Raw genomic sequence first — 60948 nt, 5'->3', positions numbered from 1 at the left:
CAGAACTGGAACTCAAACCCGCCAGGATCCCAGAGGCAGGAGCTGATGCAGAGGCTGTGGAGCAGTGCTGCTTACTGATTTGCTTCCCATGGTTTGCTCAACCCACTGTCTTATAGAACCCAGGACCACCAGTCCAGAAATGGCACCATCCACCATGGGCTGGGCCCTCCCCCAGTGATCACTAAATGGGAAAATGCCTTCCAGCTAGATCTCAAGGAGGCATTTCCTCAGCTGAGGCGCCTTCCTCTGATGACTCTATACCATGTGTCAAGTTGACACAGAAAGCCACCCAGGACACTAGGTGAGACAGTCATACAGTTATTGCACACCTTTACTCCCAGCACTCGGGAGGCAGAGGCAGGTGGATCTCTCTGAGTTCGAGGCCAGCCTGGTCTACAAGAGCTAGTTCCAGGACCGGCCCCAAAGCTACAGAGAAACCCTGTCTTGAAAACCACCAAATAATAATAATGATAAAAAATAAAAATTCAAAGGACAGGGACAGTGGTGGCACACGCCTTTAATCCCAGCATTTAGGCGGCAGAAGCAAGTGGATCTCTGAGTTTGAAGCCAGCCTGTCTACAACAAGACTTCCAGGACTGTCAGAGTTGTTACACAGAGAAACCCTATCTCTAAAAACCAAACCAACCAACAAAATAAACAAAAACCTCAAAGGCTATAAGCGCATGCTTGGCACACATCTGTAATCCCTGTATTTGGAAGACTCAGGCAGGAAGATCAGAAGTTAATGACCAATTTGAGCTTCATACAAAATCCTGTCTCAACATAAGGACAAAAATTTCTATAGGAAAAGAACATATGAATAACTTAGTTGAGTTTTTTTCTTTCTGTTCTTGTCCTTCAATCATTGAGTTCTGTTAGTTGGAGGCATTCCCTGTCATACGTTCTCACAGAGATATTTCATGCATATGCAGGCACATACATATTCCACCTTTTACACAAACATAAGCATACTATATGGTATTCTGAAACTTGCGAGTTCCCTAGCTATATTTTCAAGACTGTAATAATCCTGAGGACTGTACCCCCTCTTCATCATTATACAGATTTCATTAAATGTATTTAGACACTTGTTTTTCCCCAGTATTCTGCCACAGAGAGCATTGAACAGTGACGCATATAGATGAGTATTTATTGTATTGACAATCATATTTGCAGATGTATTGACTTGCTGCTTTGAAGAAAATGTGCATTTAAATTTCAATAGGTACATCAAGTTGCTCTTAGTAGAGGTTGTACCAATTTTTCCTCCTACCAGCAATATTTGAGAGTGCTCATTTCACCAGAATGTCAACAAAACAAATGTATTATCATTTTTAATTCCTTTCCAATATAGTAAGTAAAAAAAGTGCTAATTAGGATACTTTAAAAAATTCTATTCTTTGAATAGTTTTAGATTTACATAAAAGCTTCATACTCTACTGTTTCATATATTTCCACTCAGTTTTACTTAGTGTTAACACCTTGCACAGCACAGTGTCTTTGTCACTAATGAACCTTATTAAATAGAAAGTATAGTTTCTTCACATTTGCCTAGTGTCCTCTTCCTGTTTCAGAATCCTACAGCACATTTCGAAATCATCTTTCCCTTGTTTCCTCATATGCATGACAGAGTCTCAGAATTCTCATTGGTTTATGGCCTTTGTAGTTTGGAGAAGTACAGGTGGCCACTGCACTTTGTTTTATATTTTACTTTTGTTTATTTTTGTTGATTTTTTTTTCTCAGAGAGTCTCTATGTAGACCTGGTTGGCCTTAAATTATGTAATGTAGCTTGAAATTTCCTTCTTATAAATTAACATCATCCTTTCCATATGTTTAGTGATATTTGCATTTCTTTTTTGGCCACTAAGAACACATGCTTTTATTGTTTTTGTTATTGATGTTGCTAGTTTTGAAAGTGGTCTTATGTAGTTCAGGCTGGCCTTGAACTTCTTACCTAGCCAAACAAGTATTCAAAGCATTCTACGAATTGAGCTACATCTCTAAACCCAAGAACCAATGCTTTTAAGCACTTTTCTATATGTAGCTTTTAAAAAAATTATGTTCTGTGTATGCATGTTTTGTCTGCATGTATCTGTGTTACTACGTGTGTATCTGGTACCCCAGAAACAGGCATCAGATCCTTGGAACTGAGGTTGCCGACTGTGAGCTGCTGTGGGAATTGAACTTGGGCTCTTTGAAAGAGAAACAAGTGCCCTCTCTCTCCAGCTCCTACTATATCTAATTCTTTATTCATTATATTTATCAATAAGATATTCAGACATCTAGGTACCTACTGACTCTGACTTTGAACTAAGGGAATTCAGAAGGATCTGTTACAGATACGAGAAAAGCATTAGTGCAAGTGATGTGGTCAGATCATAGGCTTGACTGGGAACAGCAGGTAGGTCAGATAAATCCTTGAAAGACAAGCCTTGTTAAAAAGAACAAATTCGGTTGTGCTCAAGGAAGTCAGGACCACGAGGGGTGCGCCCACCCACTGTGACGGTGGAGCCGATCTAATGGGAGATCACCAAGGCCAGCTGGACTGGGACTGATGGAGCCTGTGATCAAACCGGACTCTCTGAGCGTGGCTGACAATGAGTGCTGACTGAGAAGCCAAGGACAATGGCACTGGGTTTTGATTGTATTCCATGTACTGGCTTTGTGGGAACATAGTCTGTTTGGATCCTCACCTTCCTAGACCTGGATGGAGGGGGACGGTCCTTGGACTTCCCACAGGGCAGGGAACCCTGACTGCTCTTTGGACTGGAGAAGGAGGGAGAGGGGAATGGGGGAGGGGGGAAATGGGAAGAAGGGAGGAGGTGAAAATTTGTAATAATAATAATAAAAAGAGAAAGAAAAAATAAAATAAGTTCTGTATCGCTAAAAAAAAAAAGAACAAATTCGAAGATGACTGGAGAAATTCTAGGATTTATTGATACTCGAAGAGTCAAGAAGCCAAAGGTGAATCCCAGGCTTATGAAGTGTATATTTTGGGTGTTATCTTTAACCTGTACTAGAAATTTTTTTTTTATTTTATTGAAAAAAAGGAAAAAAAGTTTCTGCCTCCTCCCAGCCTCCCATTTCCCTCCCCCTCCTCCCACCCTTCTCCTCCTCCTCCCACTCCTCTCCCCCTCCCTTTCCAGTCCAAAGAGCAGTCAGGGTTCCCTGCCCTGTGGAAAGTCCAAGGTCCTCCCCCCTTCGTCCATATCTAGGAAGGTGAACATCCAAACTGGCTAGGCTCCCACAAAGCCAGAACATTAAGTAGGATCAAAACCCCGTGCCACTGTCCTTGGCTTCTCATCAGCCCTCATTGTTCGCCATGTTCAGAGAGTCCGGTTTTATCCCATGCTTTTTCAGTCACAGTCCAGCTGGCCTTGGTGAGCTCCCAATAGATCAGCCCCACTGTCTCAGTGGGTGGGTGCACCCCTCGTGGTCCTGACTTCCTTGCTCATGTTCTCCCTCCTTCTGCTTCTCATTGGGACCTTGGAAGCTCAGTCCAGTGCTCCAGTGTGGGTCTCTGTCTCTATCTCCATCCATCACCAGATGAAGGTTCTATGGTGATATGCAAGATATTCGTCAGTATTGCTATAGGATAGGGTCATTTCAGGTTTCCTATCCTCAGCTGCCCAGAGAACGAACTGGGGACATTGCCTTGGGCTTCTGGGAGCCACTCTAGGTTCAAGTCTCTTGCCAACTCTAAGGTGGCTCCCTTAACTAAAAATTGTGCTTCTGTGCTCCCCTCTCCAACCTTCCTTTATCCCAATCATCCTTTTTCCCCAAGTTCCCCCTATCCTCCCCTTCCCCCTTTTCTCTCCCCATCTCCCCTTACCCCCATCCCACCCCACCCCCAAGATCCCAAATTTCTCCCTGGCAATTTTGTCTACTTCCCATAGCCAAGAGGATAACTATATGTTTTTCCTTGGGTTCATCTTCTTACTTAGCTTCTTTAGGTTCACCAATTGTAGACTCCGTGACCCTTATTTATGGCTAGAAACCAATTGTGAGTGAGTACATCCCATGTTCATCTTTTTGGGTCTGGGTTACCTCACTCAGTATAGTGTTTTCTATTTCCATCCATTTGCATGCAAAATTCGAGAAGTCATTGTTTTTTACCGCTGAGTAGTACTCTAATGTGCATATATTACACACTTTCTTCATCCATTCTTCCATTGAAGGACATCTAGGTTGTTTCCAGGTTCTGGCTACTACAAATAATACTGCTATGAACATAGTTGAACACATGCTCTTGTCATATGATAGGGCATCTCTTGGGTATATTCCCAAGAGTGGTATTGCTGGGTCCAGGGGTAGGTTGATCCCGAATTTCCTGAGAAACCGAAACACTGCTTTCCAAAGTGGTTGCACAAGATTGCTTTCTCACCAGCAATGGAAGAGGGTACCCCTTCCTCCACAGCCTCTCCAGCAAAGGCTATCATTGGAGTTTTTGATTTTAGCCATTCTGACAGGTGTAAAGTGGTGTCTTAAAGTTGTCTTGATTTGCATTTCCCTGATTGCTAAGGAAGTTGAGCATGTCCTTAAGTGTCTTTTGGCCATTTGAACTTCTTCTGTTGAGAATTCTCTGTTCAGTTAATTTACACAATACAGGTGCATCCAATACCTGCTTTCTCTTTCCATCACCACATAGTTCTGTTCTACTACAATTCCCAGAGTCCCTCGCTCCACCTCCATCACCTTGAGTCTGCCGCATAGAGTTCTGGGAGTTGAGGTCTGGGGCCTGTTTGCCCAAGTTAGTGATAGGGGCCTGCGGAAACATGAAGAGGTAAGGGCATGTCCGAGTTGCAGGCGGCAACTTTTATCTTTTACTTTTTGAAAACGGCCTTTTCCTTTCGTTTGGGATGTGTCAGGTTCTCGAGGGGCGGGTTCTTTCTAGCGAGAAGACAAAGGAGAAGGGTGGAGGGAAGGCGGGCCTCACCAGTCTGTTGGTGCTCTGGAAGGGCCTAGGCCAGGCGGATTTGTAGGAATGCTTCCCTCTGGGCAGAGGCCTCTGGAGCTGCCCTGGCTAGCACTTTCCTAGCTCTGTAGACGTGGGAGTCAGCTCCTTCCTAGCCCGTCCTTCCTAGGTCTCACCCTCCGGAGGGTCTCAGGGTGGGCGCTTACATTGTCTGGATTTTAAAGACATAGTGGGCCGGCCACGCAGGGCCTTTGTTTTCGGATCTAAAGTTAGAGAGTGGTAGTTTGTTTCTCCAAATTCAGCTCAAAACCGGCGTGTTTTGGGAGAAGGAAGGTATTGCTGCAGGGCAGTTTCCCCTACCGGTTCTGCAGGAAATGGCCCTTTGAACCTGAAAGGGTCTTCCTTGAGACCCAGAGCTTCACAGTTCCTGACAGGACAGGAATCCTTCAGAGTCCACTGTAGTTTTAGAAGATTCATTCTGCAGGAGAGTCTTCACTCTGGGACGGTATGGCACAACTAACCCCTTTAGGAATACTTTCTGCTTTCTTAGTTTCCTGAATTTTTCTTTTAAGTTATTGATTTCCCTCCCTAAGTTAAAATCACATTTTAACTATTTTTTGATGACATACCTCCTACTTGAAAAATAATGGATCTAACGTAGATCTTAAAGAATAATCAAAAAGGGCTGTACCCTGTACAGGTGTAAGCTGTAGGACATCATCCCCATACATACCTTAAAACAGTCTCCCTGCTTCTCCCCTGATTGTTTCCCCCTTCTAGCTAGGATTTTGCACCAATTACTCCCTTGCCTTGTTTTGGATTTTCGAGACAGGGTTTCTCCGTAGCTTTTGGTTCCTGTCCTGGAACTAGATCTTGTATACCAGGCTGGCCTCGAACTCACAGAGATTCACACCTGCCTCTGCCTCCTGAGTACTGGAATTAAAGGTGTGCTCCACCACTGCCAAACACTCCCTTGCCTGTTTTTGTTTTGTTTCTTGATATATTTACCACATATGAGTTTAATCCCTGAACAAAATATTCCTAGTTTCATCTGGTTTTATTTAGCCTTATATAAATGGGAACATACTGCCTTTCTTTTTCTGTAGCAAGCTTTTTTTAAAACAGTATTTTTCTATAGATTTATATGTGTTGATATGCTTATTCATTTTTAAAAATTAAATTTAGCAATAACTTTGGGATTCAACGTAATAAAGATAGAAAGGCTTAAAGAGTTTTTTTTTTTTAAGCGTTAGTGCCAAAGTAAGTTATTCTAGAGTTTTTAAATATAGGTCCAGGTCATTATAGGAATCATAATTACATGGATTTTCCTATGTTTTATTATAAACCCTGGTAGACAATGTCCATTTCATAAGAAACGTAATATTTATGTTTTGTAAGAAATGTAGTATTTGTTTTTCTCATGGATTTGACACATTTTGTGTTTGTTTTTGTCTAGTCTGTGATTACATGTTAAATGTTTGTGTTATTTCTTGATACTCGAGGAAGAATTTTCAGTTGCTTGAGACTGGCTCACAGCCATGATCCACTTTTCTCCAAAGGAGTGTCTGGGCTAGAAAGTTATTAAGACACTCTTTGTATTTTTCTGCTCTTCCTTCAGAAGTTCTTCTCCAATGCCTTCAGGTCTTGTGGACACAGGTGGCTTAAGAGTTCTCTATGAGCCGGTGGTGGTGGTGGTGGCGCACACCTTTAATCCCAGCACTCAGGGAAGCAGAGGCAGGCGGATCTCTGAGTTCGAGTTAGTTCCAGGACAGCCAAAGATACACAGAGAAACCTTGTCTGGGGGAAAAAAAAACCCTGTCTGTATGTTCAACCTCAGACTGTCCTGCCTGTAGCCAGCCGTTTTTGTTGTTCCCTCAGACTCCGTGTCTTGGAAGTGTACTTCATGCCGCATTTCAGAGTCGTAAGATTTGGACAACTCAGTATAGGTATTTATGACACTGATTTTCCCTGTCCTAGGTGTTTATTTCGTCTGGAGCTCTTTTCCTTTATTGCTACCCACATTCTGTCAAACTGTAGCAACAGTTTGAAATTTGTACCGTACCAAGAGTTTGAAATTTGAGTGTTATTATTTATTATTTATTGATTTGTTCTACTTTCTTTTACCATCATCCCCCAGAAGATTTCTCTCTTGTTATCCCTCCTTTATATTTCTGCTATTACTGCTCTAGTCTGGAACTTCATTGCCTTTTACCTCAACAGTTTCCTAACTAGTTATTCTAGTTTACCTTCCAGTTTATATGGCCTAAAACACTGCTTACTCTTTGACACCTATTGCCATGATAAATTGCTTTCTAATACCCGTGTGCTCAGGTCTGGCCCAGAATCCCTAGTTCAGTAGTTCAAAGCCTCAATTCCATTATGCCACAGTATGTGTTTTTGTCTTTTCATATTTGACTTCCCATTTCACCTTTTCTTTGTCACACCCTGTCTTTCTAGCACCAATTTAAGAATACCTTTCTGAAATCTTCTCTGCCATTTTAGCTCCCATTTATCCCTTTCTTCTGCAAACCTTTACTCATTTGGGCATGTTTCTCTATCATTGTTTATTCGGCTTCCTTTCCTTTATAGGCACGTGTACACAGCACAAGAGTATGTATATCTTCTCCCTAAATATATTAGAATTCCCTCGATCAAAACTATGCTTGGAATAGCTTGTCTTAGTTAAGTTTTCTATGCTGTGACACAATGCCTTGAGCAAAAGCAACTTGGGGAAGAAAGGGTTCATTCCAGCTGACAGATCTCAGACCACCTATCCAGGGCTGACACCACACACCGTGTGGCCCTCACGTGTCAATTATCATTCAAGAACATACACCATAGGCTTTGCCTATAGGCCAGTTTGGTGGGGGCATTCTCTCAAGTGAGGCTCCCTCTTCCAAAATGACTCTGGCTTGTGTTATTTGACATAAAACGAGCCAGTACAAGTAGCTAGTACAATACATGTTGTGTACATAGGCATTTAGTAAATGTTTGTGTAATGAATATTCAGGGTGGTGGAACAGTGAAAAAATATCTTTAAACAAAGGGATCACTGATAGGTAATATAGATGAAGAGAATATATTTCGGATTACGTCTCTTCTACTTTCCGTGTGTGTGTATGTGTGTGTGTGTGCACATGCGTGCGTGCATGTGTGTGTGTGTGTGTGTGTTTCACATCTGCTCCAGGATAAATAGCTGTGTGAAGAATGAAGAGCATGTCCTGGAGGAGTTGGAAACAGAAGGTGAGAGGCAGCTGAAGAGCCTCCTTCAACATCAACTTGATACCTCTGTCTCCATTCAAGAGTGAGTATCGATTTGTAAACAGGGCAGTTATAATAGACCATCACCTGTAGGTTATACATCAGTCTTAAAGCCTGGTGGGAGCCCTCCACTCTCACACAGCCTCTTTCTTAGGAAGACCTCTTTATACAGGTCAGATTTTACTTTTTTCCCTTTTTGTAGGAAGCTTCCTGTATCTTCCTCAGCCAGGACCAAGTACTTTTACTGTGTCCTAGTATAACATCCTGTATTTCCCCTAACATGGTATATATAATTCTATATGGTCATTTCCTATTTAGTTGCCTCCCTTATGCTGTTCTTTATATAGGTGGCTGTTCTTTTGATATTTTTTTTAATAGAGGATTTATTTTGTTTGTGTGGGGGGGATGTTGGGGGAGTTAACGTGAACCATGTGTGCCATTGCCTGCAGAGGCCAGAGGGTTTTCATTCCTCTAGAACTAGAGTTGGAGATGGTTGTGAGCTGCCATGTGGGTGCTGGGAACTGGCCCAGATCCTCTACAAGAGCAATAAGAGCTCTTAATTTTTTTCCTATCTCTCTAGCCCCATTATTTTTGTTTTCTTTTTACTGTTATCTCTCAGTACAGAACACAGCATGCAGTGCATAGGGGGAACTCAGTAAACGTTAATTTAGTCATTTATTAGTCTTAGATATTTGGGGACTATTCATGGAACTCCATTCTGTTACCATGGTGCTTCACCTTGGCAAAAGAATGTAAGAGAGACTTGCCTATGAGCTTCACTGGGCCTATAATAATAGGCGGCCTCATCATAATATGTAATGTGGTTACTGTGAATTGTAACCACAAGATGGTCTTATTCTCTTCTTCTGTGTTTTGCAGATGTGTCTCTAAGAAAGAGAGCTTTGCCCCGGGTACCATGTACAAGCCCTTTGGGAAGGAAGTAGCCGGGACAATGACTTTATCCCAGTTCCAGACACTACATGAAAAAGACCAGGAAACCGCTTCTCTCAGGGAACTAGGGCTCAATGAAACAGAAATACTGATCTGGAAAAGCCATGTTTCAGGTGAAAAGGTAAAAAAGCTGTTTTCTTAAAAGGATGTATTTATTTTCATTTATGTATGTGTGTGCCTGTGTTGATAAAATTCCTTCCCTACAGGAGCTTTAAAGCTAGGACAAGGGCTACTTCCAGGAGTGTGGGCACTCTTGCAATGAGCTGTGCCTGGGAAGTCTTACCCAGCACCAGTGAGGGCTTTCTTATAGCTTTACAAGCCTCTCTCTAGAGAACAATCTCATGCCCAACTCTGTGCCTCTATGCTGGGGTATGGAAACCACCGACCAGTCCTGTTGGGGTGATCATTTGCAAGTGGGCACAGCTGAACTCCCCAGCATGTGCTCACTTTTTTGTGTTTGAGAACATTTATGTTCTTAGTTTTTATGAAACCATGTGTTAGTCTGAATCTTTTGTTTTTAAGGTAGAAACAACGGCTAAAGAGAAGTTGTTGGCTAACCTTTAACTAAAACTTACATAAACACTTCCAATTTCTGGGCCTTTCTCATCTTCTTAAGTGAGGGCTCAGTTTTACTTTTGTTCTTTATGATACAAAGCATCTAATTTTCCTGGTTTCAGAGGACAAAGCTGAGGGCCACCCCTGAAGCAATACAGAAACGGCTTCAAGATATTGAAGAAAGGATCTCAGAGCGCCAGCGCATCCTTTGCCTGCCACAGAGGTTTTCAAAGAGCAAACAACTGACCAGGCGAGAAATGGAAATTGAAAAGTCTTTATTTCAGGGAACTGATCGTCACTCCTTCCTTAAGGCTCTTTATTACCAAGGTATGGGATCCTAACTGCTTCTGAAGTGTTCTTTAGCTGAAAGAAAGATTTAACGTCAGGGCATTAGATATGGGGAATTAGTGAAAGACAAGATGTTACTACTCCTGAGAAATATAGAGTCCCATGAGCGACACAAGTATATATATAGTTACTTGCATGACACCATTGAAAGTGTTATAAAGAGTTGAATCAAACGCCAAGGTGGCATAGAACACGAAGCATCCGAATCTAATTGGGGGAGTCAGCAGTTGACATTTGTACTATCTTAACAGAGCAACAGGCATTCTTTTGACTGTAAAGGGAAAAGGACATTACAGCTACTGGATGGATAGGAGTCATACTGTGAAAGGACCTGGTATATGTGGGGAACCGTGAGAAGTTCAGTTTGCCAGCAAAATAGGGTATGGCAGGGAATAATGTCAGACACATGAAGGGGAAATAAAGTGCGATTGTGATGGGTCTTTAGACTAGATTGTAAAGTAATGCAAAATATATACATAAACAGTATGTATCTTAGCCAGAAAGAATTCGTGTAGCAGTTAAGTTTACTCGGCATGGTAGAAGGTTCACAGAAAGGGTTTAAGAAATGGTTCCTAGTCTTGTACTAATTGGCATGGAGATGCACACATGTACCCTTTAGCAGTAATGTTAGATATATTGGCTCAGTGCCACAGAAGTTCAGAGTTGTATTGGTATGACTGAAGAAGGCCTCAGAAGAGGTAAGATTGAAATACTCTTAACCCTATCTAGTGGACAGGAGAGGGAGTAGCATTTCAGTTGCAGTGATTGGTGTGAACATTGTTGATTGGGGGCATTTTTTAAGAGATCAGCTTGAAAAGGTAGCTCAGAATTCTTGACTCTTATTTGCTTGATAATACAGAGACATGTGGAGTTTGTTTGTTCAGTTAGTGCATTTGAATATAGTAAGATAATAAAAGCTCTTTTTGGAAATGATAAATGTAGTGGCCGAGAAAGAATTAGAAAGAGGAAAGAAAGAATGGCATTAAAGTCACTGAGTTATCAGCATCTGGACTGGGACGATGACAGTGGAACTGGAGAGGTGGATTTGTATGTGAGTGATATGACATGAAGAATTGATACTGAGAATGAAGTAGAGAGGAATATGGAGAGATAATGCAGATATTTCAGAGGTGTGTGACTTAACAGTACAAAAAATTAAGTCTGAAGACAGGTAATGTGTTTCATTTAAACAGACTGAATTTGTGAAGATGGTGGGATTAGTATATGCAGATATTGATGCAGAAATGAAGCAATGAAGCCTAGGAGAGAAATCCGAACTGTGTCTGTATGTTAAGGTCATGTGAGTGATTGAATGGTGTTAAAGATAAGCTATACAGTTGCCAGGACAGTGGTAAGGGAGAAAGGAACAGATGAACAGCTTTCTGTGGAGAGATACCATGGCTTACTGAGTGTGAACATAGGCTCTGGAAGCAGACTGTCTGGGAAAAACCTGGCTCCCCCACTTACTGTGAAATGCTGATCACATTACCTTTCTACACTTTAGCTCTTTCTCTGTGATGTGGAGTTGTTAGGAAGTTTAAGTGAGGTAATACATGGAAATCAGAGCAGTACCTACTATTGGGGTGGGGGATGGGTGTATGTCTCTGTTCTGTTTCCTATCTTTGAAACTCCTTGCTTTAAACCTTCACAGCATACCACAAAAAGACAAGTGCAGACAAGTACATGACCTCAATGAAGAGGAAGATAAAATTAGGCACAAAAGGCAAGTCGAGAGTTTTCTTACAGTGTTAGATTTAGGAATGTAAACTAGGGTTCCAGATTCTAACTTGAGCACTTATTTAATTACATATTCACTATATATGTTTCCAGGAAATGAACTAGAGAGAGCATATTGTCCTGATATGAAATATTAAAGTGCAGTTAGAAGTTGTCAAGATTTTACATTTAGTTTTGTTTTTACTTCTCTAGCTTTACTGTACCAGACCTACATTGTCCTAGCTGAATTTTAGATCCCATTGCACAAATAATTCTGAATATCATTAATCAGTAAAACTGTTGATGATGGTGATGATTATATCATAACTAGCATTTTGAAATGAAATTACAGTAAAATTGCATGGGGCCTTTTTTGGTGTACAATTCTGTGGATTGTAAATCATGTAGATTTCATGTATCCACCACCACAATCAAGAGAGGGAGCAGCTCCATTACTCAGGCAAACTCTCATACTCTTCCCCCTTTAGACTCACTCCATCGCTCCCCCCAAGTTCCTGGCAATCACGTATCTTCATTACTTTTGCTTCGTCTTTTAGAGATTGTCATATTAATGGAATCATGCAGTGTGTAATCTTGTGAGACTGGCTTCTTTCACTCAGCATAATGCTTTTGAGACTCATCTAAATTGTTGTTCATATCAATAACTCATTCATTTTTGTGGAGTCCCATTTCATTGTATGGATATTCCATATCCATTCACATATTGAAGTGGATTTGGGTTTTTCCAGGTTATGGTCTTTATGAATGATATTGATATTAACATTCTTGTGCAGGTTTTTGTGTGAACATAAGTTTTTATTTCTCTAAGGTAAATATCTAGAAGTGGGATTACTGGGTCATATGGTAAGTGCACATTTAACTTTATATGAAACTGCCAAACCATTTTCCATTCCCACCAATGGTGTATGAAAGTTGACTTGCTCTACATCTTTGTCAGCATTTGGTATTGTCAGTATTTATTGTGATTGTTCTGAGAGGTGTGAAGTGATGCCTCCCTGTTGTTTTAATGTGCCTTTTCTTAATGGCTAATGATGCTGAGCATCTCTCTGTGTGCTTTTTTGCCATCATTATATCCTATTTGCTAAAGTTTCTGTTCACATCTTTGCCATTTTGTCATTGGATTGCTTTTCCTTCCTAATGACTTTTGAGATTTCTTTATATGTGCTAACACAATCCTCCATCAGATGTATGCTTTACAAATACTTTTCACAGTCTGGAGCTTGTTGTTTCATTCTCTTAGCAGTATGTTTTTAATTGTGCTAAAATTTATATAACAAAGTTTATTATTTTAACCATTTTTAAGTATTTACTTCTGTGGTGTTAAAATTCATATTCTGTAACTATAACCTCTACCCATCTCTAGAGCTTTTTAAGTTATACACATTAAAAGCTACTTCCTCTACCTCCTACCTTCTGCTTTCTAGCAACCTCCATTCTTGTTTTTGTGGATTTGAGTACCCTGTGTACCACTTGTAAATAAAATCATGCAATATTTATCTTTTACACGATTGGATTATTTTACTTAGCATAAATGTTTTGTTGCTGTTTCATATAGTAGCATGTGTCAGAATTGCATTCCTTTTTTAAGGCTGCATAATATTCCATTGTATATACATACTGCTTTGTTTAATCAATTCATTTGTCAGTGGATACTTCAATTGTTTCCATAGTGTAGTTACTGTGAATAATGCTGGTGTGAACATTGGTGTACAAATGTTTGATATCTGCTTTTAGTTCTTGGAGTACATACACAGAAGTGGAATTGCTGGATCTTACAATAATTTTATGTTTAATTTTTTGATGAACCTCTCTACTGTTCTCTATATAGATTGTCATTTTGCATTCCTACCAACAATGCATAAAAGTTCCAATTTTTCTAAATTCTCACGAACACATGTTATTTTTTGGGTTTTCTCTTTTTGGATAATTGCTACTTTAAAGGGCATGATGTATGTCGTTATAGTTTTTATTTGCATTTCCCTAATAAGTGCTACTGTGTAGTTTTTCATTATACCGTTTGGCTTTGTGTCTTCTATAAAGACATCCATTCAGGTATCTAGGTATTAATCACTTCTCAGATACATGACTTGTAAATATTTTCTCTTGTTCTGTGTTTGCTTTTTATTCTTCTTGTTATCCTTTAATGCATGGTGTTTTCTCATTTTTCTTCTTTTGTCTATGCCTCTTTTAGTATATCTAAGAAGTCATTGCCAAATCCAGTATTACAAAGCGTTTCCTCTATGTTTCCTTCTGAGCTATTATCAATTTTTCACTCTTTAGGTCTTTGATCCATTTTGAGTTAATTTTTACCTATGGCTTAAGATAAGGATCCTGTCACTTGTTGCTATTCAGTTCCCCAGGACTGTTCTTTTTGAAGATTGTTCTTTCTGCACTGAATGATCTTATTGCTTTCTTCAGAGATCATTTACCATATGGATTAGAATTTATTTCTGGGTTCTTGGTGGTATATGTGTCTGACTTTATGCCAGTAGCACGCTGTTGTTTTGTTTTGACACTTGATTTCTCTTTTGTAGCCCTGGCTGTCTAGAACTCATTCTGTAGCCAAGCTGGCCTCAAGTTCACAGAGATCTGCCTGTCTCTACTTCTAGAGTGCTGGGATTAAAGGTGTGCACCACCACACCTGGAATGTAGCATGGTCTTTTAATTTTTGTAGTAAGTTTTGAAATCAGGAAGTAATAATATGTAATACTTAAGGTATTTTTTCACATTTTCTTCATTATTTTGGTGGTCCCTTGAGATTCCATGTGTATTTTAGAGTAGAATGTTTTATTTCTACAAAATCACATCATTGACCCTTTGGTAGTGAATGAATTGAGTCTGTAGAGAGCTCTGGCTAGTGAGGTTTTTCTTAACAGTATTAAGTCTTCTAAATGGTCATGAGTGCTTACCTGCTCTTTGTTTCTTTTTTATATTTTTGGTTTCAACTGCATCTTCTAGCTTTCATTATATAGGTCTCACTCCTCAGAGAAAATGCTTTGAACTCTTGTTGAGTTTCTTAGTTGTGTGTGCAGATGGATCTGTATAAGAATTAAGAACTCTGCCTAGTATCTGTTGATGTAAAAGACCTTCTCTGGTATTTTCTTCTTGTGGTTTTATAGTTACACATTTTATACTTAGACCTGTAATCCATTTTGACTTGATATTTTTATCATGAGCTCTAGATTGAGATTGACTTTTCTTCCTATAAATGTTTGAGCACAAGTTATTCAAAGGAGTCTCCCCTTTCCCACTTATTTACTGTCACATTCTTTTCAGAAATTATTTGCTCATATTTATGTGTTAACACTTAATAGTATAATAGCGGTGAAAGACTGAAATTTTGTCACCAAGAGAAAAAAAGTAAAGATATCCACTCACTACTTCTATTTTAAATGGAAAAAAGTAGAAAAATAATATCACTAAGACACAGGAAATTTATAAATATGCAAAAATATATCATTCTGCCAGATAATGACTGGATCAAAACTAAATCCCATTCCCTCTCAAATTCATGACTGTGTATGTATGTGTTTGTTTATATAGAAAAGCCGCTCAGTCCATTTAGTGTTACACAACATTTATATACAAACATGCATTAATTGATGTGTGTATGTTTGTATGCATGTTTAGATACAAAACCTGTCCAGTCTGTTTAGTGTTGCAAATGTTAGCGTGTCAGCCTGTGATTGTATCGTGCAGGTCTTATTTAGGCAACCATATTATTGAGACTTTATGGGTATAGCTTCTTATGGCTTTTTGATTGAGGTTTTTGGTTTGCTTATTTTAATGTATTAGGTTATTTTGATAAGATAGGATATATATCTATTATTTTATTCATTTATGGAATTAATTTTGTCTAGTATGTCATTTTAATTAACTTTTGATTCACCCTCCATTGGTGTGTGTGTGTGTGTGTGTGCATGTGTGCACGCACGCACGCTTTATTCCCTTCCTAATTATCTTTTTTTTTATTTTTTTACATACTTTGCATCCCAAAAGCAGTTTCCTCTACCTCCACTCCTCCCAGCCCCTCTCACTTTCACATCCCCTCCCCGAAAAGAAAACCAGCAGGCCTCCCAGGGATAGCAACTGAACACATTATAACAAGTTACAATATGGTTCAGTGGTTAAGAGCACTGACTGCTGTGCCGGAAGTCCTGAGTTCAATTCCCAGCAACCACATGATGGCTCACACCCATCTATGAGATCTGGTGCCCAGAACACTATATACATAATAAATAGATTTAAAAAAAAAAAAAGACTAGGCATAACCTCTCATATCAAGGCCGGATGAGGTGACCCAGTAGGACCCAGTAGGAGGAAAAGGGCCCCCAAGAGTAGGCAGAGGAGTCAGAGATAACCTCACTCCCACTGTTAGTTGTCCCACAAGAACACTAAGCTAAACAAACACAGCATATATGCAGTGGACTTAGTTCGGACCCATACAGGGTCTGTGTTTCTCACCTCAGTGTCTGTGAGCCCCTATGAGCCTTGCTTAGTTGATTCTGTGGGTCTTGTTCTCGTGCTGTCCTTAAGCCCCCTGGTTCCTATTCTTAGTGGGGTTCCCCTGGCTTCGCCTAGTGCTTGGCTGTGGGTCTCTGCATCTGTTCCCATCAGTTGTTAACAGTGCTTCTCTGATGACAATAGGGGAATATCATTAGGAATTAAGGATTACAGCTAACATCTTTGATTAGTTTACATTAATGAAAACTTAATTTTTAAAATGGTTTTATTTGTATTCTTTACATCCCTACTACAATTTCCTCTCCTTCCTCTCCCCCAGTCTCTCCTCCTCCCCTACCTCTCTTCTGCCATCCACGCTGCTGTTTAGAAAAGGGCGGGTCTCCCATGGATAGCAACCAAATACAGCATATCAAGTTGCTAATTAGCTTCTTTGGTCTCTGAATGATAGGTACCTCCCCTTGTATTAAGGCTGGACAAGGTAACCCAGTATGAGGAATAGGGTCCTAAAAGCTGGTAAAAGAGTCAGAGAGAGCTCCTGCTCCCACGGTTAGGGGTCCCACAGGAAGACCAAGCTACACAACTGTAACATATATATGTAGAGGGCCTAAGTCAGTCCCATGTAGGCTACCTGATTGTCAGTTTAGTCTCAGGAACCTTTAGGAACCCAGTTTAGTTGATTCTGTGGATTTTCTTGTGGTATCCTTGACCCTTCTGGCTCCTACAATCTTTCCCTGCTCTCTTCAGCAGGATTCCCCTACTTCCATCTATTGTTTCACTGTGGGTCTCTATATCTGTTTCCATCAGTTGCTGGATGAAGCTTCTTTGATGACAGTTGGGCTAGGCACCAATCTATGAGTATAGCAGAATATTGTTAGGCATTGTTACGGTGACATTTTTTTTCTCCAGTCGTGTTTGGTTCTTTCCTAGGTCTCCGGGCCATCCAGCCTCTGGGTCCTGATGCTCCAGGCAGTGTCAGGGGTGGGCTCTCTCTTGTGGCATGGGTCTCAGGCTGGACCAGTCATTGGTTGGCCACCCCCACAATTTCTGTGCCACCTATATTCCAGCACATCTTGTAGGCAGGACAAATTGTACGTGAAGGTTATGTAGCTGGGTTGGTGTCTCAGTCCCTTCACTCGAAGTCTTTGTCTGGTCACAGGAGATGGCCAGTTCAGATTATGTATTCCCTATTGCTAGGAGTCTTAGCTGCGGTCACCCTAGTTGATTCCTGGAAGTTTCCGTTACAGTAGATTTCTACCTCACTTCGAAATGCCCCCCTTTCCAGTCATCTCTTCCAATATTCAATTCCTCATTCTCGTCACTTAATCACTCCTGTTCCCATCCCTACCCACATCCAGGTCACCCTCGAAATCTATTCTATTTCCCCTTCCCAGGGATATCCAAGCGTCCCCCCTTGGGCCCCTCTTGCTACTTAGCTTCTTTGGTCTCTGGATGATAGCATGCTTATCCTTTACTTTATGGCTAATATATACTTAGAAGTGAGTTCATATCGTGTTTGACTTTCTGGGTCTGTGTTACATCACTCAGGATGATTTTTTTTTCTAATTCTATTCATTTGCCTGCAAATTTCCTGGTGTCACTGTTTTTTAACAGCTGAGTAATATTTCATAATGTAAATGTACCACATTTTCTTTATTCATTCTTCAGTTGAGGAACATCTAGGTTGTTTCCAGGTTCTGGCTATTATGAATAAAGCTGCTATGATGATAGTTGATATAACTATGATCATATGACTATGATCATAGTCCTTGTGGTATGATTGAGCATCCTTTGGATATATGCCAAAGCTGGGTCTTAAGGTACATTGAGTCCCAACTTTCTGAAGAATCACCTAATTTCCATAGTGGCTATATAAGTTTGTACTCGCACCAGCAATGGAGGAGTGTTCCCCCTTGCTCCATATCCTCACCGGCATGAGCTGTCATTTGTGTTTTTAATCTTAGCCATTTTACCAGGTATAAGATAGAATCTCAGAGTCATTTTGGTTTACATTTCCCTGATATTTCCCTGATGGCTAAGGATGTTAAAGATTTGTTTCTTAGCCATTTTAGTTTTCCTCTGTTGAGAATTCTCTGTACCCCATTTTAATTGGATTATTTGGTTTTTTGATGTCTAGTTTCTTAAGTTCTTTATATATTTTGGAAATTAGTCCTCTGTCAGATACTGGCTTGGTGAATATGTTTCCTATTCTGCAGGCTGCTATTTTGTCCTGTTGATGGTATCTTTTGCCTTACAGAAGATTTTCAGTTTCATGAGGTTCCATTTGCTAATTGTAATGTTGATCTTAGTGTCTGTGCTATTGGTGTCCTGGTCAGGAAGTTGTCTCCTGTGGCAATGTGTTCAAGGCTATTTCCCAGTTTCTCTTCTATCAGGTTCAGTGTATCTGGATTTATGTTGAGGTCTTTGAGCCACTTGGACTTGTGTTTTGTGCAGGGTGATAGATATGGATCTATTTGCATTCTTCTCCATGCCAGCATCCAGTTAGACCAGCACCATTTGTTGAAGATGTGTTTTCTTCCACTGTATAATTTTGGCTTCTTTGTCAAAAATCAGGTGTTCATAGGTATGTGACTTTATGTCTGGGTCTTCGATTCGGTTCCATTCATCCACGTGTCTGTTTTATACCAATACCAAGCTGTTTTTTTTTTTATTATGATAGCTCTGTAGTAGAGCTTGACATCAGGCATGGTGAGGCCTCCAGAAGGCCCATTATTGTACAGGATTGTTTTAATTATCCTGGGTTTTTTGTTTTTCCCATATGAAGTTGAGTATTGTTCTTTCAAGGTCTATAAAGAATTGTTGGGATTTTAATGGGGATTGTGTTGAATCTGTAGATTGATTTTAGTAAGATGGCCATTTCTACTATGTTAATCCTACTGATCCATGAGCATGGGAGATCTTTTCATCTTCTGATATCTACTCCAATTCCTTTCTTCAAAAACTTGAAGTTCTTGTAATATAGGTCTTTCACTTTCTTGGTTAGTGTTGCACCAAGATATTTTAAGGTAATTCGGGCTATTGTGAAGGGTGTTGTTTCCCTGATTTCTTCCTCCACCTGTTTATTGTTTGTATATATGAGGGCTACTGATTTTTTTTTAGTTAATCTTGTATCCAGCCACTTTGTTGAAGGTGTTTATCAGCTGTAGGAGTTCCCTGGTAGAATATTGGAGGTTGTTTATGTATGCTACCATGTCATCTGCAACTAGTGAAAGTTTGACTTCTCTAATGGCAACTTAATTTTAACCATATCTAAAATATGGTATGTTTCTGTTCTCTTTCTTGCACCACTATCATGCAGATCACATCTGTATAGATTTTCAAGTGTAGTAGCAGTTTTGTAATTACTGTTCTATGTCAGATAGGATGAAAAGAAAATAATTACATAGGAAAAGATACGTACCATGTTTTATGTTTACCTGTATAGTCCAATTTATGAGTGTTTTTTTGTCTGTGTACATCTAGTTACTATGCACTATTCATTTATTTTGGTCTAATTTTTCTCTTTTAAGGCAGATCTTTTGGTAATGAATTCTTTATCTGAGAATTTCTTCCATTGTTAATTATAATTTTTATAAGAACATTGTATTAGCATATATTAATTGTATAAAATACTGAGTTTCATTGTGACATTTTCTTTTATGCATATAGCATACTTTGATTATAGTCATTTCTTAGTTACTAGTTCTTCTATTTCCCTCTCTGAAGAACAGTTTTGGTGGATGAAAACATTTGGTTCACAGCATTTTTCTTGCAGCACATTGAATATGCTATCTTATTGCCTCTGGCCTCTGTGGTGTCTGATAAGTCAGTTGTTAATTTTCCTTGGATCCCTTTCCATGATGAGTCTCTTTTCTTGAGTAACTGTTTTAAAGATTCATTCTTGGGCTGGAGAGATAGCTTAGTAATAAAATGCTTGCCATGTGAACTTGAGTTCAAGCCCCAGACAGAAGAAAGCTAAGCATTGTGGCATGTGTTTGCAGTTCCAGGGCTGGAGCAGTAATAGTAGGTGGAGTTCTGAGATGTACTGTGTAGGCAGCCTCGCCTTCTAGGAGAGCTTGAGGCCAGTGAGAGATCCTGTCTAAAAAGCTCCTGAGGAACAACAGTGTAGTTGTCCTGTGTCTTATACATGTATGCTCACTTATGTGTGTGTTCAACCTCCCCAACATGTGAGTACCCCCATGAATACATGCATGTACATATGCACAAGCACAGACACAAAGACATTTACGTTTTGCATTCCCCTTTGGCATCCCCTTTTGGATGTGTGTATCTAGGTGTATATTGAGTTTTTTTCTACTTTGATCCTGTTGAGCTTCTTTGATGTGTAGATTAATGTTTTTCATCAGTTTGGTGGTGTTATCAGAGTTGATTTCTTGAAACGTTTTTTTCTGCCCCCCCCCCTTCAACTTCTAAGACTCCTGTGATCTGTATGTGCTATCCGAGAGGGCTGATCATCTGCTTCATCCTCTGAGACTTCTGTGATCTGTATGTGCTATCCGAGAGGGCTGATCATCTGCTTCATTCTCTGAGGCTGTTAAGTTTTCCTTGTCCTTATTTGTTTTACCTTCCCAGACTGGATTATTGTCCTCTGAGTAGATAGCGAGGTTATCTTCAAGTTTGTAGATTCTTTCTTGTGCTAACTCCAATCTGTTACTTTCTGCTAGTGAAGTATTCCTGTCAGTTACTTTACATGCAACTCCAGAATTCCTACGAGGGTCTTTATTTTCATATTGTCTGCTTACTTTTAGTTCGATTTTATCTGATGATCTGAGTTTTCCCTTCAGTTGTTTAAGGAACTTAGAATGACTGTTATAGATTTTTGTCTTGTTAACCTAACAAACATGCTTCTATTAATTTTCTCTTCCTGTGTATAAGCCATGCTTTCCCCCTTTCTTTATGATATGTTGTATTATTGTTGAAAATTGAAAATTTTAAATAGTATAATGTAATTTTTAAAATCAGTCCACCATCACCACTACCCCATGGATTTGTTGATGTCACTGTTTAGTAATTTTCCTTTGTATTTAATTCTAAAATTTATGTTTTCTCTGCTTTTTTAACAACAAAGTCGTTCTCTGATGATTGAAGATAATTTCTTTCTTTCTTTCTTTTTTTTTTTTTTTAGTTTTTCGAGACAGGATTTCTCTATAGCTTTGGGGCCTGTCCTGGAACTAGCTCTTGTAGACCAGACTGGCCTAGAACTCACAGAGATCCGCCTGCCTCTGCCTCCCAAGTGCTGGGATTAAAGGTGTGCGCCACCACCGCCCGGCTGAAGATAATTTCTTTAAATGTCTTGAACCCAAATGGCTATCATCCTTTGCTTAAGGGTCCATGTGCGTGTAACTTGGAACACCCTTTCAATATTCAAACACTTGACAACTCTTCCTTAGACTTCACTTTTTACTCATGCAAAGCCTCCCTGGCTGTCCAGAGTGAGATATTGGAGTCCTCTCAGATCCCAGCTGTCCTATCCACACAGCTTTGTATATATTCATGGCCTTCCATCTTGGGAATGTAGCTGAATTTTTTAAAGCCCGTTTTTCTTTTTAAGTTTCTAAATTTTTATTTATGTATTTTGAGAAATTCATACTTGTGTCAAGTATATTTTGATACCTGCCCTCACTCCCTCCCCACCATCCTTCCTGTACTCCTCCCCCACATTTTCCCTCCTTGTCTCTGTGTCCTCTTATTTTTTTAATAACCCATTGATTCTAATTGCTGCAGCATAGGCAACCCACCAGGGCTACATCTGTTGAAAAGTGACTCTCCCTCCCCTCACAGCCATTAACTGCCAATAGCTAGCTCCCCAGCTAGAGATGGAGGCTCATGTTCCCTGTCCCCTCCATAGTGGAATATTCACTGTCTTGATCCTCTACAGGTTCGCTTTGTTGACTTCTTGTTAGTCTCAACTGTTAATTCCATCTCAGGCAGATGTACTGTTATACAGTCCCCACCAATTAATCATGTCAAGTGCCCTAGGAATGGACTATTCTTATAGTATGGGATATCAGCCATATCAAAGACAGCCAGGTCCTCAGACTGTAGCTTTCCCTCCAGTACCAAGCACATGAAATAGTAGAGATTCTCTGAAGATTGAGTCTTTTGTAATGCTCTAGAACTGTTCTGCCCTCTAGGTTCAGCTACACTGCTGCTTTTCAGCTTCTATTATGTCAATACTGTTGATTTTTTTTTTTTTTAGGACTGTGAACCTGGAAAGAAAGAGTTGGGATTATGGAAACTTGAAGTGCTACAAATTTACTAATCTTACTTTTTCTTGAAACTCCTCCATGTTTTATTGCAAGCATTTAATTTACTTCCAAAATTGATTTTGTCATTTTTCCCCCCGTGTTCCTTTTGCTTTTAGGACACAGATTTTTAGAGGTTTTTACTCCAGCATTCCAGAATTGCTTTCTTGCCATCATTTTACCTCTAGCTTATTTATATTATTACATTTGGGAAAGAGTAAGCTTTTATAGTATAGAGTTGGGTCATTTTTTTCTACTTTCTTGAGTTAACATTTACTGCATACCATAAAACTCATCCCTTAAGTGCACAATTCAGTGATTTGTAGTAAATTTACAGAATTCATCAACCATAACAACAATCTAGTTTTAGGACATTTCCATCACCTCAAAGAGTGCTATTAGTCCTTGTTTATACTCCCACCCTGGGCAGTCACCAAGGAAATATCCATCCCTGTGGATTCACCTATTTGGGACATTTTATATAAATGATTCATATAATATATAGTGTGCTTGCTATCTTAGTAAAATGTTTTCATTGTGTCTAGAACATTATGTCTAGAACTAGTATTTTTCCAGTGTTCCTGAGGGATTTTCTGTGTATGCTGAGAACATCTTCAACCCTTAGCCATGTACTTTGCGATCTGAAATGGAAATGCTTTCATTTCTTACTTACACAAAGCCTCATGGTTAATCAAACGTGACACCATATGGCTTTTTCAGATCTTTTCCTCAGCATGCGCATACCTAAGTTTGCAGATAGTCATACATGTGTATGGATATATGTTAGACTTTCTTAGAGCCTTATATGGACTTCTCATTCCCTGGATTTTGCCTTAAGATTTTTTTTACTAACTGGTATTTTCTCTAACTGTTATCCAGGTGTCTGTGAAATTCAGCAATTTCCTATGAATGAAATTTTCGTCGTAAGGTCCTAGAAAAAAGTCTGTTAGTGTTTGCTTTGAGTTTGCTCAAATAGAGAGAGTCCCTTGAATTTCCTGAAGGCCACCAAATGGGTCAAATGGTGACTGTTGCCTGGGAATAGGACTTTCAAGGGCTGGTGCCTCTACTCTCCGCCCTCTACTGGGTCAAATGGTGACTGTTGTCTGGGAACAGGACTTCCAAGGGCTGCTGAATAGGACTTCCAAGTGCTGCTGCCTCTACTCTCCGCCCTCTACTGCTGGCCCTGTTGCTGGTTTGTTTTTTGTCCTTTTTCTTTTGATTTCAAACCACAGGCTTTCAAGGTTAACCACGGAAATAGGAGTTGGGATGGAAGTAGGGCAGATTAAAGCACTGCAAAACTCATTATTCTTGCAGAGATCCCGCTATTCTTCCTAAGAAATCTTCCCTGGGTTGTTACAAACCTTTGACTATTTTCTACAATTGTAAGAGTTGGTTTCTTGTTGCTTTTGTGGAAGAGGTGTTTCAAAGGTTCCTACTCTGCTGTTTTTCCTGACATTGCCTTAATGGCATAGTTCAAAGCTCTGAGGTTTGTGATTTTGATGACATGTAAGCTACTGCTTTTTAGGACTTCTGGTTTTGATCCTATGATGAAGATTGCTTTCTAACTCAATGTCCTATCAATTTTTTCCTGTGTTCTAAAAGACTACAGTTTCAGCTCACATTTAACTCTATAAACCATTTGGGTTACTTTTGGTATATGATAGATATTTATGTTCATCTGGTTCACATAGATTATAATGTATACAATGGCATTACATATGAAAACATTGCCATTTCACATTAAATTGTCTTGACATCATTGTAGAAAATCAGCTTATCACAAATATAATAATACAGCTTTTTTTCTTTCTGTTTATTTCCTTGTTGTATTTGATAAGGGTCTCATGCAGTTCAGGCTGACCCTGAACTTACTATGTAGCTAAAGTGTAGTAATAGGAGCAGCGGGGCTGCGTCCCCAGCACCCCGGCTCCTGCCACCGGCTACCTTTACCCGAAATAACAACACACAAACTGTATTCTTTTAAACACTTCCTGGCCCATTAACTCTAGCCCTTACAGGCTAATTCTCATATCCCGATCAACCCATCTCTAATAATCTGTGTAGCATCAGTCTTACTGGGAAAGATTCAGCATGTCTGACCTGGCAGCTTGCTTCATGGCATCTGGCCCTGAGAGGAGCTGCATGATTTCTGACCTTACTTCCTCTTCCTCCCAGCATTTTGTTCTGTTTACTCCACCCACCTATGTTCTTACCTATCAGGGCCAAGGCAGTTTATTTAACCAATGACCTTCCTCCATCACTAAAGGATGATCTGGAGCTTCTGTTCTTCTTGTTTTTTCCAAGTATTGGGATTATAAACTGCTAACTCAGACTTTCTTGCTACTCTCAACAATTTAATGAGTTCTTTAGTTTGGATTCTAGGCCTTTAACCAATTAACTGTCTGTTATTGTTCATCTTCACAGTCTTCAAATGGACCATACATTCTCAACAAGTTTTGTAACTCTACTCTGTGGGTTAGACCAGGTAGGCTTTATAGCTGTACGTCATGGGATAGACAGAGTGAGGGGTGTTTATTTAATCTTACCTATAAACTGAACTCCTAATAGTTGATAGCTTTTTGAAGGCTTTTTGGGCCAGTCATTTTGCTAGTACTAAATACTTAGTTTGCAAACTGATGCATTTAATTCTGGTAACAGCTCTATAAGACATGATATTATTACATCTATTTTACAGAAAGCAAAATTGAGCTTCTAAAGAGAATAAGTGACTTTCCCCAAATCATAGTTATTAATTAACCATGCTGTCCCTTAAATATACCATCTTCAGAAAAATCAATGCTGCTTTGGCCATGGCACTTGTATATATTTCAAAAGACTATATCTTGAACTTTTTTTCCCCATGCAATATGAGAGATTGAACTTCTGCCTTCTTGTATACCAGGCAGGTGCTCTGCCACTGAGCAACCTCTTGAGAAAATTCTCTTTTGAATTATGAAATATCATTTAAAAATGAAATTTGTTGAAAACTAAGATGTATTATTTCTAGAAATATACTTCTGAAATTCACTGTAGCATATACTCTTTGACAATGCTCTTTTCTCTGTTTCCTTATTTTTTTCTTTCTTTTTTGAGTCTGTCTTGCCATGTAATTCTGACAGGCCTGGTACTTGCTCTGTAGCCCAGGCTGGCTAGTCTACTGCTAAGATTCATCATGCACCATCATGCCCAACTGCAATCTTTTTCTTACCTTAACAGCTCTCAGAACTTTCTTAGACCTGTTATACCATATCTTTAATACTGTTGATATCTCTAGTTCTTTTGCTTTTTATTTATAATCTCTCATCTCTTGCTTGGTCTTCCTAGTATCATTTAGATTCAACCTCAGGGAACCCTTCTCTTTGCTTTCTTGTCTGTGTATCATGCCTCCTAAGAGAAGTCTCAGCTAATTGTCTTCCTTTAGCATGCCTTGCAAGCACTACTAGAGAAAAATCATGTAGCTTTTAGTTCGTTAGTATTTTGATAAGTTCCTCATCTCTGGTACCATGTTAAGTGCTTTCCCCTCCCTTCACCCCCTCAGTATATCTCTTAGTCCATGGCCAGCTCTCTGTAGTGATAAGGCAAGAAGGCCTGCTTTTTGTCCTGCCTGGCTCCTGTACTGCTAGCTTTATACCCGAAATAACAACACATATTATATTCATTTAAACACTGCCTGGCCCATTAGCTCTAGCCTCTTACTGACTAACTCTCACATCTTGATTAACCCATTTCTATTGTGTGTAGCACCACGAGGTGGTGGCTTACCTGGAAGATTTTAACCTATGTCCATCTTGAGCTGGAGCTTCATGGCGTCTGCCTGACTCTGCTTTCTTTCTCCCACCATCTGTTCAGTCTATTCCACCTATCTAAATTCTGCCCTATCAAAAGGCCAAGGGAGTTGCTTTATTAACCAATGAAAGCAACAGTAGATAGAAGACCCTCCTTCATCATGGGAAATGAGACCAAGCAAGAGAATGGGAAATGATGTAGGAGGGTCTTCTATCTGTCTGTTGTTTCATTGGTTAATTAATAAACAAAATTAATTAATTGGTTAATTAATAAACAAAACTGCTTGGCCTGATAGGTCAGAACATAGGTAGACGGGGAAGACAGAGCAGAATTCTGGGAAGAAGGCAATGAGGCAGACGCCATGCCTCTTCTCTGAGATGGACGCCTGTTAGACTCATCCCGGTAAGCTACAGTCAAGTGGTGATACAGATTATTAGAAATGGGTTGAATCAATATATAAGAGCTAGACAATAAGAGGTTAAAACTAATGGGCCAGGCAGTGTTTAAATGAATACAGCTTCCGTGTTATTATTTCTGGGGCTAAGCTAGCCATGCAGGAGCCAGGCAGGACGAAAAGCAGGCCTGCCCGTAGCTCCTTCTACAGCTCTCTATTTCATTCCTTATCAGGACTACTATAGATATTCATTCATTTTTCCTATTCTCTTTTATTGTTTTTAAAAGATATCTTTTGGTTCAATTTGAAAGAAGCAAGAGCTTTCATCTGCTTCCTCCTTCTGCACTCTGCTAACTTGCTTTCTCATTCTCCTTTTCTTCCCACTTCACTCAGAGATAGGAGAGTCTTTAGTGCTTAATGCTAATCTTCATACTCTAGTACTGGATTCTGTCCTTATCTCCTTTGAGAACTTTAACATGACAGTCATTGCATCATTTGCCAGTTTTCCCTGAGTCCATACTTCTGCTATCTAAAGAACATGAAAAATGGGGGAAATCTCCTTCAGCATTTTAGGTAGTTGAGCAAACAAAACACTTAGATGTTTGTTTCTCATTATATACCATAAGTAGCAGTTAAAAGGTAAAATATCAAAATCAAAGTTCCAAGAGAGCCAGGATTATATGCATCTGTTAATATTTTTGATATCTAAATAGGAATCGATTTCTGATCTGTATTTTCAATGAAAAATTTCAAATATGCACAAAAGAAAGACTCTCACAAATACTCAATATATCACAATCTATTGTACCATTAATATACCTTATCATCACCTATCTAATCAGTACTTCTGTACACATATCAATTTTACTTACAAATACATTTTTAAAAAATTGTTGATATAGATGTTTACTTCCTAGTACATTATCATGCATATTGTTAGCTATAGGTAAATATTTATTTTGATTCTATCTTCATAAAATTTTCATGTTATTAAATATATAAAATTTAAGTGTTCATCTGCCCATTTCTAGGCAATGTATGCTTCTGAATGATGATATACTAGTAAGAATATGAATCATCATTTTAGGCAATGGTTTGTATCATTTGCTAATTTTCATGATCTGTATATTCCCACTGGACAGTTGCAGGCTACCAATCTGTCAGCACTCAACCCTGAGTTGAAAATGGGTACAAACAATCATTAGCATATCAGGACATGTGCATCGCCTAAAACTTATAGGTTATCATCATTCCAGAAAGTCTTACCATACTTCTTTCCAGCAACTCCCATCCTGTTCTCCCAGGGGCAAATTACACTTTGATTATTTTTCCCAGTGTAGATTAGTTTGGCCTATTCTAGAACTTTTTATAACTAAAATAATACAGTAACTATTCTTTGTAGAAGACTTACTTAATTCAACATAAAGTTTTGAAGTGTACTCATATTGTGTAGTATACCAGTCATTTGTGTTTCTCCAACATAATTTATAGAAATTTTTTCTATAATTGTGTTAGTTTTCTAAGGCTGCTAATAAACTCACATTAATATGGTTTGTGGAATAGAAATTATTTCCTTCACAGTTTTGGAGGCAAATCAAAGTATTGATGGGTCATTCTTTCTATAGGCTTTAAGAATATGTTTGTCCTTCCCTTTTCTAGCATCTGCTACTTGATGTTCTGTGATGTGTATAAGCATGTCATTCCAATCTTCTGTCATCAAAACAACATTTTTGTTGTCTGACTCTGTGTCTTCATGTTACCTTTTGCGTATAGTAACCATTAGATTTTGAACCTACCCTAATCCAGTATTGTCTTATAATAATTTAACAACTGGCATAAACATTATCAAACCTCAAAAGCCAGTTTGAGGTTCCAAGTAGAGATAAATTTTAGAGGTATTCTATTCAGCATAGTACATTCTGTCCTCTGGCTTCTCAAAGTCCAGATTCATCCCAGTACTTGCAGTCTACGTATAACCCATCCCAAATGCCATTTACATATAAACTCAAAAAGTCTTACATCTCATTATTTAAATAATCTAAATTTGGTGTGAATAAGGTTCAGGATATCGTCTATCCTGGAACAAAATTTCTTTCTTCCTACCCAAAGACTAATGTAATTGAAAAAGAAGTCATGCTATTCTAATATGTAATGGTAGGCAGACATACGATAGCCAACCACATTCTGAAGGAGCACGAAAGAATGAACAAAGGGATTACTAAGCAAATTAATAATGCAGCAGGGCAAGTTTTATTCCTTAGTCATGTTCTGAGCTCCTTCTCTGGCTTCTGCATATGGGTCTTTGCTCTTGGAATTACCCTTTTGTTATTTTGTCCCACATCTGTCTCCTAGGCTGCCCCTGGTTCTGCTGGTACAGAATTAGCAGAAGCCTTGTCAATCTTGAGGAAGAGAGTCATTCTGTTAGAGCCAAGGCTCTCTGCAGATCCTTCTTAGATAAACCTGTCTCTGTCCCTGGCTTCTGCTGATTGAATCTATGACTCATTCTCCTAATATCTTCAGTAAAAGTTTGTCTGGCAACAGCCTTGGGCCCTTTTCCAGAGCATACTGTCTGGATAGGCCCCGGATTTTCCAGATCATCAAATCTGGTGTCTTTCTCCTTAATTTCAGTTTATATCTTTAATGTTATGGTTTTATTACGAGCATCAAGAAGAAACAGCCCTTATCTTCCCCACTTTGAAAGTCTCCTCAGCTACGTTTTTCCCCAATAGCATGACACCAATTCAGCCAGATTTCTGACAGTGCATGTGTGTGTGTGTACATATTCTCTAGTGTTACTTGAGCTTTCTCTACTGTTCACTTTTTTCTAAGCCTTTACCAGAACTACCTTTAAGATCTGTGTTTCTGCCAATGCACTCCTGAAGGAAATTTGGGCTCATATTATGAAAAATGTCAAAATCCTTCCAGCTTTTACTTATTATTCAATCCCAGAGCATATTCCTCATTTTGGGGATTAAAGCATCATTCCATTTCCCACTCCAAAATATGTATTAGCTTCCTAGGGTTACCATAACTAAACAATAGAAATCCATTTTCTAAGGTTGTAGAAGTACAAAAGGAAGGTGTTGGCTCGGTTGCTTCCCTCTTAAGGATCTATGGGAGAGTCCTTTGTATACCTGTCCCCTGACTCCTGGTGATAAACCTTTGCTCATAGCATTCCCATCACTGCCTTCTTAGGCCCTCCCGTAATTTATTATGATTTCATATAGTTGATTAATGAAATCTTGATTAATTATATCTGCAAAGACCACATTCTCATCTGAAGTTAAATTTTTAGGCTTTGGAATATTCTTAAACCCTGTATGTTTATTACTGCCTCTTCCCCATCTCTCATTCATATTTGTACAAACTAATTTTCAGTGATAAGATTGATCATGCTGAAGAGTACGTCACACGTTTCTGATCAATAAGAAATAAATAAATAGTGCAATGGGAGAACCGTAAAGGCCCCTGTATTCCCTTCTGTTTAACTCCTGTACAGACTTAGGATAATTTTCTTTAAGTTTTTTACTACCTATATATCTATCCACCACTAGACAGTATTACTTTCCCCGTGTTTAAACACCCTGTGCTTCAACTAAATCATACATATACTGGATCTTCCTTTTCTGTTTAATATTGTATTTGTGAAATTCATCCACATTACAGTTTGGAGCTATAGTAAATTCTTTTTCACTGAAGTGTAGTATTCCTTTATATAACATTGATTTTTTTTTTTTCTGTTTCACTATAACTGGAAATTTGGATTCTCATTTGGATGAAGCATCAGTATCAATCCTGCTATATGATGCTTCTTGTATGGGAGTCTTGGGATGTATGAACATGAGTTTCTCAGGGTTTATACCTTGGAATGGAATTGAGAAGTAAAGAGTTCACAAATCCTCTTAAGCCTGTATCAGAACTGTACCTCCGGGGCTGTGGTGGTGACACAAACCTTTAATCCCAGCACTCAGGAGGCAGAGGCAGGTGGATCTCTGTGAGTTTGAGGCCAGCCTAGTCTACAAGAGCTAGTTCCAGGACAACTAGGGCTGTTACACAGAGAAACCCTGACTCAAAACAAACGAACAAACAAAACTTTACCTCAGCTCAACAGTTCCTTGGATTTGGCAGATTTTAGTGATTTCCAATTATCTAAGTGTAACGACAGAGAGGAGGAAGCTAGGGATGCTTGGGTATTATATGTATTGAATATTCTACTTTTAACTCTCTAGTCATAGGGTATACTTCCTATAAATGTGTACAAATTCTATCCTTGTGGCTATGCATTCATTTGTTGGTTATATGTGTTTAAAGTATCCATTCTAATTCCAGCTAATCATTTCACTGCCTTTATGATACCTCTTGATAAAATTCTTCATTTTATAGAGTAAAATATTTTCATATTTTCTATATGCTTAAGGCTTTCTGTATTTCAGTTAATCAGTTCTGTCTAGTGTGAATGTAGGAAGGTATTGTTCTTTGTTCTAAAAGTTTATTTTTTTGTCCTTCATGCTTAAGTCCTTAATCACCATGGAACTGATTTATGTATACATTGTAAAATATAGTTCCAGGTTTTTTCTTCTCAAATTGGTAGTATCTAACCAACACCCAAAGTCTATATATCTCAATGAACTTCTCTACAGGAAGAATATGCATTCTGAAGCTGTGGAGATTCACATGGATTTTATACTTTATCAAATATATGTTATACACTTATCCAGCACCAAAACAAAATTTCTTTAGTGAATGTTTGAGTCTTTTGTCCATTTTTAAATTTATGAGCTATTGGTATTTTTAACATTGTGTACTGAGATTTTTTTATGTGTTTTCTGAATACAGATCCTTTATAAGGCCTGATTCTGGTCTGTAGTTTATTTGTTCTTGTGTTCTTAATGGTGTCTTGAAGCATAAATATTTTATATTAATGAAGTTCAGTTTAGAAATTTATTATGTTATGATTTAAGCTTTTGATATCTTAACTAAGTAATCTTTCCTAGAATCAAAGTAAAAATATATAGTCTTTTGTATTTATCTAGAGTATCCACTGTCTTGGTTCCTATATTTTTTGCATGGAAATTTGTGTTTTAAGGTCTGATCTAAATCCTTAATTTTATATGGAGATTTCCAGTTGATTAACACCGTGTCTTGCAAAGACTATTTTTCCATTGAATTTCCTTGTATAATTTTGTTCTTTTGATCCATATGTCTGTCTTTATGTTTCAGATCCCTATTGGATGGACCTTTATAGTGAGTTTGACAAGCATAGTGACTTTTCCCGCTTGTTTCTTCTATCCTAGGTCTTTTGTATTCATGCAGATTTTGGCAACACCCTGTTGGTTTTTTTTACAAAAATTGCTGGAATTTAATGGAGATTGGATTGAGTCTGTCACTTAATTTAGAAAATTGCATCATTTTTTTTAGTATCAGTTTCTTCTAGTCCATGAATCCAGAATGTCTCTTCCTTTATTCAGATTGTCTACGATTCATCTCATCATTATTTTATATATTGTAGCATACCAAACTTCTTATAATAAATTTGTTTCTAAGCATTTTATTCATTTTGACACTCTTGTGAATAGAATTGTTCTGTTTCATTTTCTGATTCTTGTTTGCAAGTGTATAGAAATAAGTTGGGTTTTGTATTGATCTTATATTAGTCTAAAATGATCTAATTAAAGGTTTTATTGTTTTTTGTTAGTATAATGGTTTTATTATGGATAGCTTAGATTTTCTACATGGGAAAAAAGCATGTCTCCTATATATAAAGACAGTTTTACTTATTTTCTAATCTGGAAACTTACTCTTTACTTGTTTTTGCCTTGTATTCTCTAAAACCTTCAGTACATTGTTGAGTGGAAGTACATGAGCTAATGTCTTTGCTTTAATCCCAATCTTCTTTTAGTGTAATATTTTTATTCTTTGAGAACATTATACACTGTTAAGCTGTAGTTTGATCATGTGTACCCTCTACTCCTCATTGCTACCAGATCTATCCTCACCTTTCCACTCCCTCCTTATTCCCTATATTCTCATTTTTTAAAAATTGCCATCAGAGTCCAATTTGTGTTTCTCATATTCACATGGGGTGTAGAGTCTTTCTTTGGAGCATGGTCAGCTTACCAGGGGCCACACCCTTAAAGAAAACTGACAGTCCCTCCCATGGAAGCCATCAGCTGTCAATAGCTCCTCAGAGGTACAGGCCAAGTACCCTACTGTTCCTGCTCCGAGCTGGCAATGTTGGCTGACTTGATCCTGTGCAGGACTTATGCTAGCATAGCTGCTGTGAGTTCCTGAGTGCAACAGTTCTGCCATGTTCAGAGGCCAATCTGTATCATAAAGTAATTGTTTTTTGTTTTTTGGGGGTTTTTTTTTGGTTTTTCGAGACAGGGTTTCTCTGTGGCTTTGGAGCCTGTCCTGGAACTAGCTCTGTAGACCAGGCTGGTCTCTAACTCACAGAGATCCGCCTGCCTCTGCCTCCCAAGTGCTGGGATTAAAGGCGTGGGCCACCATCGCCCGGCCTGGTTTTTTTTTTTTTGTGTGTGTGTGTGTGTGTGTGTGTGTGTGTGTGTGTATGTGTATGTGTGTGTGCGCGCGCCCATGTGTGTGAAAGGTGCCTTTGGAAACCAGAAAAGGAATCAGATCCCTTTGAGCTGGCTTTACAGATCATTTTGAGCTGTCTGACATAGATACTAGAACCAAATGCAACTTCCATGGAAGAGCAGTGCCCTTAACTGCTGAACCGTCTCTCCAGCCTCTTTATTCTCAATATTCAGTCCTAAGATAAAGTTGTTAAAATGGTTCTCAAGATTAGGTGAGCTTTGCTCAGCTTCTAGAAACCACTAACATTCTTTGGCTCATGGTGCCTTCCTCACATTATTCCAACTGCTATATATGTCATCACAATTAATGTTTTTACATTCATGAGAGACATTGGTCTGTGCTTTTATTCTTCTGGCCTTGTTTACTTTTGGTGTTCATGGTACCAATAGAATTTATTGAAAAAGATTCTGTCTTCCTCTAACTTTTTAAGTTTTTGTGCAAGATTGGTTTTCAGTCTTCAAATATTTCATATAATTCACTAATGAATCCAACTGAACCTGGATGTTTCTTTGGGCTAGTTAGCTGATTAGTGATTCGATCTCCTTTGAAAGGTTTAGTAAATTATTCTCCTTTTGGAATCTGTTTTGACAATTTTATGCCTATGAATTTGTCAATTCATATAAATTTTCTTTCTTGTTGACTTAAAGTTCTTCACAATATTCCTTTATAATCATTTTCATGAGTGGTGATACTTTCTCTTTAGTCCATAATTTTAATCTTTTTTTTTTCTTGTCTCCTATTTTCTTGGGCATGTTGTCAAGTGATTTGTCATTTAATTAAATTTTTCAAAGAAACAGCAGACAGACCTGCAGATGGGGATCCACTTGGTGTGGTATTTTATGTGCTTAGTGTTAAGTGAGCACCACAGGAAAGCCCTAGCCTCAGGAATGAGGTCTTGCACCATCTTATTCTGCTCAGGGTTAGAATAATGTTGATATAAGTAGACTGCTAGCCATCTAGACGGATGCTAAGCTGACTCACATCTGAGTCTCACAGCATCAAGGGTCCATGGAGGCTCAGACACTTCAGGGCCCATGTATCCGTAATACATGGCAAAATATAAGTGTGCCACACTGACGTGTATGTACCTAGAAAATTGTAGAGCCCCCATCTGTGAGTGTCGGCCTGCTGTTGGCTGTGGTATCCAAGGTTTGGGTATAGTTACTAGAAATAGTTCCTTGGCCACTAAAATTGATTCTAAGGTGAGTCATAGCTGAACCTCAAAGTTGTCAGGACTTGTCCAATCCAGAAAGTTGAGTGAGAGTACCCCATTTCCACACTCATACAGTGGAAACTTGGGTATCTCTCATACAAGTCTACAGCTGATGTGGGAATGTACTTAGAAGGTGTATCTGAGCTTCGGACTGCTTGGAGCCTTTAGTTTCTACCAAGTGCTGGCTTTCACCATGATGGTCTTGGCATGGAACTCTGAGAAAAAGCTCTGTTCAGCTTTCATGTCAGTAGGTAGAGTCCAACTGTTTACTGTGCCTCCTGAGGATGGAGGCAGGGTTTGGGGAGTAGCCTCTACCTCAGAGCCTAATGTCATTCTCACGACTCAGTACACAGATACTGGCCTAAAGGTAGAAAGAAGCCCTGCACTAGATTTCACTGTGGCAGGCCTAGATTAAATTCTCTATCCAGGCTAATCTTCCTGGAGATGGTGAAGAAGTATCTTTTTGCCTTTTTTATAGCTATTCATTATGATGTATTTGTAGCGGGAAATTGCTAAATGTTATCTGCCAACTGGCAACTCTATTTTTATTAATTTTTTTTTTGAGATAGGGTCTCATTCTGCAGGCTTGGCTGGTCTGAAACTCAGTATGAAAATTGGGTTGGCCTCAAACTCGCAGAGATCTGCATCTCTCTGATTCCTGAGTGCTGGGATTAAAAATTTGTGCCACCTCACCTGACTCCAACCAGCTTTTTAAATAGTTCCTAGGGTTTTTGCTTTTATTGATCTCTCCTGAGAACCCAGAGTGTTGCCTGGCTCATAGTGGTTATTGAATAAGTATTTTTAAGTATATACTTTAGAATGCTCATACAGCTCCCATGGTTCTGTAGCCTCGCTGGTATGGTATTGGTATGATTGTATATACTGTCAAACATCAGATACTTTTCTATGGCTCTCACTCCTCATCTGACTTGCTGCATTTCACCAAACTCTAATATGATCAAATACTTTTTATATATCTATTAGCTATGTGGCTTTTTTCTCTTTTATGGAGGATTCATCAATCTTGTGCTCATTTTCCTCTTGGTTGCCCATCTCTGTTTCTTACAGATATATGAAACTTTATTGATCCAGCATTCACACTCTGTAATAGTTATCTATGTAGTAAATATCTTATCCTGTGATTTTTTTTGTCTATTTATGGCTTTTATTTTTATTCATTGGGTGCCTTGTGCCATAGCATATGTGTAGAAATCAGACTGCAACTGTAGGGAATTAGTTCTCTCCTTCCCTATGTGGGCCCAAGGTATTGAACTCAGGTCACCAGGTTTTGTGGCAAGTGCCTTTATCCACTGAGCCATTTTGTTGACACACTTTATGACACTTTTCAAGAACAGGATTTTTTTTATTTTAGTGAAGCTATATTGGGTGGTCATTTCCTTAATAACTACACCTTTTGTACCCTTTTAAAAATATAGTATTTTCGCTGGGTGATAGTGGCACACGCCTTTAATCCCAGTACTCGGGAGGCAGAGGCAGGCGGATCTCTGTGAGTTCGAGACCAGCCTGGTCTACAGAGCTAGTTCCAGGACAGGCTCCAAAGCCACAGAGAAACCCTGTCTCGAAAAACCAAAATAAATAAATAAATAAAATATAGTATTTTTAGTTTTTGAAATTAAAGTATAATTGTATTTTCCCCCTTCCCTTTCCTCCTTCCAGCCCTTCCTAGTATTTCTCTTTTGCTTGCTCTCAAATTTATGACTTCTTTTTCTTGAGTCCACCTTTTGTATCTTAAGATATAAATACTCTTATGCATTGCTGGTAGAAGTACAGAAGAATACAACTCATACAGGGTGAAATTTATATATAAAAATTACATCAGCATTTACTCCGTCTCGGCAATTTCACTTCTTAGAATTTATTTGAAATAAATGTTTAAAAAATACCAAATTTTAAATATATATATTAAACACACACATGGCTAACTTTTAGGGCTTAGTTCAAAATAGCATAAGACTTGATATAAGACCAGTATTTCAGTGTTTGTTAGTAGCAGAGTATCTGTTTAACTATTGTACAGTGAAGTATTGTATAGAAACAGTTTTTATATTAATATGGAAGTATTTATGGGTTATATTATTAAATCCAAAAAAGAAAGTTTCAGGCCATTCTTTATATAGGAGAAAGGTATAACTAATGAATTCCATTTATTATGTATATATGTTATATACGTATATATAAAGGAAATACTGGAACTGTAAGTCAAACTTAAGAAGAAATACTATTTATGGGGAAGGAAGGGAAAGAAATGAAGGGGTCAGAGATGGAATGATACTTCTGTAAAAGTGCTGTATAAATCTTTAGAGCTATATACATGTTTTGCATGATTACAAATGTAATAAAAACTATAATCAAAAAGGAAAGAGGGCTGGGGGTGTAGTTTACAATTGGGTGCTTACTTAGCATGCACTAAGCCCTGGATTCAAACCTTAGGATCACATACACACAAAACTCAAGAAAGAATAAATCCATAAAATTAAAAACCTGAAGCAAATGATAAACATAGTTGATAGCATAACCACTCAGAGAAAATAATTACTGTAGTGACTTTGAAGTAATACATATCTATTACTAACAATATATAATCTAAGGACTGCAAAAATATAAAGGTATATTCAATCATTTTATTGTTGTTAGACATATTAGTATTGGTTGTGGAATTTTTCAATTCTGTGAATATGTGTTAGAGAAAGCTAATAATAAAGCACTTTGGTAGTATTATTAGGGTGTGAGGAACTGGTGATAAAGTGCTTGCCTAGAAGGCAAGCAGCCTTGGGTTTGCTCCCCAGGTCTCCCCAAAACAACTGTCCAAACAAAATAAAAGAGATGCAGGTCTAAAACCAGAGTTAAATAGAAACCTTGTCATATTAAATTTGAATTGGAAATGTTCTTATAAATTTAAGATCAATTTTTCTCCTATAAAATAGCCTAGCTTTGCCTACTATAAAGGCTGAGAAGCAACAATGAACAATAATAGTTTCCAAGTACTTTTCATTTAAAGGAACCAGGGAACCTTGGGAAAATAGTCAAGGTTCAAGTTAGAAAATGTACAAGATAAGCTTGGGATAGCTTTCTGTTCCAGAAAATCAGAAAGCAAACTAGGAGCTGGTTTAAAGGACTTCTTATGTGTTCTAAGTGGGACCGCAAATAATCACTATATGTATTGAAATGCATATATTCTATAAAAATATGTGATTTCATAAGTGTACTGCAGATAACCACTGGTTACCATTAGGTATTTCTAAAGTAATAGTTTCTTATTGTCATAAATAATGAAGAACAGATGGAATCAGGCATTTATGTGCTTTTCTTATATAAACTATACTCAGGAAAACTAAAAGGTTGATGATTAAAACTACAAAAGAAATAATAGAGTCAAGGAAGGCCCATTTTGTAATTTGTATAAGTTAATAGATCTAAACAATAATCACCAATCACTATAAAGCCCATTAGGTAAAAGTTTAATGGGGGTACATAATAATTGAGGATGTGACAAACACCACTTAAATTCACAAATTAATTTCAACATTACTAAAAATGTGCAAGTGAACATTATGTACCTTTGGACATGGTACAATAGGAAATATACACTTAGATATGAAAATTTTTACATTAAATGTTGAACATGAATCTAATTAAATCTTTACAGAAACAGTCTTTAATATAACTTTCTAGGATATTATAAATGATCTTGATCTGTTCTGGATAATTTGGTATCTATGAGCAAATACACATACACACTAGGTATTTGAGATGCACCAAATTTGACCCAAATTGTTAAAAAAGTATATACAAGTGATAAGTGACCAATGACAACTGTATTAGACTAGATTTGACCCAAATTGATAAAAAAGTATATACAAGTGATAAGTGACCAATGACAACTGTATTAGACTAGATTTGACCCAAATTGATAAAAAAGTATATACAAGTGATAAGTGACCAATGACAACTGTATTAGACTAGATTTGACTGTCAAGAAATTTTGAACAAGTTATCATCAAAAACATTTTATTAAATCAATTTGTTCACCAAACAGATAATGGTTATATAATATCAATAGATGGAGAAGAAAAGTTAATGAAGAGATGGAACAGAAAAATGATTTAAAAGTTGTAATAGCCAAAAACCGATTTAGATCTTGATTAAATAACCAAGTATTTAAAAAGTCACTGAAATAATCAGTCATTCAAATATAAATTTGAAATTACTAAGTTAATGACTATGAAAATGGTATTCTGGTACTACTCAAATGTCCTTGTGAGTTAGAGGTATGTATACTTGGATGAGCTTGAGGTTTCTGGGTGCCTTCCTTACTTTGACCTTATGCAAGATGCAGTTTTAAGGTCCATGCACACTTACATGTACATGCATCTGCATGTGTGTGCTTGCACACACATACACACACACACTTGCTACATGTTATAAAAACCGTTCCTAAACTAGGTTCTGTATCTGAGATCCAGAGTTTATTTTTTATTAACTTTTAAAAGGTTGTACTGGGGAGGCTTTGTAGAACTTCCATATCTCTTTGTCTTGATCCAGATGAACCCCCAAAGAAGAACAAAGGTGATCCCATGAACAACCTGGAAAGTTTTTACCACGAGACTATAATGAAAAAGCGTCTTGAAGAGTTCCAACTTATGAGAGGTGAACCCTTTGCTTCCCACTCACTGGTCTCAGCTACATCAGTGGGTGATAGTGGCACAGCTGAGAACCCATCACTCCTCCAGGACAAGGGAAAGCAGGCAGCACAGGGTAAAGGCCCCAGTCTCCATGTGGCAAAAGTTATTGATTTTCCACCTGAGCAGTGTTGGACTGGGCCTAAGAAGCTGACGCAACCAATAGAGTTTATCCCTGAAGATGAGATCCAGAGAAACCGTTTATCAGAGGAGGAGATCCGAAACATCCCTATGTTTTCTTCATATAACCCAGGGGAACCAAACAAGGTATAGGCCAAATCGAGAACACAATATGGGTTGTTCTCACTTTATTTACCTCTACCTAACAGGGCATTTTTAAATTAACTTTGATTCTGCCAAAGATTATGACATAGGTATTCTGTTTGTCCTTAACCATCATTTTCTGAATACTATTTAAGTAGCCTATTTCCTACCATGTTATGTGTGCCTTTCTTAGGTTCTAAAGTCTCCTCAGAATTTTTAAATAAAAATGAGATTTAGCTCCTACCCACTAAAAGCTCTGAATTATAGGAAAAGTAACCACATATTTCCTAATGATTGACTACCTGGTTGTGGGTTCCGTTAAAAGCAAAAATTCCTAAAGCATTCATTTTTGTCCAATTTAAGAAAACAGAGTAAAGAATAATGTTCCCCGTTTTAAAAAACTGAATGGAGGGATACTGAAGTATTTGAACTGCCTTTCTGTTATATTATTCCTATTCCAAGGGTAGCTTGACCTTCATTTACTTTTTGTCATGAACTGTTACTAACATGTCAAAGAATAAATAGCCCATGGATAAATTGGGAATATCTGCATACTTAGCTAGCCATGTTTACTAAGACTTAATTTTCATATTTGCTTAGTTTTAAAAAATAAGAAAAGTATTATGAATGTACCTGAAGAATTTCATGTATTCTTCATCAATCCCATTCTTCCTTCTTTCCAGTTTTAACCACTATTTTGAATTTGCTAGTTCTCTTCCTGGGGACATTTTTATCTATTTACTACATAAATGGTATACAACTGTCCCTAACTAATAATAGCTAAGTTTACTTTCTTTTACATGATTATATGTGAAAAATATGCATTCAGTAGAACCTATACTCTGAATTTTGAATTTGTATTTTTGTCAAACAGGCAATATACATTATGGTGCTATGGTACTTTATTGAGATGCTGGGCAGCCATAATGACCCACAGCTCACAGTCAGTCAGCTCCGTGTCAAAAGTAGAAACCATTGACACTCTGGAGTACCAGGTTGCTAAAGTGCAGTGTTCCATAGATTATATATATTAAGTACATTTCTAAGGATATTGTCAACTTACAAAGGATTTATCAAAATATAACCCTATCTTAACCCCAGGTACTTCTTAGCTATCCATAAATATTTATAGATATCCATAGATACAGTTTTATACAGTTTAAAACTGTTACTATTTTTACTCAATATACCCAATATTTTAAAATTGTATTTCTAATGATACAAGGAACAATTTAGTAATCCACAATAGAAATATGATATAATTAATTTTCCATTTTTAAAATTTATTTTCCCCCATTACTTTACTGCTACAGATAAATCTGTATCAAGCATTGTTATGTATATTGTCGGTTTTCCACAGTACTAGAAATTGAACCTAACATCTTGGAAATACTAGGCAAATTCTTTACCCTTGAGCTATTTCCATAGACTTCTTTTTCACTTAATGTTGAGACAGAATTTCACTAATTGCATGGGCTTGAACTCAATCTGTAGTCCAAGTAATCATGAACTTGTGATCTCCCTGCCTTGGCCTCCTAAATAATTTAGATTCTAGACATAAATCACCAGGCCTGGCTTGTACACATCTCTTATTGCCCATGTACAAACATTCCTCCTAGACAGTATTTTTCAAGCTATGATTCATAGGTTACACCAGCAACCTATTTTAAGGAAATGAATAGAAGAATAGAATAGAATAGTAGATCAAAGTGTACCCCATACAGTTGTATTCCCCACAGTTAAGCACTGTTTCTTAAAAGTTATATTTTTTGTTCATGCAAAGTGTGAGAGAGTAGAAAAAAGGAATGGTATATATGGGCTATAGTGTTTAATGTAGTTCTTCCTGTAGATCTCAGGCAAAATATTGAGCAATATATCCTTCTCTTATATTTCACACATTTTAGTGTACATAGAAAGCACCTGAAGAAGTTATTAAGACAGGTTGCTGGCCTTCACCACCAGGTTTTTGACTTAGTGGATCTGGAAAAGGGTATGAAAATTTGTATTTCCAATGTGTTCCCAGGAAATACTAACAGTTTTGGTCTAAGAATGGAATTTCTTGGTTGCATACCAAGAAATGAAATTACTGATACAGGATATCCATATCTTCCACTTGTACCAAGGAGTATTTCAGAAATTTCCTTTACATCTTTGACAAAACTTTCTATTAGACTTTTAACTTTACTTAAGAGTTCAGAAAGGTAATTTATTTTTAAATTTGCATATTCCTATTTTCCAGTAAAGATGTACATGTATTTTTATATTAATTATGCCTTCTACTCTCTGAGTTAGCTTTCTGTTCCTTTGCCCATAATTTGATATGTCTGCCTTCTTATTTTTAATGATTACTTTTCATTTTTTAAAGATTTCTTTTTATTGTGTGTGTGCCACATGTGTGAGAAGAAGAACAAAGAAGAGAGTTATTTGGACTGCTAATTTCTGAGTATTTTCTGAAATTAATGGCAGACTCGTAGCCATACATTCATGAGAATATTAGCAAGATAAATACCAAAAACTACATCTAAGCTAACATATTCAAACTATAGAAAGGCAAAAAGAATGAATGCTTTATATAGGATCAAAAAGAATTACATCAGACGTATCACAAGGCAACACAAGCAAGAAGAGAATGGAATGAAATATTTATGTTTAGAGAGAAAAAAATCCCACCTGCCCAGAAAACATCCTTTTGATACAGACGAAGCAAACTAACAGTTCTTGGACAAACAGGATATAGAGAATTTGTCACAATAAAATTATTCTCTTGGGCTAGAAAGATGGCTCAGCGGTTAAGAGCTCTGACTGCTCATCTTGAGGTCATGAGTTCAATTCCCAGCAACTACATAGTAACTCACCACCATCTGTAATGTGATCTGGCGCCCTCTTCTGGTCTGCAGGCATACATGCAGACAGAACACTGTATACATAATAAGTAAATAAAAAAAATATTCTCCTAAATCTAGGAAAATTAGATAGCTTAATAATTCAGATTTATGTAAAGGAAGAACATAGAGGAAAGAATACACGTGGATAAAATAGTGTGATTTTTTTTTTATTCTGTAAAACAGAAGCAGAGAGAATACATTTTATGAGATGACACTTAGGTTATTACAGAAACCAGTTAAAAATATTACAATAAAAGAAAATTACAACCTCCTGTTTTGTGCATAGAAGCAAAAGTCCTAAATCAAAGCATTTTGAATGTTATAATGAAGTCTATTATTATATATAGAAACCTCAAAATTAGGTCCACAGAAATTACTGAATTGAATTTTTACAAAGCAAATTCAATGCAGAAATGATAATCTTTTCTATACAAATGATACTAGAACAACTGGCTATCCAAATTCAAAACTAGACACAAACCTTTCCTCCATCATAAAAAATTAATTAAAAATACATGATAGGCCCATGCAGAAAACAATAAATGTTCCAAAATATTTAGAAGAAAACGGGCATAAAATCTAAGTGGCCTTATCTTTGCTGTATTTTTCACCAAAAACACAATTTGTATTAAAAATGATAAATTATACTTTGTTCAAATTGCAAATTTTTCTGTGAAAGACATGTTAGAAATATACAGAAGATATATCGTAGATTGAAAGACATATTTCACAGCACATGCATATCTAACAAAGGACTTACATCTACAATATACAAAGAACTAAAACTTGACAGTAGTAAATGAACAACTCAATTTAAAAAATGGTCAAAGTATAAAACTAGATGGCTCATCAAAGAAGATTCATCAAGGAATTGCAAATGAAATAATGAGATGTTATTATTAAGCATGCACTAATATTAATGACAAAACTGATTTTATGTGTATATATATATATATTTATACATATATAAGGGCATGTGAATACTTGCAATGACTATTCATTATTGCCAAAAACTAGAACCAATCAAAATGTCCTCCAAATGGATACATTTGGCAGATGGATGCAATGAAATGTAATTTAGCAACAAAAATAATTGAGCTATCAAACCATATAAAGACATAAACTTTAGATGCATCTAATAAACAAAATATGCTACTATGTAAATAAAGCATTTTATTATTTTGTAATCTGGAAAACTCAGAATGACAGAGAGGCATCAAAACAATAGTTAATTATCAAAAGTTAGGTGAAAGGAGAGAAAAAGTGAAGTTTAAAGCATTTTTAGGTGAATAAAATAATTCTATGTGATAATGAAATGGTGAAGGCAAGTTGTATGTTCAAGAGACTATATAAAACTACACAGTACAAAGAGACTCTTACTGTGCACAAGTATTTAAAAGTCGTTTCAGAGATTAGAAAATTTCAGAAAAGAGTAAATACTATGATAAGAGTATATAAAACAGTAAAAAAGTGTCTATAAATCACTAAAAAGATAGGAGGAAAGGTACTGACCTAACTAGCTTTAGAAATGTGTAATCTGCGAGACTAGCAGCAAATAGGAACTGTACATAAACACCACACCCAGGTTGCCAAGGTTGTGTCTCCTGGTTAACAATGCTGATACTGCTGTGCACACATCTTTAAGTAAATGGTTGGCAGATAGTAGGCGCAGGTTTTCATAGTTGGAATTTGGAGATAAATAAAGGGAGAAAATTAAAATGATCCATGCGGTAGTAGCTTAAATTTGGGAGCATCACTGTGGATTCATATATAACTTAATCCAGACACACGTAGTTTACATGTAGTAGAAATATTTGTCTGCATTTATACACAGGTTAGTATTAGCATGGCAAGCCCCCAATGAATCAAACTTGCCCTTGCTCAGGATGGATTACTTCTAATACCATTCTCTGCCAAATGTAACAAGAGATCTTCAGAGAAATAAATGGCTGGTCCTATTACTCAGACAGGAAATACACAAGATTAGCCTTTAGTACTTTTGTACCCAAAGGTAAAATAGCAGCATAAAACACAGGAACTGATGGATAACTCTAATAATCAAAGCTAGAACTCTCTGTGCAACAAACTAAACAACTTTAACTTTCAATAATGATTCAAGATATAGACTACCCTTATCTTGTACAGGTTCTGAGAATTAAAAACTTGAGGAAGGAAGTAGAGAAGAGATAAATCTTAGGAACTTAATTCCCTGCTGCTTGGTTTTGAGTGGCTTGTGTTGACCTGTTTCCCAAGAGTACTATGGAAAGGAAGACAAGCAGTTAATGGAGGAAGCTGACCAGCACTCCCTCAGGCAGGAAATGAAAGCAAATATCAGCAGTCACAAATCAGTGTTGTTAGCATTTCTGCTGTATACAGTGTGACCAAAACTGAACTCTGCCAGTGTAGTTTTCTTCCCAATAACTCGTCATCACTCTAGTCTAACATCAAGAAAAACAACAGGTAAAACCTAGTAATGGGCTATTTTTATAAAAACCAAATCTGACCAGTATTACTACAATTTTCATAATCATGAATAATAAGGAAAATCTGAAAAATTGTCAAGAGGAGTTTAAAGATACATGACAGCTACATGAAAGGTAGTACTCTAGATGGTGTCTTAAACAGAGAATAACATTAGGTAGAAACTAAGGAAATGCAAATAAAGAATGGACTCTTGTTAATAATGTAACAGCACTAGTTTATTAATAAAATGAATATAACATAAATGTAAGATATTTATTAAGTCAGAAACTGGATATGAAGCATAAGGATATTATATTTAAGCTTGGAAAAATCAAATCAAATTTGTAAGGCTTTTTAAAAGTTACAAATAAATTCAGAGAGTATAAACTATATAAAGTTCAAAATATGCAATCAAAACTAAATATCACACAGTGCTAGCAGAAGGTTTTGTTTTTCTGTTTCACAATCATGCTTGTCTTATTTTAGGGCCTCCCAATATCTGTATGTCTATATATGCACGTGCTATAAATACATATCTATGTTTTAGATACACACATAGATATATCTGTACATATAAGTATGTGTGTAAACTTTTGCAGCAGAGAACATAAAACCGAGAAAGAACAACCTGTTGACCAGAAGTTCTTTTTAAAAAAAAAACAACCCACAACAACAACAACCAAAAAAACCTTTTAATCATGTGGCTTGGGAGGTGACTCAGCAGTTAGGGTACTGGTTTGTTTTGTTTTGTTTTGTTTTTTTCCCCAGAGGACCCAGATTTGATTCCCAGCATCTGCCTGATGAACAGATTGCAACTCCAATTCCAGGGACTCTTCTGCCCTTTCTGGTATCCACAGGCACTGCATGTACATGGTACACAAACTTACATGCAGACAAAACACTCATACACATAATATTTTTAAATACTGAAAAATAAAAAAATATATTTATGAGAAGAAACAGTCAGTATGGATCTTTTCTAATTGTAGAGAAAGTTGGGATCTGTTCCCACATACTCCCTTCCCCGTTTTTAAAACCTGTTAAAATGATTTTTATTGAAAATAATCTTTTTCATATAAGATATTTTGATCACAGTTTTTCCTCTCTCATGTCGTCCCAGATCCTCCCCACCCATCCAACTCCATGACTTCTCTCTCTCTCTGAAACAAACAGGCAAATAAACCAAAGGAAAAGATAAGGCACAAAAACATGTACACACAGACACATACATCATACACAAAAAATAAAACCCATAAAAACACAAAATCAGAAACCACAGTATATAAGCAAAAGACCAGTAAGATTTTTTTTTAATGCCCAAACAAAGCAATGTGGGACAAAAAATTAAAAGTACCATTGCATTTGTTTTGTGTTGACGGTCTTCTGCTATGTATTGGGCTTAATCTTAAATCTTACACTGCTTTCTAAGGTTAAGTGGTAAAGATTCCACTATTTAGTAACTTTAATGATGTTTAATGTATTTCTCCATATATTTTAGTGACTATATCAGTCATTTCCTGACTGTTGTCTTTTCTGTTCTAGTGTGAATTCTTTCCTAATTTTTAAAGCAAAAACTTTGTTAAATTACTTTTCCCTCTTTCATCCTTTTTGTATTGTTGTTAAATAATACATTGGATCTACCTTCCTAGGAAAAATATAAGTACCCAAAGCAGTATTGTTGGCTTTAGCATGATGTTGTATCGCAGGTTTGTAGGGATTTCTCATCTTCCATGACTGAAGCAACTTCCTCATTTTTCCCTTACAGTAACTTACCATCATTATACTTTTAGCTTCAATGAGCTGGACTACTTTAAAATGCTTTGTCTAAGTAAAATAATATAATATTTGTTCTCCTGTTACCTAGTATATACTCCTAAAAGTTTATCTATGTCATAGCATTTGATAGTGTTTATGGAAAGCAATAAAACCTCAACTTTTACCTTAAAAAGAATAAGAGATAGTTTATTCTTGAGCCAGATATCAGTGACTATGACCTGGTAATGCAAATTTAGATTACCCACAATCCATGCTGCAAGATGGTAACAGTTTCATGACTTTTTATAGTAACAGAAAAACAAAGAAAATCATAAATCAAGGTACTTGCAAGTACATTGGTGGAAACATCAGGTAGGTGGGTTACAGCCAAGTGGAGAAATCTCTGCTATAGGCCTCATATGCTTCCTGATGATATTCTTAGCATTTGGGTAGGTGGAAGCTAATGATCTGTTCATACATTTCACAAGATTTCACTTGTCAGTGACAAGCATGTTGGGTCAGACCCAGGGGGGCAAGGAATAGATATTAAGAAGGGTGGCTAAAAAGATAGCTCAAGATAATTAATTATAATTAGGCCCTCTGCCTGCATCATCCAAACCTACCCACAGGCATTGAAGTTCTAGTTAGTTTTTAGCGTTTTATGGGATTCAGCATAATGTATGGTTTCTTTCCAGAAAATCTCATTCACAATAGGTTTTTTTTCCTTTTAAGGATTAAATAATATTCCAGTCTAATATATATGCTACCTTCTCTTTCAATAGCATCCTATTACTAATTGATAGAATAGTATCCTGAGGGTATTAGTCACAGGTTGGTTTTTTTGTTGTTTAATTCTGTTTTCTTCATGGTCTCTGTTTCCTCTCATTTGTTTTTGTTGCCCCTGTTTTCTATTCTCCACATTAGAAGCCTTTCTAATTTGCCCGATAATCACTATCCTTATTTCTGGCTGTAAAGTTGTTCAGAAGCTCTGAGATCATGGCCTTTGTGTACTTTGAATTCACGGTGATATTTTATAATCCTTGCACTTAGGAGACTGAAGCAGGAGGTTTGTGAGTCTTAGACCAGCCTGGGGTATTAATGAGACCAAATGACAATAACAAAATAGTAATAACAATGACCCAGACGATCTGGCTGAATCACTTGTTGAAGAACTCTGCTATTCTAAGTTAGTATTTTTGTCTTTCTTTGGCATTAGTGCCCCTAAAGGAGACTGTCCCCTGTGCTTTCTTGCAAAGGAACTACCAGTGTTCTGGTAGAGGAATGTTGGTCAGATCATGGGTTTCCCAGTGTTTGGTATGCATTCTTTCAGTCTTGCTTTCAGAAAATACTTCTCTTGACCTCAGCTATACAAGACATTCCACGTTTTCTGACAATTAACCTTCAATATACTACCAGGATTGGTGAGTTTCCCTCAGCCAGTACTATAATTGCAGAGGGTTTAAAGATCTAATTTATTTTACAACAGCTTTCAGCTTCCCATCTTCATTTTAACCCTATCTAATGACATCTATTTCCCGAGCCACCCAAAGCTATCAATTCTTGAAGCGTTTATGCATGTGTTTGGTTTTTCCTTTTTGTATATTTATTTAATTTTTAGACAGGATGTCACTGTGTTGCCCAGACTGGACTCTTATCCCAACTCAACCTTCCTAGTTGGTAGAACTATAGGTTTTTATCACTGTGCCAACTTTTAAAACTTGTGTGTGTGTCGTATGTGTGAGGATTATGTGTATGTGTATATGTGTGTACATACACACACATAGAGGCCAGAGGTCAATGTCACATGTCTTCCTCTAGTTCTCTCCATCTTACTTTTTGCAATAGGGTCTCATTGAGTTTAGAAATTATCAACTAGCTAGACTGGTTTGGGGATCCACCCAGCTTTTTACATGGGTACCAGGGATTTAAAATCAGGTCCACATCTTTGTACACACTTGTATCCACTGAGCCACCTCCCTAACCCACATATGACTTTTGAAGACTTTTAAAGAAGATTGAATGTCTTCTTGATTTTTTTTTTTGCCCTAAGGCTTTGCTAGTGAGCTTTTTTAGTGTGCTTCATTCCTACTCATTCATTTTTATATCTTCCAGAACTTTGTTGCTATTACTTTCTGAGTTCTTTCTGTCCTGTTGGTTTCAGGCCTTTAGCTTTAGAGTTTAACATGGAGAGAATAACAGATAAATGTTCAGTCTCCCATCGGAGAGTAATTCAAGTCATAATGCAAGAGTTGCTTTCGTTCTGTGATATTTTTGTCACTTTTCAATTTGTATTAGGTGCTATACCTGAAGAACCTTAGTCCTCGGGTGAAAGAAAGGGACCTTATCTCATTATTCGCTCGCTTCCAGGAGAAAAAAGGACCACCCATTCAGTTCCAAATAATGACTGGACGCATGAGAGGGCAGGCTTTCATCACCTTTCCCAGTAAGTAGCTTCATCTAGATAATCACTCCAGTGCACCATCAGTTCACGCGAGGCTAACATATTACCTTGCTGAGTTAGATATAGCCTTAGCACATAGAAGGGAGCCAGTAAGGAAAATACATTTCCAGTATTCCTAGATCTTCCTTGCTCTACTTAATTCCTCTTCTCTATCGGTATTGTATAACCACCTTACCCCGGTGTCCTCTATTTCCCAACTTTTGACATTTCCTTTCTACCCTACCAATATTTATTTTCTTTATATTGATAGTACTATTTCTACTCTATAACAGAATTATTCATAGTTAATATGTTTGCATTGTTATCAGAAGACATATACTCATGTCTTATTCCTTTAGAACTAAGTGATTTTAAGCTCATTAATTCATTACCAATTCATAATTATTGAAAGATGATACCTTCTTCCAAATATCACTTGCATGTTAGTGCATGGCTTGTGTTCTAATCTAAGTGCAAGAATAATACAGTAATTTTTATTTCAATAATAAATTGGCCAGTATGTTTTTTGTGGAAAGACTCTAGATAGGATCTGTTCCTTTCGTTGTCCCTAACTTGACATTTTGACACTTGGTTAATTTTTATGTGGGCAAGTGATTCTACACATTAAAAATGCTGATCTCCTTTCCGTTGCTTTCATATAACCTTGTACTATTTTTTCTGTCTCATTGAAGGTTTGTAGATTCTTTGTAGCATTGGTTTTTAATCTTTTGAAGTGAGAATTCCTATTAAATTTTTAAAAATTTCAAGGATTTTCACAGAATATATATAACCTACTAATTGAAAGATTCATAATACAAAGGCTTTATATTAATTTGTGTACATGTTTATATAGTGTGTGTGTATATATGCACATGCCTAAGCATGTATGTAGAGGCCAGAAGCTAACCTATAGGATCTTCCCTAGTTGCTCTTCCACCTTAATTTTCTCACTGAACTGAAAGCTCATTGATATGGCTAGGCTGGCTGGCCAGTGAGCTACAAGGGACTACCTCCCGAGTTTTAGGGTTGCTGATACATGCTTCCATACCTGGAGTTTTATATGGGTACCAGGGACCCAAACTCAAGTCCTCATGCTTACATGGCAAGCATTTTGCTACCAGAGCCATGTTCCCAGTCCCAGTTTTACACTTCTTAATTTGTGGCTTTTTTACTAATCCTAACAGCTATAGTACACACTTGACAATTTGTGGGATGTCTCAGACAAAATGATCTCAGTATTGTCTGCTTATAATTCCACAGACTCTTGTCCATAGTCTACCCCTCCTTATTTCTTACATATAGTCTCTGAGACCCATATGTTAAATATTCCTGCTATGCACTATATATTCACATACACAAATTTTCTGTATATCGTAAGAGAAATTCATTATCCCAATAAGGAGTCCCATAACCACTTTCCCTCTAAAAGAAAAACGTAGCTAAGTATGTTCAATAATGTAATAACTTCTTTTATTTGTGTAACAATTTTGAAAAATTTGCATGCATATCCATAATCTATCTAGAGGCATGTTTACAATTATGTTTAACTTATATTTCTTTAGTTCACTCCCTATGTATCTTTATTTCTTCTATATATTTGAATCAAATATACATTTTGAAGGTCTTTTGTCATTATTATTATTACTATTACTACCCACTAATTTAATCTTCTTGACTTACACAAATTGGGACTTATAGGCATGACAAAAATATTTAGCATCATGATTTTATAGCAAACCAATCTGAATTAAATTTGTAATAATAATTGAGTGATTAAGCGCTATATAATTTGATGCATTTTTCTTATTTTTTTTCCAGATAAAGACATAGCATGGCAAGCATTGCATCAAATAAATGGATATAAACTTCATGGGAAAATATTGGTGATAGAGTTTGGAAAGAACAAACAGCAACAGCCAGCTGTCCAGGGTGCTTCCCTTATAACATCTGCTACAGATAGCAGTACAGAAATCAGTGGTAGCTAGAATACATATCGACACACGTACATACACATTTGGATATATGTATGTGTATAAACACACACTCCTATCTTTCTTTTATCGTAATCTAAAATCTAGGATATATATATACATAGAAGTTTGTTTTTGGCCGGGCGGTGGTGGCGCACGCCTTTAATCCCAGCACTCGGGAGGCAGAGGCAGGCGGATCTCTGTGAGTTTGAGACCAGCCTGGTCTACAAGAGCTAGTTCCAGGACAGGCTCCAAAACCACAGAGAAACCCTGTCTCGAAAAACCAAAAAAAAAAAAAAAAAAGAAGTTTGTTTTTAAAGTGAAGAGGAAATATTAGAAAGACAGTAATTAGGACAGTGGCTTTCCACATTTAAAGAGAATTGTTATAAAAATTTCCCATAATTAAATACTGTATAATCTAGAAAATGACAATATAAAATTGACACTATCCTGAGTATTAAAGATAATAATCATGCACTATATAGGGTAGAAAGTACCCTGAGCATTAAGATCATAGAAAACCTTTAATTCTCAGGGTAAGTTACATTATTGTTCCTGAAGATTCTTTAAAATTTTTGCAGTCTTTAATGTTTAGTCCAAATACTTTTTCTGAGACTGTTTCCTGTATACAAAGATTTGAAACTAATTCAATGTTAAAATATTTATTTACTAGAACTCATTGTGTTTTGTCAGAACTTTAAACAGTTATAGTAGGGAGATTCATGAGTTGATCAACATATTTAATGATTGCTTACACTGAGTTTTCACAGTCCTCAAAAAGATATATATTATATATCTATATATCTATATATTATATATACATATAATGCTGGCTTCTTTTAAGCCAAAATATTGGTAATCTCATGATACTATTAAATTCAAAACAATAGACATTAAACATGGAGTAACTGCCTAATACATATTAAACATTAGATATATGAACTTTAAAGAGGGAACAAACTAGCAGAGAATACTATAGGGACAGGAAAGAAAGTTCTATACTTTAGAAGAAATGCATCCTGCCTCAAACTCCTAGTGATTTGTTTATAGTTGTTGAAGAATAGAAACACAATATGGTATAGACTAGGTAGTACCAACTTTGGAGTCAGACCTGTGATCCTCATAGTCACACATGTTTACCAACTTCAAAAGCCACTTAATCTGAGCCTCATTGATCTCATCTGTACAGTAGAGTAATATTGCTCCTTACCTCACTGAGTAAGGGTTAAATGAGATTATACCATCCAAGGGGGAAAAGTGAAGGAAATGTAGGAAACTCCATTAAGCACATCAAACAATATATAATAAGAATTTCATTTCAAAAGGGAGAAAGGTGCATAAATACCGCAAGACAGCCAGGTGGTGGTGCCGCAAGCCTTTAATCCCAGCACTTGGGAGGCAGAGGCAGGTGGATCTCTGTGAGTTCAAGGCCAGCCTGGTCTACAAAGTGAGTTGCAGGACAGCCAGGACTGTTATACATAAAAACCCTGTCTCAAAAAAAAAATACTGCAAGAGGACCATGGCTTAGTAAGTAAAGATACTCACCACCAAGCATGAAGACCTGAGTTCAAACCCTAGGACCTACATGAGAGAAGGAGAGAAACAGTTCCAGTAAGTTATCTCTGATTTCCGGAAATATGCTATGGCAAGTGTGCTCCCACATACATATATACAAAATTACACATAAATATTAAAAAAATCTTCAGAAATAGCGGCTACAAATATTTCAAATTGAGTGACGAAGCCATATTATAATAAAATACTGAAAATTCAAGAGACAGAGAAAATCATGAAAATAACCCAAGAAAACTGAAATATTATTTGTCATGGGTCTCTAGATTACCAACTAACTTCTTATCAGAAATGGGTATTTCTGATAAATGGCACATTCTTGTATTTACAGCTATTCAGGAGGCCGAGGCGGGGGGAATCAGTGGAGCCTGATTCAAAACCAGCCTGTGTAAAGAGAAGTGAAATCCTGTTTCAAAAACGAAAACCAAGAAAAAGTGACATAGTTAAGATCTCAGAAACAGTGGAGGTGGCCGTGAAAGGTAAAATACCTCCCACATACTTTTTAAAAGCTGGAGAATTTGTTGCCAGAAGATCACACAAGACATGCAAGAGGACCGTTGTCAAGCTGAAAAGCAAGTGACCTTAGAGAAAAATTTAAATCTATACATAAAACAGACAAACGTGATTGTGTGTGACTATAAAAGACAATCTTGAATACTTTTTCCTTTATCTGTTAACGAATTTATTTACTTTTTTTTGGTTTTTAAAGACAGCATTTCTCTGTGTAGTCCTGATTGTCCTGGAACTTGCTATATAGACCAGACTGGGTTCAAACTCAGAGGTCCACCTGCCTCTGCCTCCCAAGTACTAAGATTTTGTTAACTTATGTTTAAAAGTTGTATTAAGTTGTATATAGTTGCATTGTATCTCCTATAACAAAAAAGTCAATGTATTTGCCAGTAACAGACGAAGATCAGAAATAATGCTTATTTTACTAAAAAATAGCAGAAATCCATAGGAACAAATAAAACAAAGGAGTAAAAATATGGCTAATTTTATAAAACAGTAAATAATTCAGCATCTTGAAAACTACCATCATTGTTTTTAGTGATAACCTTAATATATTGCTAAGCCTGTAACATATAGAAATAGCTAGCGTGCCCCAAATTCGGAGGAAAGGGGAACAAAAATATCAACTAGAGATAAAGATCTGTATTTTTTGTTAAAACGGTCAATGTTTTAAGATGTAAAAATTTTAATTACATTTTTCATAACAACAGAGACCCAAAATAACCTGAAACAGGGCAGGAAAGTAAAGAAAGGAGAAATTGACAAGTCTCTGAAAAGCTGAAATACTCAGTGTTTCCTTTCTACTGAAAGTAGTGCTACACAAGTGATAAACAAAGAGGTAGAATACTCCAACACTGTGAACTGAATAGATCTGAAAAGCAGCTATAGAACATTCTACCCTACAACACTAGAAGATAGATCGTTAGCCCATGCCTATGAAACGTCTTCAGGCTAAATCATGAGCTAAACCACAAAACAGGCCTTAAAAAAATCCAGATAGACTGAAGTGATGTAAAGCATGTCCTCTGACCACCTGGAAAGAGGTTAGAAATCAGTAACAAGAAATTGGGAAACTCTCAAATATGGAAATTAGTCACACTTAAGTAGAAAGTAGGTCAATAAAGAAACACAAGGAGGGCTGGAGAAATGGCTCTGTGGTAAGAGTGCTTGCCTACTCTTATAGAGGCCTGAGTTTGAGTCTCAGTACCCACATCAAGTGGCTCATAGCTACCTTTGTCTATGTAGAAAATTTTTAGAGATAAGCCTATTTAAAGAGAAAAAAGATCATATAGCAGTAATTCAGTTTATATCTTAAGCTGTAGGAAAAGAATAGCAAACTATACCTAAAACAAAAAAAGCATGCAAGATAAATGAGAGAATAAAATACAATTAAGAAAAGGCAATTAATCTAAGCAAGAAATTGGCAAACCTTTTACTAAATATCACAGGAAAAGGTAGACTAATTATTAGAACGAGAAAGGACGGGGTAATGCTACTGATCTTTGGGAAATAGAAGGTATATGATGGAATAGTGTTATACTTGTGTGTCGATAAATTGACTTACCCAAAATGAACAAATTTCTAGAAAGATAAGTGCCAACAACAAAATAAAGGAAGTCAGAATAGGCATAATAACCAATAAGAGAGATACCCTCAAAGAAAAGTCCAGACTTAAATTGCATTTTATTTGCATTCTACTAAATGTTTAATGAAACAGTAATCCAATTTCTTCACAAGCTGTTTTGTTTTTGTTTTTAAGGGAACTCTTCTGAGATACACTACTACAACATGGAAGAACCCTGAGAATATGTTCAGTGAAAGAAGCCAGTCACTGCTGAAGGAAAATTGTAGGACTCAATGTAGATGTAGATGAAGTATCCCGAATTGGTCACACACACACACACACACACAGATAAAGGGTATGTAGGGATAACTAGAGTGGATGGGAAGTCTTTGCAAGTAGATGAAAATGTTCATAAATTTCATTAATACTTGTATAGCAATGAATATACCAAGTGGATGAATTTTGTGGCATATGAGTCTCAGTGAAACTCACAAAAATAGGAACTTGGACATTATCCAAATGTCCATCTGTCAACACGAATGACTTATGGCACATCCATTTAGTGGGATACAATGAAGCCATTAAAACAGTGGACTCGATCTATGAATATATTGTGACTTGTACCAAGTTTTTATATTAAGTTATAAACTAAGATGTATGTATGTATGAGATGTATGTATAGTAAGGATACATTTTTAAGCAAATAGTTCATGTGTATAGTTTGTAGAGATAATTTCAAAATCAATGTAGGAAAGAAATAAGGAATGTGTATAATAAGCTGTAAACCTTCTGGAAGTAGGACTGTACAAGCTGAAAAGACACCTTCACCTTGTGTTGTGGTTCGGAGTGTTTTTTACCTTTTTCAATATTTTTTAAATTAAAATAATTTTTAAATATTCTTACAAACACTTAGCTTCCAGAATATTTGTCAGAACCACTCTGAGGATTTCTGACTTCACTCAGGACAAACTTCTATTCATTTGCTATATTGCTCACATGATTAACGCTCCAATTTTTGATAATGTGTAAGGGATGAGAAGTGAAGGACCCTGGTTACAGCTTCTTGCACAGTTACCCAGGGATGTACTTCTCAGCCAGGATTCCCAGAAGGGACTCCTTCGTCTTAGGTGGAAAACCTTACCTCCTCCTCACTAGACCTACAGACCACATACAAATGGAGAAAACTAAAATCGAAGATACCTTTCAACTGGTGCAGAGATACAGAAACTGGTGTATCCAGATGATGAAATTCTACTCAGCAATAAAAACTAAGGAACCATATATGCAACAACTTGGATAAATCTTAAATGTATTTTGCTAAGTAGAAGCCAGACTCAAATGGCTGCTTACTGTTATATTTCATTTGTGTGTTTTCTGGAAAAGGTGAAGCAATAAGGCAGAAAAATCAGGAGATACCAAGTGTTGGAACAAGGGATTTTTTTAGTAATGGGAACTTTATGTTGTTTATAGTTAAAATGTGTATGTGTTTGTTAAACTCAGAATTATACACCAAAAGAATGAATCTTAATGTGTGATTTTTTAAAAAAAAAATAAAAGTAATTTTAATGAAACAAAGATCTGCAAAGACAATCATTTCCATTAACTATTGTAAGCATTGTGTGATCTCTGATTGCTACAGAAAACCCAAAGTCACTTTATTTCCTTTTTGTTTCTATTAGGTGAGCCGAAGCCACTAAATCCAAATCTCTTTATTACTTACTTTTCTATTGCTGTGATAAACACCGTAGCCAAGGTAATTTATAGAAGGAAGGTTCTATTTGGGTCTTACAGTTCAGAGAGGAGTCCATTACTGTTGTGGCAGGAAGCATGGCAGCAGGCCATGTCAGAAGGCATAGCACTGAAACAGCTGAGAGCTCACATACTGATCCGCAGACAGGAAGCAAAGAGGCACACTGGGAATGGTGCAAGTCTTTTGAAACCTCAAAGCCTATTCCTAGTGCAGCAATCTTCCAATAAGGCCACACTTTCTAATCCTACCCTAATAGGTTCACCAACTAGGGATCAAGTATTCAAACATATGAGCCTATGGGCCCATCTCATTCAAACCACCACAATTCTATAGCTAGAGATACAACTCATTAGTATTACACTTTGTTTAGCATGCATGAGGCCCTAGGTTCAACCCCCAGTACTACCTAAAATTAAAAATGTAAAAATCTGACCCAGATAGAGTAGTGTATGCACTCAGGACCAAACAACAGGAAGCTTACTGACAAAGACTAAGCTGAGCTATGCAGTGAGTTCCAAGCCAGCCTATGCTACAAGTAAGAACTTTTTTTTTAAAAAAAAAATCTGTATATGTATATATAATTTTGCCATTAAAAAACTAAGAAATTTATTTGTTGCTCCAAGTGCTAATATCCTTCACATACAATATTGATTTTAGTAAGAGTCACTGAATAGTGCCAAACGTTTGGTCTACTAGATTTTGATTTTTCTCCTATATTCCCTGCAGCATTGCCACATAGTACCAAAGTTAATGTGTGCCTCCACTTTGTGGGCTGGTGCCTCTTTAGCAGCACTCTTTGTACCCTCTGGAGCCAGTTAAGATGAGGCTTACTTAAACATGAGTGCCACGATGAGCTGATAGCTGAGGTGACGAGTAAAAGAATAGGTGTAGTGCAGACACCCTGGACAAAGGATCAGATCACATCCCTGGTATGATATGGGCAGAGTGGAGTAGAGCAGTGGGTCTCAACCTTCCTAATGCTACAGCGCCTTAATACAGTTCCTCATGTTGTGGTGACCCCCAAACATAAAGTTATTTTGTTGCTACTTCATAACTAATTTTGCTGTTGTCATGAATCAGAATATAAATATCTCATATGCAGGATATCTGATATGTGACCCCCAATGGGGTCACGACCCACAGGTTGAGAATCTCTGGAGTAGACTGTCAGGAGGTTTCATCACACTATTCAGAAGAGGATATAGTTTAAGTGTATGTGTCTTGTATTTCCAGGCTTTTCCATCTCATATTTTTGGACCTTGTTGACTGCTGATAACTGTAACCATGAAAACAAACTGAGAAGGGAGAGCTTCTGCATTAAGGCAAGCCTTTTGCTTCCATAACAACAAATACCTGAGATAAACAGTTTAAAGAAAGGCTAATAGACACATTTTGGATGGGTGTGTATAGTAAATAAATATGCCAATTTGAGTGTCCACAACATACAGATTTATAAAATCTGCAAGTCGTGTCTATCCATGTCTCTGTCTCCTGCCCACCTGCCATGTGTCTCCCTGCCTGGGACCAGCCACTGCTGGGGAGAGAAGTGGAGGCAGAGGCAGGTAGATTTCTGAGTTCAAGGTCAGCCTGGTCCACAAAATAGGTTCCAGGACAGCTAGGTCAACACAGAGAAACCTCTCAAAACAAACGAATAAAAAACTTCATTGAGATCCAATCTCATTCAAGTAAGAATGGTTATTAGTTGGTAACACATACTGATGAGAATAGAGCAAGGAAGAGTCCTTAGATATTGGTTGTGAGAATATAAACAGCCATTATGTAAATAATAAATATGGACATTTCTTAAAAATTATGACCCAGCTATATTCTTGGATGTGTACCCAAAAACTCTTAAGTCAGGTTAAAATAGGAATATCTGCATATCTGTTTATTAATGCTCTCTTCCCAATAGAAAGCAAATGGAACCAATATAGATGTTCATAAACAGATGAATGCAGAAAGAAAATGTACAGTATACACAGTGTATGAGTTTTGTGTAATATTTGTTTATGCAAAAGTGAATTGCCTTGTTTAACTTTGTAAAGATGAGTTGCATTTGTTTATGTAGAAGAATATTTCTTTGACTATGTAAAGATGTGTTGCATTTCTTTAATTATGTAAAGATGTACATAGTTGTTGTTCTACCTAGCCTGCCTAAGGTACCTGATTGGTGTAATAAAAATCTGAAATGCCAATAGCAAAGAAGGAAGACTTTCAGGGCAGAGAGAGTAAGTAGGAGGAGGAATTTAGGCTTGGGAAGACAGAAAAAGTAATGCCAGGGAAACACCAGGGACCCGGCAGATATACAGACATGGAGGAAGCAGGAAAGTAGGACATACAGAATGAAAGAAAGGTAAAAATCCCCAAGGCAAAGTTTACATGAATAGAAACAGGTTAAATTAAGTTAAAAGAGCTAGTGGAATATGTTGTATGAGGAGCGGCAGGGCTGCGTCCCTGCCACCCTGGCTCCCAGCCGCCTGGCTAGCTTATGCCCCGGAATAATTACCCGGAAACTGTATTCTTTTAAACACTGCTTGGACCATTAGTTCCAGCCTCTTATTGGCTAGCTCTTACATATTGATCTAACCCATTTCTAATATTCTGTGTAGCACCACGAGCTGGCTTGTCTGGAGAGGGAGAATCATGGCGACTGCCTGACTTGGCTTCTTTCTCCCAGCATTCTGTTCTGTCTACTCCGCCTACCTAATTTTCTGTCCTATCAAAGGGCCAAGGCAGTTTCTTTATTTAATCAATGAAATCAACACAAAACAGAAGACTCTCCCCCATCAGGAATAAGCCTAAGCTAAGACTGGGCATTCATAATTAATAAAAGACTCGATGTGTCTTATTTGTGAGCTGGTTGGTGGATAAAAGAAAATTCAACAACTCTCTCTCTCTCTCTCTCTCTCTCTCTCTCTCTCTCTCTCTCTCTCTCTCTCTCTCTCTGTGTGTGTGTGTGTGTGTGTGTGTGTGTATGTGTGTATAATGCAAACACGGGTTTGCATCATGAAAGAGAGTGAAAAGATCTTTAAGGGGGGAAGAAAGGGTAATGAATGAAATGAATATATTTCACATAAAAGCATAAAGGCAAATTGTGACAGGGAATGAAGTGAACCATCAGGGCAGGCGAGGGCCATGGCAGGTTTACTGATTTCCACTATTCTGATGAAGTTATTTCTGACAGATCTGTGTTGGATGGGTTATTTGTTTATCTTTTAATATTTTCATGGAATTGGTTATTTAGAGCTATCTCTTCTGACATTTCAAAAGCTCATATCTGAATGAGTCCTCCTTGATATTTCTTGACTGACTGAATGATAGCTGATGTATTTGTCTGCAAATAATTTTATTTCACACTCATATTGAAAGATAATTTGCATAGATATAGGTTGCATTTTATTTCTCTTGGTTCTTTAAATACGCTGTTTCTCACTCTTGTAGCTTGCATTGTTTTCCATGAAAAATGCACTGCCATGCTTATCTTTGTTCCTTTGGAAATAATGTGCCTGTGTGTAATGTGATCTCTAGAGGGCTGCTTTGAAGTTTTTTCCATTTATCACTGGTTTTAAGCAGTTAAAGATATGTCTTGGTGTATTTCTCTTTATATTTCATGTGTTTGAGATTCATCGAGCTTTTGAGATTTGTAGATTTATAAATTTGTCATCATATAGTTTCTGTGATTCAACATTTTTCTGTTCTCGCATTGAACTCTGTTTTAGGCTGCTTTAAGTTGTCTACATGATACTTCAGAAATTTTTCACCCATCTTTTTCTGTATTTCAGTAGGGATTCTTCTTTTGCTGTCTTCAAATTTGCTAATCTGTCTGCTGCAATATGTATTCTAGTGTTATTCATATTTAGGGGTATTTTTCATATCAGAATTTTTTTTAAATTTTACTTTTAGTTTTCTACATATTATATCATGTTCAAATGCTTCTCTATCTTTTTGGAAAACAGAATAGTTATATGTTTTAATGTTTATACTTAATAATTATCTCATTGGTTTCTTTGTGTATTTTAAATGGCTCATTTTTTATTTATTTAAACTTTTTTTCAAATTCCCACTCCCTCCCCTCCTCCCACTCCCCTCCCTATTCCTTCACAGACGCTCCTACCCCACCCCCTCCAATCCTAAAAGAGGACCATGCACCCCACCCTATGGAAAGTCCCAGGCCCTTCCTACTACATCTAGGTTAAGCAAGGTTTACATCCATAGGGAATAGGATCCCAAGAAGCCGGTCCATGCAGTAGAGACAAATCCCAGTGTCACTATCAGTGGCCCCACAGTCTGCCCCAACTTTCAACCCTCTTCAAAGGGGCTTGGTTGTTCCCATGCTTGTTCACTCCCAGTCCAGTTGGAGTTGGTGAGCCCCCTTTAGCTCAAACAAACTGTCTCAGTGGATGAACCCCTCATGGTCTTGAATTCCTTGCTCATACTCTCACTCCCTCCACTCTTCAACTGGATCTTGGGAGCTCAGTCCAGTGCTCCAATGTGGGTCATTGCCTCTGTTCCTATCTGTTGTTGGATGAAGGTTCTATGGTGATAATCATCAGTCTGACTACAGGGTAAGGCTAGTTCAGATACCCTCTC

At 37.2% G+C, this 60948-nt stretch overlaps 1 protein-coding gene across 5 annotated transcripts; it reads left to right on the top strand.

The window, feature by feature from the left end:
- The first annotated feature begins 4730 nt into the window (after positions 1 to 4730).
- Positions 4731 to 56168, top strand: LOC121436936 (RNA-binding protein 41). Of its 5 annotated transcripts, XM_041636839.1 has the most exons (9): positions 4731 to 4784; positions 8104 to 8220; positions 9057 to 9249; positions 9806 to 10010; positions 11683 to 11765; positions 38997 to 39452; positions 48848 to 48995; positions 50811 to 52573; positions 54804 to 56168. In XM_041636839.1, the coding sequence occupies exons 1-8, from the start codon at positions 4777 to 4779 to the stop codon at positions 50975 to 50977; spliced, it is 1377 nt and encodes a 458-aa protein (XP_041492773.1). In that variant the 5' UTR covers positions 4731 to 4776; the 3' UTR covers positions 50978 to 52573; positions 54804 to 56168. The 5 variants fall into 5 exon arrangements, with proteins under 5 accessions (XP_041492773.1, XP_041492772.1, XP_041492769.1 ...); XM_041636838.1 differs by lacking the exons at positions 11683 to 11765; positions 50811 to 52573 and adding an exon at positions 52866 to 53013 and having other exon boundaries at positions 39049 to 39452; XM_041636835.1 differs by lacking the exon at positions 11683 to 11765 and having other exon boundaries at positions 39049 to 39452.
- Positions 56169 to 60948: the final 4780 nt, after the last annotated feature.

This window comes from Microtus oregoni, unplaced genomic scaffold (assembly GCF_018167655.1).
Source record: "Microtus oregoni isolate MIOR12 unplaced genomic scaffold, Mior012 000050F_008, whole genome shotgun sequence".
Taxonomy (NCBI): domain Eukaryota; kingdom Metazoa; phylum Chordata; class Mammalia; order Rodentia; family Cricetidae; genus Microtus; species Microtus oregoni.
This window is presented reverse-complemented; position numbering and strand designations above follow the sequence as displayed.

Coding starts and splice junctions, on each gene's coding strand:
- LOC121436936 (XM_041636839.1), top strand. Junction 8,221..9,056: donor ACCTCTGTCTCCATTCAAGA/GTGAGTATCGAT, acceptor TGTGTTTTGCAG/ATGTGTCTCTAAGAAAGAGA. Junction 39,453..48,847: donor ACCCAGGGGAACCAAACAAG/GTATAGGCCAAA, acceptor AATTTGTATTAG/GTGCTATACCTGAAGAACCT.